At 33.7% G+C, this 72,089-nt stretch overlaps 2 protein-coding genes, 3 long non-coding RNA genes and 1 pseudogene across 5 annotated transcripts in view; 4 read left to right on the top strand and 2 right to left on the bottom strand.

Moving 5' to 3' along the window:
* The window catches only part of LOC132041104 (ubiquitin-conjugating enzyme E2-17 kDa-like), a 7,980-nt gene extending 2,986 nt beyond the window's left edge, over window positions 1-4,994 (bottom strand). The window contains exons 1-2 of the mRNA XM_059431884.1: window positions 4,844-4,994; window positions 4,628-4,717 (exon numbers count right to left, since the gene is read on the bottom strand). Of these exons, the coding sequence (XP_059287867.1) occupies window positions 4,628-4,697 (70 nt within the window). The 5' untranslated portion in view covers window positions 4,698-4,717; window positions 4,844-4,994. The remainder of the gene's footprint in view (window positions 1-4,627; window positions 4,718-4,843) is intronic.
* Window positions 4,995-29,695: 24,701 nt separating this feature from the next.
* On the bottom strand, window positions 29,696-41,929 carry LOC132040794 (uncharacterized). Its single transcript, XR_009410782.1, has 3 exons — window positions 40,220-41,929; window positions 31,128-31,613; window positions 29,696-30,496 (listed from the first exon to the last, which is right to left on the bottom strand). It is a non-coding gene; the product is annotated as an uncharacterized LOC132040794 (long non-coding RNA).
* LOC132040099 (uncharacterized) lies at window positions 32,180-34,713 on the top strand. Its single transcript, XR_009410557.1, has 2 exons — window positions 32,180-32,218; window positions 34,424-34,713. It is a non-coding gene; the product is annotated as an uncharacterized LOC132040099 (long non-coding RNA).
* Window positions 36,562-38,790, top strand: LOC132040847 (uncharacterized). The gene is made up of 2 exons (XR_009410796.1): window positions 36,562-36,661; window positions 38,681-38,790. It is a non-coding gene; the product is annotated as an uncharacterized LOC132040847 (long non-coding RNA).
* Window positions 41,930-53,811: 11,882 nt separating the features above from the next.
* Window positions 53,812-55,492, top strand: LOC132040682 (MYB-like transcription factor EOBI). Its single transcript, XM_059431337.1, has 3 exons — window positions 53,812-53,968; window positions 54,605-54,734; window positions 54,827-55,492. The coding sequence occupies exons 1-3, from the start codon at window positions 53,812-53,814 to the stop codon at window positions 55,326-55,328; spliced, it is 789 nt and encodes a 262-aa protein (XP_059287320.1). The 3' UTR covers window positions 55,329-55,492.
* An 11,601-nt stretch (window positions 55,493-67,093) lies between these two features.
* Window positions 67,094-70,017, top strand: LOC132039415 (carboxyl-terminal-processing peptidase 2, chloroplastic-like; annotated as a pseudogene).
* The last annotated feature ends 2,072 nt before the right edge of the window (window positions 70,018-72,089 follow it).

The following is a 72,089-nucleotide window of genomic DNA, read 5'->3' as shown; positions in this document are numbered from 1 at the left end:
TGTGAACCTTTTACGTATGCAGGTCAATCCCAAGTCAAGAACCTCAGTCCTAAGCAATGCGGAATATTTTTCGACTAATTTGAAAAACATGACTTCCATATCTCAAGACCCTCAAAGCTTATGGAGCAAGGTAATCAAAGCCAAATACGAAGTAGAAGACAACTGGATGACTAAACCAGTGAACTCAACTTATGGAGTTAGTCTTTGGAGGTCTATAAGGGTACTATGGCCAGCTCTAAAGGGTCAAGTTTCAATCAGAGTGTTAAATGGTAACAAGACATCCTTCTGGAATGATAATTGGCTGGGGAATGGAGCTTTGAAGGATCTATTCTCTGACATATATGCTTTCGCTCATCACCAACAGAGATCTATAGCTGAAATGTGGTCATCTCAAGGTTGGGAATTGATACTCAGAAGAGACCTGAATGATTGGGAGATAAGTAGAGTTGTTGAGTTCTACAAACAACTGGATGACTTCACAGGAACTCAAAACGGAGATGACACATTGAGATGGCAGGGACATAGTAGTGGAAAATTCAGTGTTAATGCAGCCTATAAAATGATAAACCAACCAACACCTCAAGTCACCAACTGGCCCTGGAAGCATATTTGGAAGACCAAGATACCATGCAAGGTTGCATGCTTCTCATGGTTACTGGCAAAGGAAGCTGTGCTCACACATGAAAATTTAAAAAAGAGGAACTGGACTATGAGCCTGTTTGGATGGGCTTAAAAAAAGCAGCTTATAAGCTGGAAACAACTTATAAGTCAAAAAAAAAATAAGTTGGTGTAGTCCAACTTATTTTTTTGGCTTATAAGCTGTTTTCAGCTTATAAGCTGCTTTAGATAAGTTAAGCCAAACAAACCCAATTAATTTTTTGGGCTTATTTTAAGCACAAAATGGCTTTAAGCTGGCCACTACTACATAGTAGTGGAAAATTCAGTGTTAATGCAGCCTATAAAATGATAAACCAACCAACACCTCAAGTCACCAACTGGCCCTGGAAGCATATTTGGAAGACCAAGATACCATGCAAGGTTGCATGCTTCGCATGGTTACTAGCTGTGCTCACACATGAAAATTTAAAGAAGAGGAACTGGACTATGAGCCTGTTTGGATGGGCTTAAAAAAAGCAGCTTATAAGCTGGAAACAGCTTATAAGTCAAAAAAAAATAAGTTGGTGTAGTCCAACTTATTTTTTTTGGCTTATAAGCTGTTTTCAGCTTATAAGCTAAGTTAAGCCAAACAAACCCAATTAATTTTTTGGGCTTATTTTAAGTACAAAATGGCTTTAAGCTGGCCAACCAAACACTCAAAAAAGCTGAAAACAGCTTATAGGCAACTTATAAGCCAATCCAAATGGGCTCTATGTGCTCAAGATGTTTTCTTTGTGAAAAAGAAGTAGAGACAGTTGGTCACCTATTTTTGCACTGCAGGATAACTGATCAGCTATGGAAGATCTTCATTAATCTCAGAGGCATAGCCTGGACAATGCCTAGAAAGATTACTGAAGCTCTCTTTAGTTGGGAGGCAGCTGGAGCTCGAGCAGATGACATAAATAGATGGAAGATGGTCCCTGCTTGCATTTGGTGGGCTTTGGAAAGAAAGGAACTCTAGATGCTTTGAGAACAGCAGCAACACAATGCAGGAGATCCAACTGTATTAAGCTTTTTTCTTTTTGGTGTAACCAGATCTACCCAGAGGATACTATATCTATCCTAGACTCATTAGGTTCCTGTTAGAACTGTAGACTGGTCTTACTCTCTTCTGCTCACTTGTAAATATGGTTTCAGTACAACCCATGTACTGTTTTGTGTTTAATACATACAACATGTTACCTTCTCAAAAAAAAATTAAAAAAAAATGACTTCCATATTATATCGTAATTTAAAATTCCCTCACATAAGCTTGTCTAATGCAGTGCATTCTACCTATTTCTCAATCTCATGGATATAGGCAACGGATGGCAAGGTCATATTAACTCACTTTATACAAAATTTGAACAAGAAGCCAAAATTTCAGTCGTGAGGAAGTAATTGGGCAACACATAAGCAACCAAACTTACTAGTAGAAAAGAGATCTTTTGCATCCAAAAGCAATCACACATCATATATCCCTGTTACTAACTTCACATTAGAACAGCAATTATCTCACCCTTGTTTGTGTTATCCTTAATCTTTTTGGTGAAGAGGGAAAAAGAGAGTTCTTCATACTCGTGTTACCTTTAAAAATAATAGAACAAGAACTCCAGGATATTACCTATATAGACAACATGATAGAGTATAAAAAAAGAACATGGACCAGGTGGAAAAAGGAGAACGGGGAGCATAGTCTGGACATAAATGCCCAACTACTTCTTCCTTAGCCTATAGTACAAATGCTGCATAACGTCGATACACTCATCCTGAATAAAGATTGCTTCATGGTAAAGAGAGACATTAAGAGTACAAATAAGACAAGAGCACCAGCTAGCTACAGAAGCTCAATTAGTTGATCTAATAAGCCCACTCAACCTTTAGTATCCATTTTTAAGCTTGTAACTGAAGCAATAGGTCTTGTTCTTTAAAGAAGTTCCCTCTAAAGATACTATCAGAGAAGTTCCTATATAATAGATGAAGTGACCTGATGTAATTTCCTCTTCAAAGCCAAAAGGGAAAAAAACCAAGAACACAATTGACAGTGGAAATTTATGCAATCATGTGCCAGAAGAACAGCTTCAGCTCTGCTCCTCCCCAGCCCCCAGCCCCACGGGGCTTCGGTTCACTGGGAAAAGTAGTATGGTGAGGGATGTGTGGTAGGCGCACGCATAAGTTAGAATCTTGATGTGAACCGAGTGTGGTATTTAAGTACAGAAGGGTAGAGGAGCGACTATCCACTAAGTTTTGAAACAAGATACACTGGATTTACGGGTTATTAATCGTACTATACCAAAAGTGGAAACATTCAAAAAAAAAGTTGAAAGACCAAAAAGTCCATCAAAAGCTGACAGACCATTCTGCCCTAAAAAATACTCCCTCTGTTTCAATTTATGTGAACCTATTTCCTTTTTAGTCCGTGCCAAAATGAATGACCTCTTTCCTAATTTGGAAACAAATTCACTTTATGAAATGATTTACAGCCACACAAATACTCAAGACTTATTTTGAACCACAAGTTTCAGGAAGTCTTCACTCTTTCTTAAATGTCGTGCCCAGTCAAATGGGTTCACATAAACTGAAACGGAGGGAGTATAATTTATTCTTTCAAACATCAATACATTAATTTTCTTAGTTAATCTCAAAAGGTAAAGAATTTAAAACATTACATTGAATGTTTCAATAATATAGACCAGATTCATATGCAGAAATAAGAAGTGCATTTGAACAGTCAATTCCTACGGTTATTTAGGGACCTAACGCCGAGATGCAACGGAGTCATGGAGATTTGTTAAGAGTAAGCTGAAAAAGTAGGGTTTATCTTTTTTCTCTTTATAGGGGAGCCTTGGAGCAAAGTTGTCTCCGTATTACCTATAGGTCACGGGTTTAAGCCTTGGAAGCAGCCACTAATGCTTGCATTAACGTAGCCTTGGGGTGCGGCCCTTCCCCGACTCTGCTAATGCGGGATGCTTTGTGTGCCGGGCTTCCCTTGTCCCTAATTCCTCATCCCAGACCCATCTATTTCACTTCGTATGCTCTTATCTTTTTTATAGTGCTGATCCACATATTAATGATCTTAACAACCTTATTTTCTATGTGATATGCATTCTCATGACATGTATATATCTTGTGCAGTGAGTATGTATCCAAATAAGGGGTTGAGGTGTTGGATAGACGGTCTCATGAAATCCTACACAACTTTTTTTTTAAATTCGATCATTTACCTTAAAAGATCAAACATGCCTATTGAAAAAATTTAACTTAAAATTTTTTTGGTTAAAAAGGGTATAATTTTTTTTTAAAATAGTTTCAACTATTTAATTATGTGATTTATAAAAAGATTACACACCCGCAAGTGTGGCTGAGTTGGTTCATCGAGTAGTTTCCCACATGGGAGACCTGGGATCGATTCCCCTCACCAACAACCTCCTCAGTCTGAGCTCGTCGCACGGGGCTTGCCTAGTATGGTTTACATCTCCTATGTGGTTTGCGGGCTATTGCACTAGGAGCGAGGTTTACTCAGAGCGCACTCAAAGGGTAGCGGCTACGGGTTCCCTAGTTTACAAAACAACATACCCGGTGAAATCCCACAAAATGAGGTTTGGGAGAGGGTAGAGTGTACGAAGACCTTACCCCTACCTTGGGAGTTAAAAAGAGGCCTTTTTCGGGGAGACCCTCAGCACAAGGACAAGCAATTCGGAGCATTACAAAAAAAGAAATAACGAGAGTGAAATATTACACTCGTACAAGGTACACGCATCGCGCGTGCCAAACACTAGTAATAATATAAATATAATAGCAAGCATCAACTCTATACACTTTCCCAAACTAGAAACATAAACCAATAATCATGTAGCTAAGCAATCAAAATCACAATTTCGTAAAAGATCTGTTCAAATATAGCAAAAGAAAAATAATAAAAACAAACGCATAATCTCAACAGTAAAAAAAAAATAGTTAAAAGTAAAATGATTAAAAAAAAAAAAATTACCAGCGCTGCAAGAAGTAGGAGGATCTTTCTGTAAATCCTTAAGCTCCTTAAGGATCCGTTTGGATGCCATTAGTTGACTTAACCAAATCCCTAATTAACATAATAAAAACCCCAGATCAACTCCAAAAATACACAAACATATACATATATGAACATAATTAATTAAACACCATTAAGAAAGCATAATTGAAAAAGATAAGAGAATAATAACTTTACCTAAGAGATCCTCCTACTTTGCAGCAAGATTCAGATTTTTTTTTTTTTGGAATTGGAGAAGTGAGAATTTTATTGTGAAATTAGGACTCTGTTTATATAGTAGGGAAGAAAAATGATACGTAGTGAAAGTGTACCGTTACGTATGTTTGTTTGGTAGTTTTCATCTGTGCCCTAGTGGTTTGAGATGTGACAATTGGATAACTTAATTCTTTAAAAGTGAGAGAGAAATTCTTCATCTTTGTTTCTCTGTCAAATAACCACCATGTAGGTTGTGCTCGAAATATTCAAATTTCTAGAGTCAAAATTCTTTATTTTGACCGTAAATTCGGACATAAAATCTTTAAGTTTTTTGAAAAGTAATTTACATATTTAGAAATTACATAAAAAAAAGATACTATAAGTCATAATAATTGACACTTTAAAATATTTAAATGGCATACGAATAAATCGCGGTCAAAGTTTTTTTTTTTTTTTTTTCACTCTAACTGTATCACATAAATTGGGACAAAGGGAGTATCTTAAAAGCAATCGTATATAATATAGATAAATACTACGGGTGGTTGGGGTTGGGGTTAGGGTGGAGTGGGGGTGGGGTGGCCGGGGGTTGGGGGGGGGGGAGTAGGTGGTGGCTGTAAGGTTTGGGGTGAAGATGAGGTGTGTTCGAGGCTGTGGATGAGATAATCAATGTGGAATGCAATTTGTGGGACTTGTTTTTCCTATTTTGATTAAGGAAGTCATTTTTTTCATTTTTTTAGGAACTTAAATTTTTAGGAACAATGTTTTTTCAAAATTTTTGACCAACCGAATATGAGAAAATTAAAAATATCATTTTCTGAAAAATATTTTTCTCTATGCCAAATACACCCCTAGTATTTAACATAATTTCACTTTGGACAGCTACCAAACTTTTCCCGTAACAAGAAAGGAAAAGAGAGATCATGTAAAACAAATCCAAAAGCTAAAGCTTGATTAGATCTCAAAGGAACTCCATGATTAACATTGAGCATTTTAGTTTCATTTTATATTGAGACCCAAGTGAAAGAAAAGAAAGAGATAGACAATAGATACTCATTGGTGATGGGAATAATAATGATTATTGAAAGCAACAATAAATATACTAGAAACTTTTGATGTTTCAACTTAAAATATGTTTAGAATTTATGGGATAACATTATTTTTTATCAAGACGGAACTACGTTTTTGTTGAACTAGTGATTTTCCCCAATTAATTACATGAAAATAAGTTGTATGCAAAAGTACAACATGAATAATATATTCTGAAGTGAAACAACAACATCAACAACATACTAAGTATAGTCTCACAAGTGTGATCGAAAGTGAAATAAGTTTATTAAAAAAAAAAAAAGAGTAATATAATTAAGGTGCCAAACAAGTCAATCAGCATGACTGTGTCTTCCTAAATAAGAGTAGTCAAGAGAACTGAATATCACTCCACTCACCGATATTTTTCTCTTCAATTATGAATGTGAATAAGGATTTTAGAAATTTAAGAAATGTCTCATCACTATTTCCTTTAAATGGAAAGTTGTCATGATATTAATAGTTGAAAATTTTATTTAGTCAAACTTGATTTTTTGTTGTCTGTATCTAAGCTGAAGAGTACTATGTAACATCTGTGGTAATACGAGGTTACCTCTTTAAATTGATTGTTCCAAAAGGGGGAAAGAGAGAGAAATTACATTACCTCTTTCCATCCCACTAAATTAATTGTTCTGTTATACAACATTACAACTTGTAATAAGAAGGTTTCTACGGGTCCTTCTGAGTCCTGCCAAAGTAAAATTCTATTTCCAGAAAGTCTTCGACAAATTTGGCCAACTAACCCTCCATTGCAATATTTTAACAACAATACGTGTATTCCTATTTACTATAAAGTTAATAAAAAGTAATATCTAATTTAATCCTCTAAATTAATATTTTAATTAATAGTATGGTCCCATAGTATATTTCTATTTTATCTATCTATCTATCTATCTATCTTCTACATATATTAAAAACACGAATAATTTTCGCTAAATGTTGAACGACGAGAATATCCTTTAAATGTTGAACAACGAAAATATCCTTTAAATGTTGATTTTTATGCCCTTAAATATTTGTACAATTTAAGGATATAATTGTAAATCACTCAAGGATAAAATTCCTTTTTGATTTAAACTACACACACGCGGACTCTACGAAGTTGATATTGGATACAATTCTTTCCGGACTTAATAAATGTTGGTTGATTACTAAAACTAGAAAACATACTTTTTGTACTAATAATCACTACGTTTTTATTTTGTACTAATAATCACTACGTTTGCTTCTACTAAAACTAGAATACATAGTAGTGAAGAATTATAGTAGAGATAGGATTTACTGAAAGCTAAAATTAGGAATGGAAAAAACGTCGGATACCAGTATATAAGAACTAATAAGATATCCTCTACTATGCATGAGTGGAGGGGATCTCCCTTTTGGTTGAAATAAGAAGTCCTATTAAGAATTAGCAACTCTAAGGGTGTGTTCGGTAGGGAGGAAAATGCTTTTCTGCAAAATGTGTTCTTGGAAAATAAGTGAATTTTTACTTATTTTCTCATATTCAGTTGGTAGGGGAAAATAAGTGAATTTTTTACTTATATTCTCATGTTCGGTTGGTTGATAGAAAATATTTTTCGGAAAATACCACCCATGCCCCACCAACCCCATCCCAATCCCGCCACCCCATACCACACCAACCCCCACACCCAACCCAACCCATCCCCATCACCCACCACCCACCCCAAGCACCCACCCCACCCAACCACCACCCTCCAACCACTTCATCTTCACCCACCCCTAACCCACACCACCACCCACCGTAACCCCACCCCACGCCACACCATCACTCTATCCAATCCTCCCAAATTTTCTATTTCATATATTTTATTCAACTTTTATAAAAAATAGGAAATTTTTTCTTATCCACCACACCACCCCCCACCCCCCAACTAAAACCCACCAACTACCTCACACCAAATTTAACCACGCAAACTTTTCATTTTATAAAGGTAAAATTAAATATGAAGTAGAAAATTCGGGAGGGGTAAGAAGTGAGGGGGGGGGGTGTAGAAAATCAAAAAAAGTAAATTTTTTAACAACCTTTTTTTAGAAAAAATATTTTTTTTGGAGGGGATTGGGGTTGTTGGGGGGGGGGGGGGGTCATGGAAAACCAAAATAAATAAAAAAATCTTTTAAATTTTTTTTTCTTAAAAAAATAATTTTTGGAGGGGGTGGTGGGGTGTTGGGGAGGCGTGGGGGGGTGGGGTGTCGTAGAAAACCAAAATAAAATAAAAAATTCAAAACTTTTTTTTAAAATAATTTTTTTGGAGGGGGTGGTGGGGTGTTGGGGCGGGGATGGGGCGTCGTAGAAAACCAAAAAAAAAAAAAGAACTTTTCAAAAAAAAATTTAAAAAAAATAATTTTTTCGAGGGGATGTTGGGCTGGGGGGTGTCGTGGGGGTGGGGTGTAAAAAATCATACAAGAAAATATTTTAAATACTTTTTTTTTAAGAAAAAAATAATATTTTTTGGAGGGGGGGAGGGTGGTGTAGAAAACTTTTAAAAAAAAATTGGGGATGGAGGGGGTGGGGTGGGGGTGGTGGGTGGGGGAGGTGCGTGGGGTTGTGGGAGTTGTTGGGGTTTGGTGGTTGGGGGGTGGTAGGGTGGTTGGTGAAATACCAATTGTGGACTTGTTTTCCCTGCTTTGATTAGAGAAGTCATTTTTCCCATTTTTAAGGAACTTGTTTTCCTAAGGAAAATGTTTTCCAAAATTTTTGATCAAACGAACATGAGAAAACTGAAAAACATTTTCCGAAAATGTTTTCCTTCATACCAAACACACCCTAACTTTGATACCTGAATTGGTTCTGTAGGGATAACTCTTGAGTTACATTTGCACATAGGGACGGAGGCGGAGCCAGAGATCAAGGTACATGTTCGGCCAACCTCAGTAACTTTCGACAAAGTATTTGTCTTAAGAAATTCATTTAATATATATAAATTATTAATTTAGAGTTCAGTAACTTAAAAGAACTAGAATTGAACTAGAATTATGAACCCATAAACATTAAATTCTGACTTCGCCCACTTTTCTTTCTTTTTTACGGTGTTCAAGGTTGAAGATTAATGGCGAAGGACAGATGATATCGTATGATTATCCATGGAAGAGGTAAATTTGTATTGTTTTATTTTTCTTTTTACTTGAGAATATTTCCTAAGCATATAATAATATTGGTCTGCATATTCTTTTCTCTTAGTGCTGTTTGTTCGAAAAAAATAAAAAGGTACTCTAAACGATCAAATTAAGCTCCTTTAATGTAGGTACTTCCTGTGTTCACGTTTTAGTATTTTATGAAATAAATTAACATGCATCTATTAGTTTCTTCTTCTTTTTCTTGTGCATGTTGTCTTATATGCAGTCTCACTGGTATTTTTAAAATCTGACTTTATTTGTGTAAATTTCAAATTGTAGTGATAATATTTTTTTGTAGAATCTGTTGTAAAACCAACAGTTTTTTTATTGTCACTATTGGTTTAGGGGCATATGGTGATGGCAATTATGAAAAAAAATTCAAATATTCCAGACCACGTATTACGAATGTTACACCTAAGTGTTAATGACAAAAGCATCCTTTAAAAGTTGAATGCCTTTTATACCCTTAATTGTTTAAATTATTATTATTTTTTACAAAAGTCATAAGAAAAGGACTCAATGGAAATTTTACATGTTACGCTAAACCGTTGGAATAGAATAAAAATTTAACCGTGGACAGTGGAGTTACGAATGAAAAAAAGATTGACTTTCGAGAAAGGGTACTATTTATTTATCATGTATGTAAGAAAAATTGATGAGCAATAAGAAATTAAATTAGTAATATTTAGGACTTCGAATCAACTAAACTTTGTTACTTTTGAATTCTAGTAAATTCTAGTAAACCACTACTTCCACACACATAGACCAAGTTTGTAAAGAAGTCTAACTTGAAAGACTTATTTTCTTGAAAGAGATTACATACGTGTATTAGTGTATTATAAAATCATACATAGGGTAGAATCTTTTACTTACATTGCTTGGGATGTTATGGAATGTTCATAGTAATATTAGCTTATGTTGGTGGTCAGGTGTGTTGCTTCCGGTGGCGGAGCCAGTATATATATTAAGGGGTGTCAAAAAATATAAATATGTTGCTACCCAGGTTCAAACACACAACTTTAGGGAAATTTAGCAACCCCTAACCACTTCACCAAACCATCAACATGTGTCAACACTAGTAGTGTGAACACTAGTATACATACTCATAAAATCAAAACTTTACCAATCTATACAGTGTGATTTTCCGGCGAAGGGGTGTCGTTTGACACCTCTCGGGCAAGGGTAGCTCCGCCCCTGGTTGCTTCTATCTTTTCCTTTGCGCTGTATAGTTTTTGATGTCAAGACTAGATTTACTTGCCTTTTCACTTGCCAAGAGTTAGAATTGCAACTTGCGGGTTTGGCCCTAATTTGTAGGTTTGTCCTAAATTTTGTATTTGTTAACATATAATAATAACTAGTTTAGCGTACGTTGCACGTGTTTATCACGTTAAGAAATAAATATATAAAAAAAAATGAAAAGGAATAATTAATGTTAAAACAAATGCAACATTTTTAAAATCATAAAATAAATGTTATTTCTTTAACGCAATACCTCCTGAACATGTAAATTTGATGAATTTCGTTAGTTTTTGCATCTCACCTGATAGCATTTTACAAATGATTTCCTGGTTTTATATGCAAAATATTAACTGATTTTAAAGTCCTAAACTGTATAAAAATAATTAAATAACTATTTTGTCTACTTTGTAATCTGTTTTTTAAAAGGTAAAAAAGAACATTTCTCTAACCCCCTTTTATTCCGCTAAATTTATCATTATTTGATTTTTTTTTTAAGGATCTCATAAATTATCTTGTTAGAATAATTGATGATTTCTAAATCTATTATTGGTTTCTGCTCAATATTCCAAGTAAGTGCTATACGTTTGAAAGCTAAGATATTATTAGAATTATTAGTGAAACAATATTGTATATTTTTAGAATATCTTAATTTAAAAAAGTTTTATCTATATCAAAATGTAGTCTCTACCTCCCAAGGTAGGGGTAAGGCTGCGTACGCTCTATCCTTCCAGACCGTAAGTTTGAACATAGGATTTTAAGTTTTTTTGAAATAAAATTTACATATTTGAAAACTACATAGTAAATACTATATAAACCACACTAATTGACAACTCAATTTTTTTTTAAAAGGCATATAAAATATCATGGTAAAAAAAAAAAACTCGTTTGACTCTTAAAATCTGGAACAATGCTATATAAATTGGGACAGAAGGATAATCTACATAGTTCAAATATAAGGAAAGATTTAATAGACAATAATTACGTAGTTTGTTTCAAAATCATAAATATTAGAAAATAATTAAATGATTAATTTTTTAGAATGATGATTGTTCATCCCGTTTAACTAATCTAATATAACTCTACCCCTAAAAATTCTCAATTATCTCAGCTAATATATTAATTCAACTTGAGATTTATTCCTATGTTATCTTTTTAATTCAACCCTTCTATATTTTAGAAGTTTTTCTTTTAAAAAAAATTTGTATTAAGGATTAGCTCCATAATTGTTGCTTAAGACTCCGAAAAAGTTGAAAGGAATATAATGCACAAAGATTCCTTAATTTTAATGAATTTTCTCTCCCTTTTATGACTCCCAGTATATATATTAGGTATAATATATTTAAAAGGAATTGAAAGTGCTCGAATTAATATAACTCCTAGTTCAAACAAGAAGGATTTATTACACAGAATATAGTTGATTTTGAAATCCTAAATATTAGGAGAATAATTAAATAACTATTCATAAATATTAGGAAAATAGTTAAATGATTATTTTTTTATCGAGTATGAACTCTATTTTTAAAAAGGTAAAATACCCAAACAACCCGCGTCATTAAAATATGACTAAATATTAATATCATAATATTATGTATAAAATTATTTGACGCGAAAGAATTTGTAATAAACATTCTAGGTTGAATATAAACCACCAATTTAAATCGGTATATGTATTTTTCCCGAAGCTCTAATGAGCGATATTGTGACATCTATGTAAGGGATAAAAAATAGATATTAAAAAGAACAGTTTGTGAACATAAAAACATATCATGGTTATCAATGATGGGAAGATATCAACCGATTTATCTTTGAAATCTAATATGGTAAAGAGTTGAGATTTATATTTAATTGGTTGTTTACAATGTTTTGTTGTACTTTTTGGCTTAGACGTTCACCTAATTCACGCAAGCAAATATAAAAAGGAAGAGAAGAAGTAGCAGAAATTGAGAATTGAGATGTATATATGAAATTAATCCTTGAATGTAAAAGAGAATTTATGTGATTAAGAAAAAACTACCTCAAACGGGACTAGTTTCTGTGCATGTAACATAGTTGATTAGAAAAAGCCTATATACAATATTTGCAATACGACAATTAGTCCAAAGATATTACCGTCGAATCAAACATGTCCCAATAAATTAACCCTTATTAGTTATTACATAAAAGCAGAAAAAGCACAACATGATTGTTATTATATGAACTTATATTTATGACGAGAATACTCAAATCAGAATCCCAACAAAACCCTAGCGCATGTCACCTCGAAGCACAACCATCCATTGATCGTTATCTTATTATTATTATTTAAAAAAAAAAACAATATGAAGGAAAAATGCAACTAAGAAATACTACTACACTAAGAAATACTATTACATTCACTAAGCAAGATGGATGATTGGCATACTTTTAAAGAATTACCTGTAGGAGATCAATGCTATTTCATGACTGCCGCTCGATGATGCAACGTGTTCTTTTGTGTTGGTTTTCTAATTTTATTAACGTGAATGAATTTGAAAGGTTTTAATAAAGACTCCTAAACTTAAAAGGAGTCCAAAGTGGGAAAGTTTCCTTAGGTGACTACACAAATTTATTATATAAAATTTAGTTAATTTTTAAATCTTAAATATTAAGAAATAAGTAAATTACAATTTTGTCTATTGCAGAGTCTGTTAATGAAGGGCAAAAAGTTTAATCAGCATTTCTAAGACCCGTCGTGCTTTTAATATAGTATAGATAAGTTGGTACGTAATCAAATTTTCATAAATATTATTCTACTGATTTTTTAATACAAATATAGGGTTTTGAACAAAAGTTACTGGGTTCACGTGAATCTATACCCTTATTTTAATCTTCATATGTTAATTGTTTTTGATGAGGAATTTGACAGAATTTATTACAGTATTTTTGCAAAATTTGATTGATTGGAGTATTATTTTTTGGAAAAAACTTTATTGAATCCATCTTCTTATCTATGTTGCTTTGATATGTCATTTGCTTTTGGAAGGCAACGAGTGAATTGATTTCTGTTTGCCGCCTTGTATGGAGATTTTCTATTTAAATCTCCTTTAGTGAGTTGAGTTAGCTGATGATTAATTTCATAGTTTATGATCAATATCAGGGCAGAAATTTGTGTTGAGTTAGCTAAAGGATTATGTATTTGTTGATTCCTTCTTGAACAGGAGTCTTCGACTTGAAGAATTGCCTATAGACTTCATGTTAGAGTTAAATATCTAGGAACCCACATCTATGAATCATACTGCTTTAGTTAGTATCTTAACCAAAAATTCTTTGGCTTAAGTTTTTAATAACAATCATATAAGAATATGAATGGAAACACATGTAGGCAAGTTTGACATTATTGACATACTTATAGATCAAAAGTTTCTCTTCCTTCCTATAATTAATAATCGCGTCTATTGTTGTACGCTTATAATATCTACAATCTTTTTTTTTTTTTTTTTTTTTTTTGGAAACCACTAAGTGAACCTTAGTGGAGGATATTTTATTAATAGTAGTACAGAATAAACAAGAAAATAAAGGACCACAATGGTCCGCAAAAGCCAACAGCAAAAAGCAAAAAGTATAAACAAAAGGAACAGCCCCAAACCAGACCATTCCCGACAAAATTCAACCTAGCCTCAATTAGGAAATTAAGCTGTAACTCCGGCGACGGCCACCGAGACTCCTCCTCAGTAATAGAGCTGGAGATCCGATCTGTATACACTTCTTATCGCACCTAATCTCTCACCAGTGCAATGTATACATGTCCAAGGAGTAAAAACTCAGAAGATCCAGATCTGTTGCTTTCAGGTAAGTCTTTTGCTAAACAACCTTATTTCCGTAATCTGAGCTTGATGTTGAAGTGATAAATCGGGAAACCACTGTATTGCACCTCAATTTGGACTGCTTGTGACTTGAGTTATTTGAATCAAACGTACTTGTCAATCTGAAGCCCATTATAGAACACTCTCCATGAAGAAATATCATCGGATTTTTGGGCTTTTGATATTGCTTGAAACTTACTTCTAACTTTTCTTCTCGTTTATTGACAAAATTCTAAGGAATGAGCCCAAAGGACTAATACCACCATTAGAATATTTGCTAATAATTGAGTTGAAGAGTTAAAAAGTTATTATGACCTATGAATATTCTACCAATTATGTTGGTAGAACACTGTGAAGGTAATATACCTGTGAAATATTATTTGCTTGTTGAATACATCATTTGAAGATGATAATACTTACCCCCTTATTTCCTTTTATCGACATGATTTCAATGGACTGAGCCCCAGAGCTAATACCACCATTAAAACCTTGTTAATAATTGGGTTGTAGAGTTAAGTAAATATATCCATGCCTGATGTATTCTTTGCATTTCTGATTCTGATGTTGGGAATTTGCTGCTTGTCCATATTAATAATCCTCCTCCCTGCACTAGGTAAGTCAACAAAAGAGTTAAACCTTGATGTACCTGCAAAATCAAAAGCTAGATTAGTTAAAAAATCAGCCAATGAGTTTCCTTCTCTGTAAACATGGAGTATTAGCACATTGAATCTAGCCTTCAACTTCTTTATTATATCCACCTCTGCAACAATACTCCATAGACATTCCCATGTCCCCTCAACTACATTCTTCATTATTAATGAGTCTGTCTCCATGATAAGGGGTTGAAGATCATTTTCAAAACAGTACATTAACCCCTTCTTTAAAGCCCTTGCCTCTGCTACCATGTTAGTATTGATTCCCAGCTCCTTACACTCAGCATACATCAGATCTCCATGACAATTTCTTACACAAAACCCATATGAACTAGGTCCAGGATTGCCTCTTGAAGCCCCATCGGAATTGCACTTATACCATCCATCATAAGGAAGATTCCAATACACAAACTTGCTGACAAGTGACAAGTATTGGTTTATACCCTTCTAGGAAATCAATCAGATCGTTCCATAGAAATGGTACATTTTTAAGCCATGGATATCTCATCTTTGTTAAGTAATATAGGTTACAATTAACCTCATGTATTACCCTTCTAAAACTTACATTTCCTCCATGCTTTATAGTGTTTCTTCTTTTCCACAATTGCCATATAATCATTGTTGGTACAGCCTGGAGGATAGGCTTAAACTTCCCTGCACATTCTAGCTTCCACCAAGTCCTGATTACCTGTTTCATCTGTGTTAAATTCATATGAATTCCAACAGCATTCTTAAACACCTGCCAAACATCAATAGCAAACTGTCCAGTTAAGAATAGGTGTTGGATAGTTTCCTGTTGAGGAATAGAGCAGCAGTAACATTTTGAAGCTATTGGAATCTTCATCTTCATTAGTACATATATCTACAATCTTATTATATCCACAGCATAAAATTTATTTTCTCATCTTTCTCTTCGCATGTCTGATTGTTATGTGCGAGGCACGTACATAGAAACTAGTACTATATTAAAGCACGAAAGGCCTTAGAAATGTTAATTGAACTTTTTGCCCTTCATTAAAAGAATCTACAATAGACAAAATTGTCATTTACTCTTTTTTGTCTAATTATTATTTAATTATGTCAACCATAATTAGAGTTTTAAATAGACACACAACTATACTATACCTTATATTTAGGACTTTTAATGTATAAAAATAATATTTCCTGTGTATTTGGGGTTTTCCTCCCTCTTCTTTCGTGAATGTGTAATAATTTCTATATATTTGTTATTTCTCTCTTTCTTCTTTTGGTAGTGAAATAATTCCTAACCATAAATAGATTAGAGTTCTAAATAAACATGGCCTTTGTGATGCCTTTAATGCCAAAACAAGCCAACTATTAAACAAATTCTTCAGTTCTCTCTAATTCGATCACAAGTTGTTGGTTTTCTCTCTCATCAACATGTATGTATTTTTTGTATTCTTAAGTTATTGTAGTTCATCTAATTTTTGTAAGAGGATCGAGCTTGGCAAATTATGCATCGGCGCTCCACCTCAAATTTCATAAATCGCTCTGCCTGAAGCTATTGTCCAGGCTATTGCGTCTGTATTGAGGATTGATAATGATAGTTGAACGCTTGAGATCCTTTATGTTACTGTTACAGGTAAAAAATTTATTCACGACCTTATAATTTTTATTAGTTTGTATTAAAATTTGTATATCCTCATACTCATAATTATAAATTACCATTCCTTTTTTCTTTTGTTTTATTTATTATTGTTGTGACTTGTGCGTAATGAAATTATTTATTCTACATTGTTGATAATATTTGTCGAAAAGATGAAGTACATTGTACAAGAAAGTGATCGTCTCTCATAGCTTATTTTTTCGTATTGAAAAATAATATGTTTACGCTTTGGACAAGTCATACCTAGCTATTATTGAAATCCATTTTTCTGCAGTTAATTTGATTCCTTTAATCACTTGAATTTTCTCTTCAAAATTAATTTCATGTATCTACTTAACCTTCGTGATTTTCTTTTTGAATAAAACTTGTGCATGGAATTTTAATCATATCAAGTTTATAGCATGTTTGGCCAAGCTTGTAAAATCAACTTATTTGAAAAGTATTTTTTTCAAAAGTATTTTTCTTCAAAAGCTTGGCCAAACACCTCACTATTTTAAAATAAATACTTATTGAAAAATAAGCACTTTTGAAGAAAAATAAGCTTGACCAAACAGGTTATTAGTCGGACTTAAAAGTATAATTTTGACACGATATTAATTAGAGTTTTGGATAAATATTAAGAATCATAGAAGAAGATTAATTCTACTAAAACTGGCTATTTTAAGTTTATAAACCCATAATGCGGTTAACCTTCTATTGGGGACAAGCTTTTAATTTGGTTCGGCAAAAGATATATGGTTTGCGCTTTTAGTTATGTTCGTATCTAAAAGCATATTTTTTACTTTTACATAGTCCAAACATAGAATTTTCATTATAAAAAATAGTTATCATTAAACATTGTGTTGTTAGATCAAATTAAATATTTAGAATTTGGGACGGTTAATATAAATAATCTGACTCAACAAAAGATATTTTTCAATGTTGAGAATAAATAATGAAGTCTTAGAATTTTAAACAAAAATTCTTTGAATCATCTAACTAACTAAAGAGTCTAATCCAATTTTTATTTCAAATTCGTTATATAAGTAAAATTATTTTTCAAGTTGACGAAGCTCTTAAGAGTACATAAATTTGTTTTTATACGAAGAGAATTGGCGGCAAAATAAATCATAAAATAGGTTATAGTATAGTATTGATGAGAGTCAAATTAGTAAAATACAAACTTAAAACAATGAGAATTATACAATAGAAGACAAAATGTATTTTGAGTGAATTGTTATTAAATTTTTTTCTACTAAAAGCACAAAGACTCTTAGAGAAATATCGTTCGCCTTTTTACCCTTCATAAGTACAACTTTTGAATAAAATAATCATTTAATTATTTTTTTAATATTTAAAAATTTAAAATCAACTAATAATTTTTTTTATAAATTCTTTCCTTATTGTTTAAGGTAAGAAGTATTGCATAATCTATCTATATATAACATAAAGCTAGGCATAGATAAGGTGATGTGGCACCTCTCTATGACCACCCTTCCTATTTATCTATTTTGTGAGATTTTTAGCCTTTTCCCAAAAATTTCTCTCTTCAAATTTTATTTAAGTAAAGGTTAATTAATTAAAAACTAACTGAAATCATACGGTACCTATTACTGCTACTGTTTTTGGCCTCTTCAACTGTCAAAATCAGTTACAAAACTATTTTTTTATCTTTTTTTTTTAATCAATTGTTTACTTTTTCCATGAATTGATGATGTCAACAAAATCTGATCGTCAACAAAATCTGCAAAAAGGTTCAGTGCATCTTATTTATGGCATCTCTTATTATTTCTAGCATTTATTTTCTTTACAGTTACTCCCTCCGGATAAAAAAAAGAGTCCACTTAGTCATTTACACACCCCTTAAGAAAATACTAACTCCTAAACAAAAATAGGTAATTTAACTAAACTACCCCTAATTAAATAGGCATTGGGATTTGATCATATAACACTTATCCCCTGTTTGGATGGTGGTTTCCTGTGGTTCATTAATGTATGGTTTTCTATGAAACCATGTTTGTTTCCATTGTTCTTAAAATTATGTGGTATGGTGTTGTAAACCCGTGGTTCATCCCATGGTTATATAATCATGAAAAGTCACAATTTTTATAACCACGGATTTGGTGGTTTTTCTGTGGTTACGTATTTCATTTCTCCATTATACCCCATCCTCCATCATCCATCCCACCCCACCCCCACCTCCACCCTCCACCCCACCACCCTGTCACTCACCCCCGTCCCGCCCTACAGCCCACCCCCGCCCCAACTACCCCACGCCTCTGCTACCCACCCCCACCACCCCAACCACCACCAACTACCCCTCACCACCGCCCAACCCCACCCCACAACAACTCACCCCCACCCTACCACCCACTACCCCTACCCTCATCCCACAACCAAGCACCTCACACCACCCAACCCTCGACCATCCCCACCCACGACCCCTCACTACCACCAACCCCACCCCCATAACCACTCACCCCCACCCTACGACGCACTACCCCCACTCTCTCATCCCACAACCACCCATCTCACACCACCCACCCCTCCACCACCCCCAACCACGACCCCTTACCACCACCCAACCCCACCCCCATAACCACTCACCCCACCTTACCACCCACTACCCCACCCTCATCCCACAATCACCCACCCCTCCACCACCCCCACCCAATACCTACTTACTTTTTAAAGTTCCTATTTTATTCTTTACCTGAGTTTTATTAATATATATAAACTAATTTCTAATTAAGAGTTAAGGGTATTTTAGTAAACTTACAAGTTATTATATAAAGACTATACAAAATAAACCAAACAATACAAATGTTACTAAACCACAACAAACGATACAGTCTATCCAAACATTGTGTTCATTAATAGAGTACAATACAATATGACACTATACCATACCATACCATATCATATTATACTGTACATTAATGAACCACGGGAAACAACCATTCAAACAAAGGGTTAATAGAGGATATGATATAGAAAAATAAGGTTAATTCTTTCTTGATTTGCTAAGTGGACTCTTTTTTTTATCCAAGAAAAAAAAGGCTAAGTGGACTCTTTTTTTGATCCGGAGGGAGTATAAGATTTATACCCACGTTCTACTAAAGCATTTCTCCCCTCCCGACGAGTTTCATATACTTATTTCTCCTTTCTATACCCACGTTCCTCCACCCATTAAAACCCATTACTTCAATCATTAATTACCTATAAATTACTTCAGTAGCATTTGATTTTCAGCACACATCTTCTTTCATTTCAAATCTCTTTCTTGTGTGTCTGGCTTTCAAAGGATTAGAAGAAGATAGGGAAAAGACCTATGCAGAGAATTCACCACGGTTTCCCGAAAGACAGCCATCACAGCTCACTGCGTCAACCTTAATTGATGAATATGAGGATGAAAATGAGATAGAGTAGCGGAGCATAATGATTTAAGATTCATGGACATCTTTTTTATTTTTTTATTTTATTTATTTATTACTAAAGAATATGCAATAAGGATAACAAAAGTATTTAAGGGAGTTCTATTCTCCTTTTCTCTTCTTCTTTATTTTGGACTCCTTTACTTTATAATATTATATTATATGTAATGAATTTGTAGGATGATTATGGAAGTATTGGGATGGTAAATAAATAAAAAAGGAAGAGGAAGAATTGTGGGGATTTTGCATAAAATTTGGAGTGAAACGAGAAATCAAGTGGTAAAATGGAAAAAATAGGGAAAGAGAGGGAAAATCCACGTCCATTTGGGCACAGATTTTTGCCTGTTCATTTCATCAATATAGGGGATTTATAAGTACTACTACTCAGCATGACTTTCCTTATTTTGTTTCTCTTCAATTAGCCTTTTTTATTTTTTTATTCTTAGATTAAGGAAATATTTTAAAGACAACTATTATTTTAATTACCACACATATCAAATATATATTGTATAAAAAAATCATGTATAAAAGTATATTTACCTACATATATACTGTACATATAAAAAAAAGATATAATAATTATGAAAAAAGCAATTTCACCTAAAATTAATATTTAGAGAAGTTTAATATTCTAGATGATGAAAATTAGAGGAAAACGTTTTTGAATTTCTTTTAGCAAAAATATTCTGATGTAAAAGAATTTTTTAGTGTGATGCTATTATGGTACTTTATATTTTTATAAGAATACGTTTTGGTTTGAATTTTTGGTTTTAAATGGAAGTTTGATGAGATACCAGTTAAAAATACAAACTTATATTTTAAATTATCCATTTTAACTAAATTTGAAGATACTTTTAGTACAGTCAGACTTTTCTACAACGACACCCGCATATAACAGCACCTATATATAATAGCCAAGTGTTTTCGGAACCGATTTTTATGTTATAATTTAGTTCTCTATAATAGCATTTCACCTATAAAAGCAACAACCAACTTTATAACAGCACGGTCTTTGTAAAATTACCCCCCATATAACAACCATCTTCTTTTTTTGGTAATATAATAATTAACCATCTTTATAAAAATAGAATATATATGTGTATTTTCTCTTATTATTGCTTTTATCATTAAATTTTTTTCTACTTAAGAGATTTTATTATAATATCTTTAATGTCTTATGGTTATTATAGTCTCTGCAACATTATTATGGATGGGTCCAACTTCTTATAAAGTCGCAACAACTTTATTGTCCACTTTTTTTTTTTTTTTTTTTTTTTTTTTTGGGGGGGGAGGGTTGCTTTTGCATTTAGTTCTTATTTTCCTACTTTAAACGCTAATGTCTTACTTTGTTGTGACAAAATATACAACAGTAATACTTAAAACCATCTTAGGAGTGTCAAATTGACTACTACTACATAAATTTAAAAAGTTAAACATGGATGAGTTAGCTTAGAATGAAAGTTATTTGATAGCTCACATACTAAAGTGTAAAGACTTCACCTTTTTCACTATTTCATAGTCTTTAAGGGGAACTTCTTATCATCTCCCGATTTCAAGTCATAAAAATTATACCTTTTCCAGTATTGGGATGAGAATTTAGAGAAAACGATAAGCAGTTTTCCCGAGGTATTTGGCCCTTTTTTTAGGAGGGTGTACTTCTAAATGTAAGTCCTCGCTAATTTCCTCATTTTTTTCTCATAGTTCCCCTCAAATCTAACAAACAAAGTTCGATGAATATTTTGCCATAGACTAAATGTGTTAACCTTTGGCAAACTTAAAGGACCAAAACTGTTAAGTGCATACTTAAGGGACTATTTTAAACCCCAAAACTGTTAAGTGCATACTTAAGGGACTATTTTAAACCTACCCTCATAGTTAAGGGACTATTTATCTCGTTTCTCAAGAAATTAAAGAGTGAAACAAAGAAGAAGTGAAGGAGCAGTTTGTGAAAAAGGAAAAAACTCAACAAAATTAATTGGTGACTTATTAAAGAGTAAAGTAATAAAAGAGTGAAGACTTTACCTTTTTCTTCATCTGCCAATGCAACTTTACGGGAAACTTTGTATCATGTTCCATTTTGTCATCAATAACGTACCCTTAACTTTTCAACCAATTGTAAGAAATTAAAGAGTGGAAAGATGGAAGACAACAAATGAAAAGGGAATCAAAAGGAAAGTTGAAGGAAATTGGGGAGAGAATTAAGGCAAGACACCTTTGATATTTTGCCTTTTTATTTTTTGTTTCTTCTCTGACTCTTTAACTTCACCGAGAACATTAGAGGTCTACAATTTTAAAACCTTGAAATTCTTATTTTAGGGTTAAATATGAAGTTAATAATTAATTAATTATTATTATTGTTATTATTATTATTATTATTAAATTCATTCGAGTGTTGATTATAAAATCCCCCGCTCTTCGGAGGTGCCCTCAGCGTCAAGGAACATGTACTAGGTGTCTGAGTGTTTGTACGACTTGCTTAGACTATAAGCTAGTACAAAAGTAAACTTCTTATCTCTTATTTATGGTAAACTTCTTATCATCTTCCTATTTTAATTCATAAAATTTTAACTTTTTTCAGTATTGGAGTCAGATATTAAAGAGTGCAACAAAGAAGAAGGGGTGAATGAGCAGTGTGTGAAAAAAGAGAAAATTCAACAAAATTGGTGTCTTATTGTTATGTCCCACATCGGTGGGCATAATGTGCTTATGTGGGTTTAAATAGCCATGAGCTCTCCTACCTTAAGAGTTAGCTTTTGGGGTGTTGAGTTAAGTTCAAGGTTGTTACAAATGGTATCAGAGCCACCCACCGCCTTTCGTGCCTGTCGTGCCTTGGATGGTGTCGCCGGTATGGCAGTGTTCACCCGGGGCTAGTAATGTCTAGCGCACAACCGTCGAGGATGATGGATGCGGTGCGTGGTGGTTTGTTTTGTCCCACATCGGTGGGCATAATGTGCTTATGTGGGTTTAAATAGCCTTGGGCTCTTTCACCTTAATAGCTAACTTTTGGGGTGCGAGTTAGGTCCAAGGTTGTTACACTTATTAAAGAATACAATAATAAAGAATGAAATTACTTTACCTTTTTCTTCAACATTGCTAGTCATTTGCCAATGCAACTTATGGGCAACTTCGTATTATCTTCCTTCTCGTCATCAACATCATATCCAACCTTTTCCAACCATTTGTGAGAAATTAAAGAGTGGAATTATAAAAAATAAAGTATAAAAAGGAAGGAATAAAAGAATTTCGTGTCATGAGAGAAATTTTATTTCTTTTCAATTTCACTCGTCTCAACTCCCTCGGGTTTATTTTAATTCTCATGATTTTTTTCCCCAACTAAGCTATTCATATTTATTGTTTGATCTCAATTTAATACTAGTATCTTTTTCATCACAAAAGTTGCATATATACTCTTACTTTAACGGGAGAGGCCACGGGGCATCATCTGAGAGAAAGAATCTACCCAACACTAAAATACTCAACCCAAAAGCTTCGTTACTCCTGTTGAAAGCTTAATTGAACTTTTGCTGACTATTATCACATTTGTGGAGTTTGTGCCAAAGTGAGCCCACTCATGCTCGCCAAAGCTATGCGCTATTGTTAGCAAATGTTGTTCACAACATTGCTAGATTAAAACCTACTGTATCACTTAGTAATTCTTCCACATTGGTTCTATTTACTGTACCTAGGTTTTTGCTAATTGGGGGGGGGGGGTTTTAAATTTTTTAATTAGTTTGTGTGTTTTAATGGGTTTGGTTCGGGTATTTGTTTTTTAAGTGGTGTATTGGGTTTTTAATTCAGATGATGGCACGTGTTACTTAAAATGAGGGGCAAATTTAGAACTTTGCTTCACGGCAGGGGTATAAGTAGCCAAAAAATATAATGGGGATAGGGTTCAACAATAAAATAAAGTAGAGGGTATATCCGACCCTTTTCCGTTAATTATATCTTGATTTTCTAAAATGACAACTATTTTGAACCATCTATTTTCAGTTAAGACGAATCGTAAAATGGAACGGAGGAAATACTCTCTCCGGTTCAAAAAGAGTGTTTAGCCTTTATTTTTTTTGTTCAAAAAAAGTATCCACTTACCAAATTAAGAAAGAATTAATCTTATTTTTTCAGATTTTCCCTTGTTAAGTGTTAAGTGGCTAAGGGTGTGTTCGGTATGGAGGAAAAATGTTTTCCAATTTTCTCATGTTCGTTTGGTCAAAAAATTTGGAAAATATTTTCTTTAGGAAAACAAGTTCCTCAAAAATGGGAAAAATGATAGCGAAAACAAGTCATCAAGTGCATTCCACCAATCACCCTGCGACCACCCAACCACCAAACCCCAACCACTCCCACCACCCCACCCCCCACGCACCATCCCCACCCCACACACACCCTCCCCCCCGCAAAAAAAATTAATTTTGTTTTGGAAAAAAATTTTGATTTTGATTTTTTTTTTTTTTTGGTTTTTTGCACCACCCCTCCCCACCCCCTAACTACCAAACCCCAACCACTCCTGCAACCCATGCACAACCCACCCCCAACCACCAAACCCCAATCACTCCCACCACCCCAACCCCACCCCTCACCCACCACGCCTACCCCACACACCCCCACCCCACGACCCAACACCCCCCCTCCCCCCAAAAAAAATCAATTTTCTTTTGAAAAAAAAGTTTTGCATTTTTTTTTATTTTTTGGATTTTTGCACCCCGCACCCCCCAACTACCAAACCCCAACCACCAAACCCTAACCACTCCCCGCAACCCATGCACCACCTACCCCCCAACCACTCCCGCAACTCACGCACCACCACCACCCCACCCCCAAAAAAATTAATTTTGTTTTGAAAAAGCTTTGAATTTTTTTTTTTAAAGTTTTTTGCAACACCCACTCCCCACCCCCCAACTACCAAACCCTAACCACTCCCGCAACCCATGCACCACCCACCCCCAAATAACCAAACCCCAACCACTCCCGCAACTCATGCACCACCCCCACCCCGCACCTACACCCCCCTCCCCAATTTTTTTTTTTTTTTTTTTAAAATTTTTCTTTTGGGTTTTCTACACTAACACACCCCCCCCCCCCCCCCCCCCCCCCCCCGCGCGGACAACCCCCATACCCCCGCCCCCCACCCCTAAGTTTTCTTTTTTTTTTCTTTTCTTTTTCTTAAAAAAAGTTTTTAAAGTTTCATTTTTTATTTTTTTCACCTCACCCATCCCCACGCTCGCCCCCCCTCCCGACACCCCACCACCCCCTCCAATTTTTTTTTAAAGTTTTGAAAAGTTTTCTTTTTTGATTCTCTACACCCACCCCCACATGCACCCCCTACCCATTCCCAAATTTTTTACTTCCTATATAATTTTATTTCTATTAAAAAATTATAAAAATCAAAAAAGTTTGTTTGTGTGGTTAAAATTTAAGATCTTTGGAGGGGGTGGGTGGTGTAAAAATACAAAAAAAAAGAAAAAGGAAGTAGTTTTTAAAACTTTTGTTAAGAATTTTTTTTGGGGGGGGGGGGAGGGAGGGGGAGGGTGTCCGTGCGGGGTGGGGATGGGTGGGTGGGTGTAGAAAATCCAGGAAAAACAAAATTTAAAAGTTCAAATTATTTTTGGAGGGGGCGGGGTGTGGGTGGATTGGGGTGGGGTGGTGGGGGTTGTTGTGGTATGGGGAGGTGGGGTTGGGGTGGAGTTGGCGGGGCTTGGGTGGATATTTTTCGGAAAATGTTTTCTACTAACCAAACGAACATGAGAAAATAAGTAAAAAATTCACTTATTTTCCACTACCCAAACGAACATGAGAAAATAAGTAGAAATTCGCTTATTTTCCAAGAACACATTTTCCAGGAAAATATTTTCCTCCATACCGAACACACCCTAAATCTCAATACCTATAGGGATAGTTTAATCAAATTACCTATTTTTGCCTAGCCGTCTGTATTTTCTTAAAGAGTGTGTAAATGGCTAAGTGGACACACTTTTTTAACCGGAAGGAGTATTAATTAAGGAAAGAAAAACCACCGGAGAGAGGAATATATAGAGACATACCGACTAGTCTTTAATTTGTGTGCCCCTTCTTTTACTTTGTTGCAATTAATTTTTGACAGTTGTTAAAATCGTTCGAGCGTTGATTATTAAATCCCCCTTTCTTTTGGGAATTACCGTTGAGGAACATAGAGACAACTAGGGTATATGTATGACTCATTTAGATCATAAGCTGACACAAAAATAAGAAAACGACTTTTATAATACCAAAGATAAATGATGGTAAATAGGATAAAATGAAAAAAGAAACTCCATTTATTACTTTAATTGAAAAAACTTTATCATATCCCTTATTGTGCATAAAGTTTATGATTTCTGTTGCTATAAATTCAATCACCTAAATTTAAGATGATAAAAATTGTGCTTTAAGAATCCCAAAACTCCATTGTTGGACTTTAGATAGTGGTGAGGATATTCTTAATTTTTTTTTTTTGGAGTAAATTGGTGATTGAGGATTTTTTCTTTTCTTTTTTGGAGGCTTTGTTTCAAATTTAGATCATTTGGAGCAATTTTGGATGGTTTTTATCGAAATTGGAATTGCAAATTCAAAGAACACCTTGTTGAACAACATAGACAAAAATCATGTCAGTAAGGCCAATTTGTCAAGCAATTTAACAAGATAGGTAGTATGCAAATAATATAAAGCATGTCAATCCAATAGAATTTGTGATCAATCCAACAATCCAATAGATAAGTAGAATAAATATAGTGGAAAGTCATGTCAATCCAACAACACACGTTGTAAACAATTTTAAGTCTTGACAATCCAATAGGATTTTAAGGCAGCTCAACAACACGAATTCTAAAACGTTACAGGTAAGTATTAACAATCCGGTAGGACTTCAAGGTAATTCAATAATACACATTACAAGTAGTTACAAGTAAGTCTTGACAATGTTAGTGTTAGGAAGATGATTCATTTGACACTACACATATATCTTGACGGATCTGCGCAATAAAAGAGAGGTGTACGAATAAGATTATGTCGCATTTCAGTTCACACTACATACATTTACATATCTATTCACTTGCAAACACATGAGCAAAAACAAAATTCAATTTGAAAAGCTAATCATGGATTGAGATACTAAGTCAAGCAAGCTTAATACAAATGCCAAGAGTCCGGAGCCAAAATGGCTTCTTTTTACAGCCATTACACCAAAATGGCATGCCTTTTTTTTTTTAAACCCAAATGGGTATTTCGTGCAATGTTGCACTAAAATGCAACAAATTTTGTTTTTTTTTTTTAATTTCGTTTTTAATATAAAAAACGAAATTAAAAAAAAAAAAAAAGAAATTTGTTGCATTTCGTGCATCCTGGAACGAAATGCAACAAATTTCTTTTTTTTTTTTTAATTTCGTTTTTTATATTAAAAACGAAATTAAAAAAAATAAAAATTTGTTGCATTTCGTGCAACATTAACTGTCTTCTTTAGCAATGCCATAAACCGAAAGAACAAATACAACTATCCTTGTGGTGAAAGCACGTTTCATTTTCAAAGTTATGCGGACCGCATAACTAAACATAACTAAAAGTTCGTTTCTCCGGCACTTTTAGTTAAACACAACTAAAAGTCCGTCGGATCCAGATAACTAAATATAACTAAAAGTCCGCTCTCCAAAGATATTCAAATTTTGCATTTCTAAGAAAGTATGCCTCGAGATCGAGCTTGCATTTTAATCTTCTTATGCAGATATTGTTCCAACTCACATGCTTAATCTCGCTTTACAAATTAACAACAATTAACATAAGTATGAATTCAAATTTTGAGACAAGCAACCCAAGCGATATGTCCAACTTAACGGAATATAGAGTACTAGATTTTTTCGAATCCGAGCTATTAAATTTAAAGTAACCATAAAACTTTGCGTCCATGACGGTTGAGTTTGTGGTAATTAAGTTATATCCCAAAGAAATTAACAAATCAATATTCTGCATTCGTGTGGATCCTCGTATATATACTTCAAAACCTAACAATAAATTGTTCGAATTAAGCGAATAGTAGTTAGTATCTCACGTTAATGACAATGGGTTCGTGCCTCCGTGGTGTTTAACAATTAACATACTCGCTATACAATGCAACCCATAATTAGTTTGGAATGACAAATACATATATATGCTTCAAGGCAAAGTCTGCCCATAAGGCATAAGTATGCCCCCATCGGCATAAGTTTGATAATTCGTTAACAAATTTATGCCGATGGGGGCATACTTTTAATGGGCAAACTTGTATGCCGGACCCGGCATAACTTTGTGAAGGAATTATCAAAGTTATGCCGACCGGCATAACTAAACATAACTAAAAGTCTGCCCCTCCGGCGGACTTTTAGTTAAACACAACTAAAAGTCACGGATCCGCATAACTAAATATAACTAAAAGTCCCCCTCCAAAGATATTCACTTGCATTTCTAAGAAAGTATGCCTCGATCGAGCTTGCATTTTAATCTTCTTATGCAGATATTGTTCCAACTCACATGCTTAATCTCGGCTTACAAATTAACAACAATTAACATAAGTATGAATTCAACTTGAGACAAGCAACCCAAGCGATATGTCCAACTTAACGGAATATAGAGTACTAGATTTTTTCGAATCGAGCTATTAAATTTAAAGTAACCATAAAACTTTGCGTCCATGACAAAGAGTTTGTGGTAATTAAGTTATATCCCAAAGAAATTAACAAATCAATATTCTGCATTCGTGTGGATCCTCGTATATATACTTCAAACCTAACAATAAATTGTTCAATTAAGCGAATAGTAGTTAGTATCTCACGTTAATGACAATGGGTTCGTGCCTCTGTGGTGTTTAACAATTAACATACTGCTATACAATGCAACCCATAATTAGTTTGGAATGACAAATACATATATATGCTTCAAGACAAAGTCTGCCCATAAGGCATAAGTATGCCCCCATCGGCATAAGTTTGATAATTCGTTAACAAATTTATGCTGATGGGGGCATACTTTTAATGGGCAAACTTGTATGCCGGACCCGGCATAAATTTGTGAAGGAATTACCAAAGTTATGCCGACCGGCATAACTAAACATAACTAAAAGTGGTTTCTCCCAAGCAGACTTTTAGTTAAACACAACTAAAAGTCATCGCCGGATCCGGCATAAAACTTTGCGTCCATGACGTTGAGTTTGTGGTAACTAAGTTATATCCCAAAGAGTTGGAGTGGTCAAAAACATTGAAGATTTGTCTATGTATTAGTGTCCTATGTAATTTTATGTTTTTTCTTGGTTCGGTAGTAGTACTAATTAGGTTGAAGTGAAGTTGTACTTAGATGATTAACAATGGTTGTAGTACTAATTAGGTTGAAGTGAAGTTCTATTTAGATGATTCACAATGTAATCTAATTTTGGTTAGCATATTGAATATGATTATGATGACTTTGTGAAGCAATACGTTATACCATCCGGTTAGTAATGGTTAGCCTATTCAACATGTTAACACTAACAAACATTCAATGGAAAATCTGGATTTAAAATAGCAACTACCATTTCAATGCAAATCTAGACAATAAGCATTGACCATTTGAATGCAAACCTGAACCCACACACACTTAAAGGAAAATGGTTATTTTAAGTTTTTAACGGTTAAAAACTTAAAATAACTTAAAATAACCATTTTCCTTTAATATTTTCCTTCCCCAAAAAAAAAAAAAAAAATTTGTTGCATTTCGTGCAACATTGCACGAAATACCCATTTGGGTTTAAAAAAAAAAAGGCATGCCATTTTGGTGTAATGGCTGTAAAAAGAAGCCATTTTGGCTCCGGACTCCAAATGCCAAAGTCCAGAAAAAGAAAGGCAGTAAAAACATGTGGTGCAATTAGCCAATATACTATTAACTCCCCAAAATGCTTTAACCAGCACTACATAATTAGCACAAAGCAGCTTAGTTACGATGTGAGTAAACAATGTCAGTATTGAAGAATTGTTCATGCTTGCAAATTTTAGTCCTTTGTTTTGAGAAGAAGGATATCTCAGCTATATATTCACCAAGAACACAAACAATCTAGAAAAGCAACTGATGTAAATAGAAGCAATCCCATTATAATCTCGCAACCAATGGCAACTCTCTGACTGATCCATCTGGAAAACAGAGAGGCGATCAATATAAGTTACAGCAAAATTAGCAATACAACATCTAATTTTCGGTAAAAAGTATGCATAACTTATGTATAGTTCCGGTTATCCGAAGTTTAATACCAGATGCTAAACAATGTATTAATTATACATAGATCATATTAGTTAAGCAGGTTTTACACGAAAAACGAATGTTGTACAAGTAATGCAGAATTTTATACGGACACTAAAGTTTCTTATGCTTCAAACAATACGTCCCCTGACAGAGAATTCATGATTATCCATAGGAATAACTAGTAAAAGCGTAATTGAAATGAATACTAGCAGAGGAAGATGTAACCTTTGTTCAGCGGATTCAATTAGACTCAGTATTTTCTCAAATGAAACTGAGGAAAGTGAAGGGCATAGCAATCAGGAAAACATAGAAGAGGAGTAGAGACATACCCAATCAGGGTCTCTGAGTACCAAAGTCAAAGTCACCATTATGTATCATTCCATGTCTCCAGATTAAAACCATCTCAGTTCACCAATCTGAGTACGAAAAGAAAAGTCACCATTATACATCTGCAATCTTGTAAGCTCAAGTTCATTACTTAAAAGGTTGCACGAGTATCAGTTAGACCTCTCCAAAATGTGAAATAGGTGAAAATGAGACGGTGCTTCTCTAACAAAGTAGCAAGCAAACACATTTCTTTAAGAGCCATCAACCTCTCATCAATTTCTGTTATCACTACCATCCCTTACGAAATCAAAGCGTGTACAGATTATATTTGGTAACTTGATATACATGGAAATGGGTTTCATTGATGTATACAAAGATGGTTGTATTTATCAGTAAAAACAGGAAACCAATAACAAAATTCCGATTGGGAGTATAACGCAACCTCCTAGAAAAATACCATTCGAGAAAGTGAGCATACCCCCTAAACTCTGTACAATTAAAATGGTATAAAAGCTGGCCCTCAAGCGGGGGCTTGGGAGAAGGCAAATGTAGCGAATTTTCTTGATCTTTCACCTAAGACGTGTCCTGAAAAACACGGGAGATTTATGTTTAGTTGATTGCATTATCTCCGACTTCTTGTTGGGCTATGTTCACGATACTCTAATTCAAAAACACTATCACCATTTTTCGTTGCAGAGTCGAGTGAAATTAATTGTGTACCTCTTGAAACTATCTTTCAGTTTCCTCCTTTTTTGCTGTGTCCCTTGAAATACCAAAAGTTAATCATGTAACTTGAAAGCCTTCACCTTAGTTAGTGTGATTTAAGATTTATTATCTCACTTTTGCTCATATAAGAGGGGATAAAGGCTAATAAGGATTCAACAGTATGTTTTACCATTTGTTTTGCACTTTACATATGAAAAATCAGGAAAGTTTGGTCAAAGTTAGGTCAATTAAATGCAACGTAAATTTCAAACAAACAGGATAATAATCAGTTTTCTACATATGTGTTTTCTTTTTCAGCTTAAGTTTGAAAATAATAGAATACTTAAACATGCAATGAGCAAGAGGACCCCATTCCGTTCTATTTCAACTCTCAAAGAAACAAGTGCTTACTTGCATAGCTCCTCATGCTTGGCTTTCATGTCGGAGTAGTTGCTCCACCGCATCTTCGTCGTTCTTAAAATTCAATTCCATAAATGCTTCCTACAACCAAGGAACATGAAATTAAGTGCAAAAATACACATGAACACGAAAATTCTCAAGATATCACTACTAAAAAACTCGGAATTTCCGACTAAAAAACCGATTTTCGCCTGAGGTCGGAAAAAAACCGACCTCATGAGGTCGGTAAAATCGTAATAGTTAATTTTCAAATTTTTTAAAATAAACCGACCTCATGAGGTCGGTAATATTGTATCAAAATTTGAAAAAATAAAGTACCGACCTCACTAGGTCAGAAATTTAATTGATGGTAAATATTTACCATCAATTATACTTTTATTATACTTTTATTTTTAATTTAAAGGAATACCGACCTCATGAGGTCGGTATGCATTTAAATTAAAAATAAAATTATTAAATATACCGACCTCATGAGGTCGGTAATATTAGCTAAATAAAATTAAAAGAACCCCGATATATGAAACCCTTCTCTTTCCATTTCTGTCTCTTTCCCTCTTAACGTTTTTCAGGTCTCTCTCTCTGTAAACCTAATACTCCATCGACGTTACCAACAAGGCAGGAGTCACCGTTGTCGTCGTCCACACCGTAACCACCGCTGCTGTCTTCAGTTATCATCAACATTTGAGGTTGGTTTTCTTTCTTTTCTTGGCTAAGAAATTTGTTACTGGGTTGAGTTGTTCTTGCAAACCCACTTAGAAATTACGCATGTTTCCTTGAGGTTCTTCGTTTTTTGTGTGTGTGTATGATTAATTTTTGGGGCAAATTTTCATGTGTTTGGTTATAAATTTTCAATTTGTGATGGTTTCTTGATTCTAAGGCACATTTACCCAAAAGAGTACTTCAATCTCTTGCTCTCTAAGGTCCATATACCCTTGTTCTAGTGTCTTAGGTTTATGGTGCAAATTTTCATGGGTTTGGTTTGTAATTTCCCCGAGTTTTTGATGACTTTGTCATTCTAAGGTCCATTTTAGCCAAAGGGAACTTATGACACCGAAAATGTTGCTCCATAAGATTTATGTAATGTGGTATAGGCAACCGGTGACTTGGGTCTCCGTTGAAGATTTAGTAAATTTTTCCTAGTCCAAGCTTTAAGTTGATTGTTAGGGCAAGCTAACCGGTGCTTTAGGTTTTGAACATTGAATTAAATTATTCATTGAATTTGTTCTTTAACAATTTCATGTTTGGTGTTATTTGTGTAGATGGAATCTCGTAGTTGGATGTATAATAGGACAAACGACCGTCGAGGGGGATGAGGCAAGAATTTGTAGACGGTGTTGATGCTTTTGTTGACTATGCAATGACACTTGAAACTTTTCAAATTCATGGCTTCGTTAGGTGCCCTTGTGTAGTATGTCAATGTAGGAATTACGAGACACCGAGATTGTTAGGCTTCATCTCTATAAAGACGGGTTTCAAGAAAATTATACAAGTGTGGACTAGTCATGGAGAAATGATAGTAGTTTTGGTAGATTTCAAAACTTTGTTGTTGGTGAAAGTAGTAGGCGGTGCAACCTAATGTCGAAAATTCTAGAATGCACGACATGGTTCAAGATGCTTATGGGATACATTCCGAATTTGAATCCGGTAATCATGATGAAGAAGTCTCCAAATGAAGAAGCCGGTCGTTTTTTTTTGAACAACAGTTGAAGAATGCTAGTCGGCCTTTATATGAAGGAGTCCCCACTCTCAATTGTCTATTGATGTTAGATTATTAAGCATCAAAGCAGATTGGAATGTTCCTCAAGGTGCAATGATGCCGTGATTGGCCTTATACATGAATTAGTTGACCCGAAATTAGAGATACCGAAAATTACTATAAGGCAAAAAGATTAGTGTCTAAGTTAGACTCTTGTCGATGAGAATCGATTGTTGTGAAAATGGGTGCATGTTATACTATATAAAGGTGACAACGGTCTAGAATGTTGTAAGTTTTGTGGAAGACCTCGTTTTAAGCGGACTCGTAGCGAAGGGCACAACTTAAAGACCACAAATATGAGGGGCAAAATTTAAAGACCACAAATTTGAGGGGCAAAATTTAAAGACCACCCCAAAAGAAGGGCAGTCCGCGCAAAAAAATGAATGCTTTCTTGAACAGAAGTTTGTGTGTTTTGTCTGGATACTTGAAGTCTACCAGGTGTTATAAATGTTTAATACTTTAATGTCCTTGAGGATGCATGCCTTTCAACATGGTACTCTAGTATGGGCCTCTGCTGGCCCATTTATGTCCTTCCATTTATTGGATCTTTTCTCTTTTTGTGACAGAAAATCCAGGGGGGCAGTGGCCCTTCTGCAAGACTAATGAATTCAAACTACCTAATTCATTCTTTTTTGTACTTCACTTCACTTGTGAGTAGTTGAATACTAAGATCCAAAGTTGTATTTGGACCTTAGGTTGATAAGCAAGCTGCCAGCAATAGCATACTGCCTCCTATAGCAATTCCTGTAGGAAGAATGAATCAGAATTCAGAAGCCCATTTTTTTAATTTTGTCATCAGCAATGAAAAACAGACACTGGCACACTATATTGAGAGTAAATGGTGCACTGTATTAAGAGTGACTTTGAACAGTCTTCGCTTAGGCCAACAAGTAACAACCCTTGCAGATAATATTTAATGCTTTCTTGAGCAGAAGTTTGTGTGTTTTCTCCAGGGGTAAACACAACAGCAAAAAAAAAAAAAAAAAAGAAGATTTCTCAACAGATTTAGCCACATTTGCTATCTTTTGGCTAGTTATGGCAGCAGGTATTTCCATCAACTGCTTTTGCATTATGCCACTTGCATTTGCCTCAACATGAACTTTTTGAACTACAACTGCTTGTTTCCTTGAACCAGGTTCTTGACCAGTTATTGTAACTGCAGCAGATGATGCACCTGATGCAACTAAAGGCAGTTGCTTTCCCTCTGTCACATTGAATTGTTTTGCAATCTCCATCACTGCCACTGTTGATGCAACCAGCTGTTTGTTTGCATCAACATCACCAACCTCAACAACTTTTTCATGCTTACCCTCTCCATCCAGAACAGTCTAGCTGCAACAACCAGTTCTTTCCCATCATTAGAATCAGTTGGTTTTTCTTTTGGCACTGCTAGTTGTTGCTGATTTGCACTCTCTGCTACAACAGGTATTTTTTTACCCTTGTTATTTTTCCATTTGTAGACAATCCAAGGTGGATGATGTATATGATTTATGATTTGGTGTGCCACATATTCTGGGAGTTATTTGCTTTGATTTCAATCTTACACATCTTGAAGACTGTGAATTTGTTTCATGATGAACTGATGATCCAAACAGAAAAAAGAGGCCATAAAGAAAGAAAGGAAGAAATGAAAGGTTTCAATGTTTCTAAGGTTTAAATGTTTTCCTTCGTTTGTCTTCATTTCCACGTAACAAGAGGCAAATAGTCTAAGTGTGGTATATAGGAGGTTGACAACCATTGATCATGTACCAGAGCTGCACATTTACTTGAGAAGTAAAAATCGATTGTGGAGAAATCCTTTACATTGCCAATCACCTTTCCACTATCCAACACCTTAATGACATGATTTCTCGTTTCTATAATTTGCTTGTTTAAACTTTGATTTCGACATTATGGTTTCCTTTACCCGCTTCCTCGCATATTTGTTAAATAGGCAAATTATTTAAAGAAATTTTGAAGCTATCCCTTTTCTATTTATTTATATTTGCGATACTTACATTTATTATTGTATAGATGGCAAGTGAAAAGAGGGGTAAGAAAACAAAGAAGGCTAAGGAGACGGGGTTCCCCGAGACCACCAGAAAACCTTGCGATTAGAGATAGAAGCCCGTCGCCATGTCTCCCACCACGCGGCGCTCCATTGCCTCATGATCCCCTCATGAATGGCATTGCATATAGTCTTCGACCTCCATACAGCTTTGGTCGGCCCTATATGTCTCCACGCCAGGCATTTACTGAGGTGCCTCCCGCAGCCCCTCGATGTCCACACCAGGTTATGCTACCCCACAGGGCTTCACTCGGTATACTCCCGGGTCTCAGAGGGCTTCGTCTAGTGGTACTCCGACGGCCACTCCTAGCCCGACTGCATCACATCACTCTTCATCATCTACTGAACAAGATGAGATTACGGGTCCCGACCTTCGAGAAAGTTGTTCGTGCCTCACACTCCCCGCTCGCGAATGACTTACCTCGAGGTGTAAGTGCTCCACAGCTTGAATCTTATGATTCATCAGGGCGACTCATCATTGAGCCTGCGGGATACGGGTAATTTTTTTTTTTCTTCAGCTTTTATTTTTTCATAAAGTCCACTAGGCATGATGCCTAGGCTGATTGACATATATTTTCTTCAAAGCAAAACAAATAAAGAAGCTTTACTAAGTGTTTAATTTTATATTTTTGATAGTTGGTTACCGGACAAAGCTTCAGGTCTCCTTACAGATGAGATACAAAAACTATTTAAAGACTTACCTACTTGGGCTAGATGTCACCAAATCGCCAGAGACAGATCTATTATGTCTTTAAGGTATATGCATTTATTGTTTTTATATAAAAGATCCACTTATATTGATCGATTCCTTATTAATAAACTCATTTACTTTTCGTTAGAGAAAAATGTTACGGGCGGCGCCTGGAACATGAGAAGCAAATTAAGTCAAAACTTCAAGAAGAAAGCTCAGCGCTTACTATGTGACATGTTAGGAAGAGTTCGTAAATCTCACAAGAAGCCTAAGTGGATCCTTCCTGAAAATTATAACAAGCTACTTCATTACTGGGCAACTGATGAAAGATTCTTACAACTGAGTGACATAGGGAAGAAGGCTAGAAATTCAACGAAGGGTGGCTCCCACACACTAGTGGGGCTATGAGTCAAGAGGCCGTGAGGAGGAAGCCGGCAAGTCTACATTAACTCTACTTGAAGGATTGTGAATTGACTTTTTCTTTATGTCTTATCAATTTATTATTTTGCAGAACTAAAACGGGGGGGGACGCCAAAGTGCCTCAAGATGAGGCGTTCAAGATCACTCACGTGAAGAAGAAGGCAAACGCTAATGATCCAGATCACTGGTGTGAGGAACGGGCTAAGCATACCTACGTAAGCTTCTATAAATTTTTCATATTTTGTTTGTTAGATTACGAAGCGGGGATCCGGCTCCTATCTCATTTTTATGCTTGATCTTTATTTTTGGTTTTATAAGGAATGTGATTGTTTGAAGTCATTATAATAGAGTTCGTTTGTTTCCACTCCCTTTTAAGACCTGAAGAGCATTTTTTTTTTTTTGGGTAAATAAATGATTTTATTGATACCAAGTAATAGTTACAAAACCAAACAGGGCAGACCACTTGTTTCTCACATCAAAACCAGCACCTGTTCTAGACTCTACAGTTCTAACGAGTCTAGTTCTAGGCATAGACACTAGGCAGCCACTACTTCATACATATTTGGTGCATTACAAAAACCAAAGTCCAGTGACTACACCTAGCTAAGACAATACATAGATAAATTCTATCAGCTTGCTAGGTTGCATCCGATTGTCAAACTACATAATTTTCTCTGCATCAGTGACCTGTTATGGCATAGGATTCAGCTGGGACAATACTGGCTGCCATTTCCTCCTTCTTCTACCTCTAATATGCAGATGGACAGCAATCTCTTTGTTGGCAGCTATTATCAAATTATATAAAGCATCTTCTCCACAACTCAAACCGCCATCGAAGCGGCGTGAGAATAATCGGGCGATTGGTCGGGAGGTCTCCCCGTAAGCAAGTGTGTCCCTTGCTTTTTCCTCGTCGAAGCCGCACACGGTCTTACATCCGAAATTCTAGACTTAGCTTTTTCGTCGGTGAACCGCATATCTTGACATTCAATCTTCTAGACTTATCGTCATCCGAAATCAACATTCCACCATGTATCATGGCATCAACAAAGTGCCACATCTTTTCTCCGAGGGCAATTCAACAAACTTTGAAGTTGCACTACTGTGGCTATCAATGTCCTCAACTTTCACCTCGATCCGCTCATTTTCATGTATATTAGCCCCTTTCTCTCCAATAAAATCGTCAGTATATCAACTAGCAAAGGAGCGAGGTATAGAAGCTATATTAGAAGTACATAGTGCCTTGATCTTCATGAGAATTAGCGTTGCAATCCTTTGGTGGAGAACACGGCGTATGGAACAAGCCGAGTATTTTCGGTGTCCGTAGTTCAATGTCTTCGCTCATTCTCAAGTGAATCAATCTCGGCTTCAGCTTTTTCTAGGGCCTTAGTAATATCACTCTTCCACACTAGCAACTTGTTAGCCGCAGTTGATCTCATAAAACCGAGTCCACAGAATTTGGGTCCTCCGATTGTAGCAATTCGGTTGATTGAAGAGTTCAAATGGGAGATTTTAGCAAGATCCCAATCCTCTAAGTAAAAACTCGATCCCTCGCAGTAATATCGGGAGACAACGGTGGGTGAGCCACATAAATTACCAACATCCCGATCAATGTTTGTTGTCTTGACTAGTTGTTTATCCTCAAGACCCGTTATTAACATAGCATGGACAAAAAATGTGAATTAGATGCTACCGTTTCCGAGCCAAGCACAAACAAATTGTGAATGATTTTTTCTTTTCTTAATCTCTTATACCCGAAGGGGTTGAATTGTCTAACTATCCGGTGTTAAACCGCAAACTCATAATTTCGGCATCGCCCACTTAAAAAGAAAAGACATCCTATTTGCACAACAACATTTTTAAGGCACAGTCACTTTTTAAAAACTTTGTATCTGTAGTTAGCTGAGGTTTCAACATTAAAAATGCAGACTCTGGAATATGTTAGATGGAAAGAGGAAATGCTAAAAAAGTAAAAGTCATAATTTTCCTTTTTGTGGCTTCAAACATGTAGTATACTCTAACGATTTGAATAATATGTCATAAAACTCTCAAGCCAGACTGAGTTGCTTATTGAAATAACTTTGTGGCTTCAAACATGTAGCTTTTGATGTGCAGCAGGTATACTCAAACGATTTGAAGAATATGTTTTTTTAGGTGGTTGTTTACTAAATGTTTGATTGTTTTTTCTTGTCCTCTCGAAATTTAAGTTGGTTGCTAATGTTACCTTTTTATTTCAGAATCAATATCAACATTCAAAGGCGGAGTTTCTTCGTACTCAGCCACCCGACACACAGCTGACAGAAGAACAAATGGAGGAAAGGTGGCTTGAGAGTGTTGGTGGTCCCACTAGGTTTGGCACAGCTTACGGAATGCCACATCGTGCATTTCGTCGCACGGCCGCCCCACGGAAGGCCTACATTCTTCCAATACCGAGTCGTTCGACAGAGTGAGTGCTATGGCCATGGAGCAAAAGATTGCCGAGCTATCTAGCCGCTACTGTGCCTCGGAGAGGAAAGGGAGAGGCGGAGGGACATGCGGTTTGACGGTATGAGGGCCCATTGGACGCTATACTTGCTTCGAGGGGATTCCCTCGTGTCCTGATGATGCTCGTAACCCCCATACTCAATCTAGTGGTGCGGCTGATGATGGGACTCATGTGTCAAACACACAAAGGCATGTTTGAATGTTAATGTTGTGGTGGATTTGTGGATTTGCGAGGGGTGAAGTAGTCTAATGTTGTAGACTAACTTAGTGTAGACTAGTTTAATATTTTGTGGATGTTTACAAATGTTGAAGTAGTTTAATGTTGTTTTGATGTTTGCGAAGGTTGAAGTAGCTTAATTAATGTCTCTTGTGAATGTTTGATTGACGTTTTTATTCAACTTTGAAGTAGTTTCGAATTGAATTTGATGTTTTGGTGGTTGTAATATATGTGTTGTAATAGTAGCTTATTGTTTTATGTATTTATAGTAGTTTGGTGTATTGTTGGCGCTATTTGAGCCGGTTTTAATTGAAAGTAAAATTATTTTCATCTTGACAAGTGGGCACTGAATAATAAAAACAAAAGTGCTATAATTTTTTTTTTATCACCGACCTCACGAGGTCGGTATTCGGAAAATTTTCCTGTGGAATTGCAAATTACCGACCTCATAAGGTCGGTATTCGGGAAAATTTTCCGGGGAATTGATTATTACCGACCTCATGAGGTCGGTTTTCTGCAAAAATTTTCAGGGAATTGCAAATTACCGACCTCATGAGGTCGGTATTCGGAAAATTTTCCAGAATTGCAAATTACCGACCTCGTACGAGGTCGGTATTATGCAAAATTTTCCCATCGTTTCCAAATTACCGACCTCATGAGGTCGGTTATCCGTAAAATTTTCGCAACTTAACGACCTCATGAGGTCGGTATTCGGAAAATTGGACGGCGTAAATCTAAAAGAATATATAAATTCATATAACTTACCGACCTCTTATGAGGACGGTAAACTAATATCATTATATTATTAATATAATTTACCGACCTCACGAGGTCGGTACTTTATATAATTAATTAATTATAATAGCCGGCTAAAAAAAATATTACCGACCTCATGAGGTCGGTATTTTGCGACCTCATGAGGTCGGTAATAATTCCGACCCACTCTTTTCCGACCTTCAACTGAGGTCGGTTTTGAGGTCGGTTTTTTCCGAAAACCGACCTCATGAGGTCGGAAATTTCCCTTTTTTTAGGTCGCAAAATCCAGTTTTTTTAGTAGTGTATCATAAAGGCTAACCTCGATTTTCTCCTTTGGGTAACCCTTTTATACACATGAACATGAAAATTCTCAAGATATCATAAAGGCTAACCTCGATTTTCTCCTTTGGGTAACCCTTTTATACACATGAACATGAAAACTCTCAAGATATCATAAAGGCTAACCTCGATTTTCTCCTTTGGGTAACACTTTTTTAAAGAAAAGTAAAAGGTTTTTCACGGTCCATCAAATTCATGCAAGCTAATTGGTGCAATGAGAGCAGCAACAGCTAGTCTCATTTGTCCTAGCTATATTTCTCTTTTTCTTTCTATTTCTTTTCCTCTCTCTCTCTCTCCCCCCCTCTCTCTCTCTTGAAGCATCGTCCATTTTCCTTGAAGGGTAATCACAAACTCTAGTCAGCTCAACATTCTGAGATTCATGTTTCTTATGAACTGCCAGTGCTGTTTGATCCACCTTTACATCTTTATTCTCATATCCGAAATGTTGTCCCCTATCTGTTGCAACGGTATGATCAGCAGACGCCTTCGAACTAGAAGTGTGTGATGGCTTTAGTTGGTCAAGCACCATAGAGTAGCCAATTTCAGTTGTCACTGCAGTAGCTTTATTGTCCTACTCCAGGCAAATTCCTCAATATGCTCCCTGTCCGTACACTGAATATACCTTGAACAGGTAATAATCATTTGGGTTCTTCCCTTCTTTATCGTCAGAAGCGTGCAACAATGTTTCAAATGGTATGTAGAAGAAACACGTGGTAGGAGACTCGAGCCTACATTCAAGGAGGTTATACTTCAAGGAATGTTTTCTGTCAGGGTCATATTTGCAGACCAATGTAGCTGCTACTGCCAAATACTCGCTATTAGGACCACACCATATCAAAAAACCATGAAGTTATTGGTATTCTAAGATGGATTCAGATCAATTGAGATCACATTTTGATTTATAAACTGATAATTGAACAACTCTGGAATTCTGATCACTTCGGGAAAACAAATGAGAAAATAATCCCTTTGGTGGTAGTCACACTGCAACATAAATCATTATTAGTAGAAATCTATTTGACAAGAATATTCAACATTCATATATGTGAGGGAGAGATAAAAACCTGGATGCATGTCCTGATTAAATGTTGTAGGGACTTCAACATATTAACTTGTTCACTTGATATAGTTTTGTATTCGGATTTTTCATGACCACACCATGATATTGAGAGAAAATGCAACTTAAGATACTTAATTACTAGATCTCTGATGCTCTTCAGGGCTAAATGATAATCTGCACATAGCTTCTCCAAATTTGGGGGTAGCTCTTATGGCAATTTATTAAGATTCTGACAAAATTGAATGTCCAAGGTTTCAAGCCCTAAGAGTTCTTTAATGCTTTTGGATAAACAAGAAATTTTTCTTCCACTAACATCCAAACTTTTCAAAGATTGTAAAGATCCTAAATCCTTAGGAAGTCCGCCCAAAATATTGAGATTACTAAGTTTGCCAAGCTTGGTGATGGATGGAGGTGGTTGGGAGATTACAGTTTCGCTTGCATCAAGTGTCCATAACGCTTGTAGATCACCAATGTTTTCTGGAAGCTTCTTGCAGCCCAAGAGGATAAGATAATGAAGAATCTTCTAATTACAGAGGTTGTTTGGTAGACTTACAAGATCTTCACAACCTTTCAGGTTGAGCTTAGCGAGACCGCTAAGATTCCCAATGGATGAATGCAGTTCTCTTATCCCAGTAGAATCCAGAATCAGGCTGAATAAGCTATGCATATCTCCGTTGATTTCTGAAATGTATCTAATTTTGAGCAATAAGATATCTTGAGTTCTCTAAGGGATTCCATCTTAATAGAGCTTAGAAGCTTCTTTAAGTTCTCACATTTTTCTAAGATTAACTTAACAAGCTTCTTTTGAACTCCAAGAGATACGGGGAACTCTACGAATCCAGAACATTTGGATATATAAAGATGTTCCCATTGTTGTGATTCAAAGAGGTTGTTCGGCAGCGTCGCAAGTTTATTGCAATTAAAAACGATGAGAGATTTAAGATTACGAATAGCGTCCGAAATACTTTGAACTTCACAATCCCAAATCACTAAGGCCGCTGAGAGACGGGGGTAAGCTTCTTATCTAGGGGATCCTACCTTCAATATTGATAAGCGCTGCATATCTCCACAGATTTCTGGAAATTCTTTTAAACTTTCGCATTGATCAAGGTTGAGAGTCTCAAGAGATGACATGGAGACAAAAATTTGGAAGCTTATTAAGTTTGCCACAACCCCCACAAACACAAATAAGTAAGCATTCTGCAATGTCCAAGAGAGGGATGGACCTGTTTCAAATTCTCGCGCCAATATAAATATAGTGTCTCCAAGTTTGGCATATCACCAAATTAGGATTTTTTGTTAACCCAACGCTCTTGCTCAGATCCAAATACTTCAAGTTGTTCAATTTTTGTTTTCAGAAAAAAAAAAAAAAAAGCAACAACAACAACATAAAATTTCTATGAGATACCAGATAGCTTAAGTAGTACTCCTAATAGAAATATTTATGAGATGGCTCACTGCAGTATGTTGTTTGTAGCTAACGTGGAAAAGAGGATTCAGCTTTGTAATTGAAACACGGCACATATTGTCTTAACATATATATATTTCTTTTGTTTTAATTTAACAATGAAAATAAAGCCACTTTAATATTGTATTTTCTTTTTAGATTTTACTTTTTAAAAATATTGAAAATCAAATATTTATAGGGCTTACGCCGTGTGGGAGTCCCCTTGGGGCTTGCAAGTTCTTTATTTGGTAGATATAACTACAAGAAGTAAATTATACACAAAAGCAAGTTCATATTCAAGATGTTCTACAATTATAATAATTTGATTGGAATTATTATTCCATTATTTTGTACGAGAACTTCGCAATGAATTCTAGTTGATATCTAATTCTTAAAAATTTGGAAATCAAAAAATTAAACATATTTCATATGAAATATGTTTCTTTAAAATCTACGTGATAAAGTACTTTATTTTAGATCCTGAATGTCAACTTAGTTCAATTCCGCCTAAATATTTTGAATTTTTAATTGTGGTGAAGTTTGTATTTGAAAGTTTTAAATTCACTTTCAGGTGAGTGATTACCAAAAAAAATTGGTTTTAATCGTTGATATCATTTTTTTAATGTAGCATTTAAATCATGGACTGATTAATTTACTTTCATTGACCTATCAAAACATTTATTTCAAGCTCCTTATTTTCTTAGATTAATTAGAAGATGTAAATTACACTAAAGCGAGTTTATTTACAAGATGAGAACTTTGCAACAAATCACCATTTGATATCTAATATTTGAAAATTTAAAATAAAAGCATTAAAATTATTTCACGTAATAAAAACTGTTTCTTTACTATTCTTTGTGATAAATTACTTCATTTTAAGTTATTTATAACCCTGTTCCTATCGAAAACAAATATAGGCATATTTGCTTTTAATGGTTCCATCCTTTTGTCGTTTCAAATTTAAAGCAATAACAATATGGATGGATGGTATGTATTACAGAAACAAGTGGAGAAGCATATTGAATGTTTAAGTCCTTTTGCATGCTTCACAGTATATTTATTTACTATGTTAATATGCTGCTACAAAAAAAAAAAAAAAAAAAAAAAAAAAGGAGAATTCTTGACCCGTCTTTGATTCACAATTTATTAAACTCAAATAGGACATGCATCGATTTTTAAAGTTATTAGCTACTAGCTAGTATCTATAAAAAAAAACTTTTGTATCACGTTATCACGAAAAGCACAGGGACGGCTGGACTGGGCTTATATGCAAAGGGCAAAAATGTCAACTGCCTTGCATAATAAACAAATGGAGCCGATTTTCAAAACAAAGTAAAAACGGGGGCAATGTTTAAAGACCAATCACAAGGAGAAACACTCCGTGCAAAAACTTGGAGTTCTAGTTTCATTCCACCTAAACATTTTGCAGATTTAATTGGGAAAAGAAAGATAGAAGTATGAGTTGTTGAAGAGATAATACATTTGAGTTTGGATAAATACAATATCTATGTAACACCCCGAGTTTCCTGGATTCATTATATGCATTACAATTGATTATATTTTTTTAGAAATATTCTTTTTACCATTCTTGAATATCAAGTTTGACATTTACTTTGGAAACCTTTTTTTTTAAAGGAAGTTGTTAATACAATACATGCATATTAGTTAATAAGTTAGCTAGACAATTTGGAGCCAGTTATGTAATTTGAGTGACAATGGGGTTTATTCTCTATAGAGTTTTAAAAAAAGGAGGTGTTATGTGCAACTTCAAGAAAAAATAGCCTTTATATAGTAGCCATTAAATCCTTGAGATTTATTTTTCTAACCTTAGATGAAATTTGCCCCTTTTTCTAGAAACTACTCCATCTTCTTTACAAAAGATCAATCCCTAGCTCTTCACTTTTCTCATGAGAAATCAAATGTCTTTTTTTTGTTGGATACGTCCTATTTTCCATTTAAACAAAGAATCTAACCTTTTTTTTGAAAGATCCACAAGTCATTTCTCTCACTTGTGGTGAGAATTGAAATCCCGTTTTTGGTGCACATCAGTTAGTATTTTGATCATAACTTTTTATCTATAAGTTGGAATTAGGTGATTCAAAAGGTTGTGGAAAGATAAGAAAATTACCCACAACTTTCGTATTTTACAAAAATTCTAATTCCTCTGTTTACTATGTCAAAAATGGGGTACAATGCAGCACATAGCTGCTGTCCAGATTTTTTTCAATGCAACACATAGCTGCTGTCCAGATTTTTTTCTACTTAAAAACCAGCAATAGAAGTGCAAGAGGCATTTGTAAAAGGTAAGGAAGGCGACATAATTGCTGGATCGTTGCTTTGAGGACTTATAACTTCTTGGTGTTTGTTTGAGCTTTAGAAGCACTAAAGCTCCAAGATTTGCACCTAAAATTAAAATTTTCTTTCAATTTATTTTGTTTGAGATATTGTGAGAAGCTTGAATTTTGGTGAAATAGTATCTACTTTAAATTATTGTCATATTGGTTTTGTTGCTACTTTAATAGTTTACTTGCTTTGTTGGTTGAGAAAGAATATCTTGAGACACTTCAATATGATACCATTATCATTGAGGGTATAATTTTGTAATTGAGTTATGAGTATGTTAAAATCACATTGGTGTTATGTGAATATTTTTGTAAGATGACTTAATTCGCCCACATATACGGATTGCTTGAGCATTACTGCATTCTTGTCGGGACATTGTCCTTCTTGTGATAGTGACCTTGTCACTTATAATGACATACCTCATGGTATCATTCGGATCTTGCCCATCTTGACTTTGGATTTACATTTCATCTTGACGATGAACTTTTGTCCATTTTCGAGTATGAGTGGATTTACACTAAGACTCAAAGGTTTGGACAATGTTTGAACTAGAGAATAAAGTTATTAAGCTCTAAGGAAGATGAAAAGTAAATCTAAATACTTAACAGTATAGGAAGATGTAAGGATTATAACAGGATTTCGACGGAATCCTGGGATAGTATGAGAACTTAGCCACTCATTCTTGGCTCTGATACCATGGGTACGTTGTTGTCACAGTTTAATTCAATGTCTGGTATGAAGTCTTCTTAGCATTACATATTTGTAATTATATACATTTTTCCACACTGTCTCTGCAACATGCATTATTGTGAATGGGTCCAACTTCTTATGAAGTTTCCAAGCAGCATCATTTGTTCAATGGGGTCCAACTTCTTAGAAATTTCCAGCAATTTTATTGTCCACTTTCTTTCTTTTGTTTCCTTCTGTTTTTTTTCCTTGACGGTGAGTTGAACTTGAAATGGCATGGACCGACCTCACGGTTCTTATTTTCCTACTTAACACGCTAACGTCTTACTTTTTTGTGACAAAATATCTAGTACTACATAAAAATCTAATAAGTTAAAACTTGGACAAGTTAGATTAGAGTTACATTTTATTGATAGCTAGCTCACATAATTTGGTTATTGTGGTGCTTAACAAATTAGTAAAAATTTTGCCTTTTTCACTATTCCTAGTGTTTATGGGAAACTACTTATCACCTTCCTATTTCATGACATAAAATTATACCCAGAAATTGAAGAAAAAAAATTGTAACAATTTAGAAGAAAACACAAAAAGCAGAAAGAAAGAAGAAAAGACTGACCTCAAGATATCTATTGTTAGATACTCCACCAAATTACACCTTCTCGCGGCTTGTATGACTGTAAATCACTTCTGAGATTTGAGTTAAACATATAGAGTACTTTTTTGGGATTTTAATCAGTGCATCAAAGAGGGAAGGGAACAGACAAAGGCAGAAGAATGGATGACTCTCACTAAAAAAAGCCCCTACCTTAGTCTTTAGAGCAATAATTAAAGGAGAATATCTAGCATATGATTGGGGATTCATTACTTACACTGTCATAAAGGCTTTAAAAAAGCTGGATGAATCATTGTTCAAGTTTTTTTCCTTTTTGTCAAATCAAAGTTTATTTACAATGAAAAGTCTAAAACTGTATTTGAAACAACATTGACATACCCGGTGTAATCTCACAAGTGTGGTCTGAGGTGGGTGGCGTGTATGCAGATCGCAGTACAGTAGTGAATAAGTCTTGTTGAAAATAATAGAGGAAAGAATAGTAGCAACAACAAATAATATGATAATCAAGAAACTAATAGTCCCTTCGACTTTTACTTATCATGCTTCATTTCTCGTGAGTCAATTTGACTAATCTTCGAAGCTAAATTGAATTAGATTAGTTTAATATTTTAAAATTAAAATTCAGATATTAAAACTCTATACAAAAAATACTATAAGTTTCAGTTTTTCTCATATGAATAAGATTGAAAAAATACATCATAAAATGGTTTTCTAAGTTTATATAATTTGACTCTCAAAAACAAAACATGACAAGTAGAAGTGAACGGAGGGAGTAGGTAATATTAAAATCGAAGAATAAAATACTAGGAGAGTAATAATAAAAATACTGTAAACTAGACAACTTTGGACTAGCTAGTAAAACAATATATTTGGTAGACTTAAAACCGCATGCATATTTAAGAGCCTTATCTTTGGAGGTCTATTATATTAGGGTTGTTTTCACTGCTACAACGATTGAACTCTGATGTAGCATCCAGTCTTTTTCATCCTTATCTATAAATTGATTTTAAAATTTTATACGGTCTAAACTAACTAATTGTAATAGGGATTTATAGTCCCTATTGCATTTATTGAGCTCCGTTTCATGTGATTCGGAGAAGCATTTTGCGATCATACTCGCCGGTGAAGGGTTTGTCTGTAATTTGACAAATGCACGTGATTTGCACAAAACAATCAAGATGGTTCTTTATGTATGGGGGTTGGACTTATTTGAGTCCTTCGTATATAGTATATACCACTTAATCGAAATAATCCTTAATGTATAGATAAAAAGATCATTTTAGTCTTTCGTATATATCATGTAACCGAAAAACTCCTTAGTGTATAGAAAAAATGATTATTTTAGTTCTTTATATATATCACGTAATCGAAATAGTCTTTAATGTATAGAAAAACTGATCCTTTTAATCCTTCATGTAGGCCATGTAACCTAGATAGTCATTAATGTATAAGAAAAGTGATTCCTTCATATGTACCACATGACCGATATAGTTCTCAATATATGAAAATTTGATATTTTAGTCCTAAACCTTAAAAGTAACAGTGCAAGTTAATTTTTTTTATTAAGTTTAACCCATCACTCACGTGAGGGAAGCAAAAATTACCCTTTCCTCGCGCCACCATCGTGTGTGCCCGCAACAATGGAGTATACATTTTTCTTCTTTCCTTATAACATAGTTTTCGTTCTTGCAACAAAAGACACAGTTGAGTTATGATCTCAAAGGCAAAAACATACATTGATTATTGGTAGAAGAGTTTGCATTAAAGGTAGCAAAAATTGACCTTTCTTCTCATCATATGAGATTTTGTCTATGAAAGAAAAAAATTTCACTCCCATTTTTTATGTTTTTTATACTGCTCATGTGAATTGTTGGTTAAAATTAAGAGTCAATCCCACTTTGTCCCCCTAACATTTAAAGGTTGGGATAAAATACCCCCCTCTGCATATTAAATGGGAACGATAACCCCCTTATGTAATGTTTTTTGGTAAGCTTCTTTTTTTTTTTTTTTGAATAAAGATCTTTTTCTTTCTTTCTAGAATTAAGTTACAAAAATATATAATTCTTATATTGTCCCATTCACATATTCCGTTGAAAATAATGTATTTATCTTTTAGGAAATAACAACTACTTGGAATAATTTGTTAATAAATATTAGGTTATGTGACATTCGTTTTATCAATAATTTTTCATACCATATGTTAATAACAAATGTTGTATCAATTATTTTTCTTCCTTAATTTTAATTGGTTGAATATAATTGGTGTTTAAAGTTTTAGTGTTTTTGAGAAAAGATTGTTTTAAAGTTTGAAAAATTGTTGGTTTTCTCTTCAAGAGCTAAGTTATTTAGGACATATTTGATAAGTCATGGATTTTCAGGCTTTCTACATCCACTACTTATGCTTTTTAGGAGTCATTTCAAGTATTTTTCGCTATTTATGTTATGTTTTTGTGTGTTTTAAGGTTTTATGAGTTCGACAGCATAAAGGTAACAAAGTGGCAGAAAAAATAGAAAAATGATGAAAATGCAGCCAAGATGCGGCACCGCATATCCGAGATGCGGTTGCCAAGTGTTTGCACAAATCAACAGATAGTTTGCCAACATGTAGCACGATGCAACGCAAGATGCGACACCGCAAACTCCAGATGCAGTTTCATACTCCAGCTCTGAGCAACCAGTGAATTAGGTGAAGTGCACTAGAATGCGGAGTACATGCGACACCGCAAACTTCAGATGCGGTCGCATACATGCCGCTGCATATCGTCATTTAGGCAACTTTTGTATTTTTTGTTCTCTCTCTATAAATACTCGTGTCTAGGGTTTTGGGAACGGCATTGAATATTCTCCACTTTTACTTTTTTTTGTTCATTAGCATTAAAGGCAAATCTTGTTGGGTAGTGAAGAATCTTACAACCTTTTGTCATCTTCTACATTAAACCATTGTAAGCTTTATGAATACCTTCTTTATCTTTGTCTTTTATTTAATGGATATGAGTAGCTAATCCCATTAGCTAGGGTTGTGGGACCAAATGTGTTAGTTATGTGATTGGTTTTATGCACTCCATTTTATGTTAGAGATGTTTTTCTATTTACTCTTCAAGCATTAATGACATTTAATGGTGTACAACATTATTGTGCCTTGTTACTTTTCCTTTGCTTGAGAAAGAAAGTAAAAGTTAGGAAAAGAGTAGATAGCAAGGATTTGGGGCTTTAAACCCCATCTAATAGCTTGAGTTAGAGATAGGAAAGCTAGCTTGAAATAAAATGGGTGTTCACATTTTCGACATTCTAAGACTTGAGAAAGTTTAGTAATGATATTTATCGATTTGGTCGAGAGACTTTTGATAAATCTACGTAGCCCATATTTAAATACATTTAGACATATAAAGGAGTTGGATTGATACTCATTTGGACTACTTTCCTTTGGGACCGCAGCCTTAGTTACGTAATTGTTAATCCAAACATAATCTTCCTCTATCAAGTAGTGTGACAAACATTAAAACCAAACATTATTATTATACCCCCATCCCTAGAAATATAGGCTAATAGTCGAGCGTTACACTTAGCAAGTATATTTCTTCATTGTAGTCCCTGTGGGATTCGACTCCAATCTTGTTGGGTTCTATTTTTGACAATGGCCGCTTACTCTTATTTTTAAAGGTGTAATTTGGGCCTATCAATGTTTAGGACATCTTTCAGACCACTCGATACTTCTATTTAGGCCATATATAAATCTCATTCAATGTGTACGTTTTATGCCAAATTATGAATTGTGGTAAAATTCTACTCTCTGCCCCAATTGATATGAAAATTTTGACTAGAAGAGTTTAAAAAAAAAATTAAAAATTCATGGTCTAAAATAAATTATGAGATATCTATATGACTATAAATCATCTCAGTAATAGTGAAATGAAAATTTTAAAACTAAATTACTCCCTCCGGTTCAAAACAAGTGCTCACTTAGCCTTAGTATACCTTTAAGAAAATACTAACTCCTAACTTAGAATTTATTAACGCATTGCAAGCAGTTGTTATATCCTAAAAGATAAGTCATTATTTTCAACGAAATAGGTGAATGGGACAATAATAAGAGTTATATATTTTTGTAATTTAATTCTAGAAAGAAAGAAAAAGATCTTTATTTAAAAAAAAAAAAAAATCTCACCGGAAAATATTATATAAGGAGGTTATCGTTCCCATTCAATATGTGGAATGGATATCGTTTTCCAGCCCTTAAATGTCAGGGGGTAAAGTGGGATTGACTCTAAAATTAACATATTATTTATTTGCACCATCACTTTTAGGGTTTAGGACTAAAATGATCTTTTTTTCATAGATAAGGACTATTTCAATTATTTGGTATATATGAAGGACTAAAACAATCACTTTTTCTATACATTGAGGACTATTTCGATTACATGATAGTATATATTAAGGACTAAAATAATCAATTTGTATATATTAAGCACTATTTTGATTACGTGATATATATTAAGTCCAACTCTCATGTGTTAAAGACCAACTTGATTGTTTTCTCGACCAAAATGTTAATTCTTATAACTCCATTTGAAATTGGAAAATTTTCAAATATATACAACCCAATATGAAATATTACGCCACGTAGCCCAATATACAATATTATACAAAAATATACAACATTATACCTAGAGAAAGCATTATACATAATTTATCAACCTTGTATAAAGTGTATAAAAGATATTTATAGACAAAATGGGCTAAACCAGATAATAAACTCAAAATATGGGCCACGTGGTGTAAATATTATCTCCCAGTAGACATAGAGCGTAATCTTCCCTTTGAAATTTTTGTTGAATTTAGGACTTCGGACCAAGGGTATCACCTTTTGACACATATCAAAGGCTATATTTATCAAGGAAGATATATGCAGGACCACAATAAGGTAACCTCAATACAATAAGGATCGTTTTGATCATTTTTCCTCCTGTAGTCCAATGCTTTATATGTATTTATTAAGATTAAGACGTTTGGATTTGAATACACATCTAATATTAAAATGTGCATTAATACTTAGATGTCTGAATTTGAGTACAAAATTTAAATATTAAAATATTATATTAAAATCTGATTATTAAATAATTAAGATTGATTATTTTCTCACAATCTGAATTTATTTTTATATAAAAACTCATCAATATTTAATTCAGATAAAAAACTAGATTTCGCTAATATCAACAAATATTTTTTTAAAAAAATTATATGGCGGTTGATAGTGTTAATACTAGAGGTGGTAGGTGTGTGTGTTGGTCGTAAGTAGTAGAGTGGTGGTAATGACTAACAATAGTGATTTTGGTGGTAGTTGGTGATGGTGGTTGATGATTGTAGTGGATGATAATGATAGTTAATGGTGGTTAGTGATATATAGTTCCGATTATCAGTAGTTTTGATGTTTTTATTGTGGTAATGGTTGTTAATAGCAATGATTGAGTAGCATGGTGACAACTGATTGTGGTGATTGACGATAGCACTGATTGTGACTAAGGATGATGGTTGAGAATAGTGATAGTTAATAATGATGGACAACAGAAGTTAATAGCGAGAGTGAATGGACTATGAAGTAATGATGAACTGTCATTTTGTAGAAATTCTTAAATATACATCTTAATAATATTAAGACTTTGTTACAAATCTTGATTATTCGATCTATTAAATGATTGTAAAATATGTATATAAAAATACACTTAATAATTAATATATGATTAATTAAGATTTATATTTAAAAAATAAATAAATTTAATAATTGAGATTTAAATAATTAAGATTATAACCTTCGTCAGGTGAGGACAAATGAGAATTAAGGGGAAGAGGTAGCATTAGAGAGAAACCTCTAATCACACTAGAACTCCACGTGCTTACTTCATTAGTTTTAAGTTTTGGAGGCGGTTCTAGAATTTTTAAAATATGGGTGCATTACTAAAAATGCAGAAAAAAAATATTTAATGGAAATTAATCCTTTTTCTTTTGGATAAATAACTCAACAATCAACCAAGTGCACAATGTAGCCTTTCTAAACATGAATGCCAACAAACAATATGTATTAGATTCATTTTAAAATATATATACATAAAATATTTATATTTGCGAAGAAACCATGAATTTACATGCACTGTAATTTGAGCCTAAACCAGCCCCTGGTTTTAACAAACCCCCTAAAAAGTTATTGTTTTCACATTGCCAGTATACCCAAAAAGGCATCCAGCAAATTCTAGTCTAGTTAATAAACACGTGATGGTGATTACGGTGCACCTTTATCCTTAATTAAGTAACCAAACCCAACACCTGGTTCTTTCTTGGAATGACATTTTTTTCCAAGATTAAAGAATTAGCCACCCACTTAATTTATTATATTAAGTTCTTTATCTCCAAATAGAATATTAAGAGAAGTTCTTTCTAGAGGTCATTTTTTAAAGTTGTATTATATACGTGGCCCTTTTGTCTCCATTAATTTATTTAATGTTCCCCTTTTGGATGGGCTCACTTGGTCATCATTTTATTTCCCAAAGATACCCTTATGCTTGTAGAATCTTCGGTTATTACTGACTTTATATTTGTCTTCTAGTTCTTTTGTTAGGCTCACTAATTTTATTTTTATTTTATTTTATTTTTTATTCTTTTGTTAGGCTCATTTATTGTTTTGTTTTATTTTTATTTGCGAAATGGTCTATTTATACCCTTCATTTAACATTGGGATCATTATGCGTCGTCCTTAAAAAACTAACACATTTGCTTTTATTTGCCAACTCAGCTAACAGAGCTGTTATACAATATTTTTTAAGAAAATGAAAAGGTCCAAAATTGTCCATGTAATTAACGAAATTATCTAGTATTGTCCCTTTAATTGTTTGGTTCACGAGTTGTTTTATATTGCTTATATTCATGAGCATTTTAATGTACTGTTTAAAAGATGAATAAAATGACAGTTCTAACTAAAAGAAAAAAAATTAATAAAATTAAGCTCGTTTTATTAAAAATAACATGTTAGATAACTTGATGATCTTCTAAAAGTTACACATGTAATAAGTTTATTTCTTTTAATAAATTCTTAATTCTTTATTTGATTTTCACCAAAGTACGTAGTAATGGATGAAAAACATTCAGATAATTATTTAATTTTAGCAAACAAACTAGATATACATTAGGGCGATTTTGGTAATTTCATAGTCAATTGGTCACGTTTAGATTATAGTAATGTGAAAACACATAAAAAATAGTTGACTGATGGAATGAGGTTTTTGGGGTTTTTTTTTTTTTTCGGGTGCGGGGTGCAAATATAAATAAGCAACAGCCACTTTTCAGATTATGTCACAAACATTTCTCATATTAATAATGAGACGTTAATCACAATTAAGCTATTTAATTAGCTTTTAACGAAAAAAAAAAAATATGGCTTGGGGAGTGATGAGCGAACAATTTTGCAGCTGGGGAGTGACAAAAGAAGGATGGAGAAAGGGACCTTGGACTACTGAAGAAGACAAATTGCTTATTGAATATGTAAAATTGCATGGTGAAGGCAGATGGAGTTCTGTTGCTACTGTTGCAGGTAAAAAGAAAAATACTACACAATATTTTCTGTTTTTAAGAGTCCAATGAGCGCATTAGGTCCCGATTATCCTTTATTTGCATGGATTCATTGAAAGTGGAAGCGCTGATCTTCATATCTAAAGCTCGAACCCGAAACATTTGATTTAGAATGGAGGGATCCTACACAATATATTGTTACTAATTCTATTTTCAACTTATTTTTTCATCACTTCATACAATAAAAATCCTACTACTATATTTTTCATCAAGAATAGGGTCTATTTTCTGTTTCTAATATAAAATACAAGTGTTACATTGATATGTATATGTACTACATCGAGATGAGAGGCAAATCTCCGGATTTAAATTTTATGAGTTTCTACAACGAGCTTAAGCCAGAGTTATTGTCAAATATTTACAGATATTTAGTGAATTTTTTTTAATACACATATATAAAGAATTTGAGCAAAAGCTACTTGATTCACGTGTATCCGTAATAAATACTCTTGGATCTGCCCTTGATAGAGATGGGCCTATCTAGAGTGTCATGAACAATGAGAATTCATATAGCAAATTCCCACCTATTTGGCATTAAAGAGTAGTGTTAGTGTTGAACACTGAATATTTGTGTTTGGGTATGTGGTTCTTATTGCAGGTTTGAAAAGAAATGCAAAAAGTTGTAGATTGAGATGGGTGAATTACTTAAGGCCAGACCTGAAAAAGGGACAAATTACACCTAATGAAGAAAAATTAATTCTAGAGCTTCATGCTAAATGGGGGAACAGGTGATTTTTTATTTATTTTCTTCTTTTCAAAAGAAAGTAAGTTTTTTTCATAAGCATAATCTTCAACAATAACTTGACGAAAATAAATACAGGTGGGCAACTATAGCTAGAAACTTGGAAGGGAGAACTGACAATGAGATCAAGAACTATTGGAGAACTCATTTCAAGAAAAAGACCAAACACTCGAATGACAAATTCGAAAAATCAAACGCTCGTCATATAAAAAGACAACAATTACAGCAACGACAACAACAGAAGAAATCGAACACTAAAATTGATACGACTAGCGTCATGCCGTTCAACAACAACAAGAATTATTACGCCTCTATCCTGAACAAGTTGGGAAGCAGAATCGTATCGTTACTCGATAAAAGTGAGAATAGAGTACCAACTGCGCCTCAAGGGAACCAAGAAATGGATATTTTGTACCCAAATATAGTTGATGATCAGGAGCAAGATGATTTAATTTACTCCATGCTCAATGACTTTACCCCTGTGCCTGTGCTAGAATCTTCATCAAATGAAAACATCAATTGGGACGGCTTATGGAATTTGGAGAATTTTCAATGCAATTTCAGCAATGCAACTTATTAATATTCAGGATGATCTGATGTCAAGAAGCCGAGAACAGTATCTCAGCCAGTCCGTAGTTTGTTGAATAATAGCAGGCGGTTAAGAACTTTGATTTTCTAATTGAATGCTCTGTTGCCTAGTACTCCTCATGATCTAGAAACTATGGCTACTCCTTTTTTATTGAATCCTAAGTAAGTGGCCGTATAATATTTGGTCGAAATTGAAAACAAAAGTATTTGAAGTTGAAAAAGAGTTTTTGAAAGTTGAAGCTATACTTCAACTTTGAACGTAAAATCTACTTGAAAAAAGAGTTTGTGAAAGTTGAAGTTTATGTTACCATTTGGAAAATTGGTAATAACATAATTGTCATATTGGAAAACTGTATCATAATTGTCATATATTAGCTTATCAGTTGATGTTCTCTTTTATAGCAATAGACGTTGAGCACAGATCAATCTAGAGAATGAACTATATTAACTTTCTTTAAGTTAAAAATGGCTACGGTGTTTCCCTTTATCATCTGTTATAGACAAACAAATTTTGTCTGAAAATTCATAGTGTGGAATCTATCAATTCTTTATTTATTTATTTTCATGCTTAACTTTTATTTTCGACTCTAACTATTCAACAGCTTATTTCATCTTAAACTATTTTGTTTTTGAAAATAAAATAAAATAGAAATAGGAGATAAGGAAAAAATTGAACTTTAAATAAATTCTCATATCCCAATTTTTAAATTTTTTTTTAATCTCTTCTTTATCTATCTATCTTTATCTATCTATCTATCTATCTATCTATCTATATTATTATAAAAGCATGAATATAAATGTTGGTTGACCAAAATATCCTTCAAATATTGAACGACTTTTATATCCTTAATGAACTCTATTTCTATTTCTTTTGGACATGCTTCTTAAACCTAAAACGATAAACCTAATAGCCCTAAAATATTAATTGACTTATACCCTTTTAAAGCTAAATAAAATAATTTTTGAAGAATCAATGAATGTCAAATAAAATCGTAATATTTAGACTTACCTAATAGTAAACTTTTATAATTAAAAATGAATTGTGACAGCTTATACTATCTAAAAATTCTGGTAATCAGCACTGGACTAAATCCATGTTCATATTGATCACGTAAGACTTCTATCACCAAGATAACTCTTTATATTAACTATGTTCCACTTACTAGAAAATCCTGGTAAATCGATATTGGAACTAAATCTATTCATATTCAAATTGACTTACGACTGTTATCACAAAGACAACTCTTTACATTAACTATATTAACCAACTGGGCAGTCACAAAAGTTTATTGAACAAGCAGTGCAACTGAATAAAGAGTCCAAACCATCCAGACATGCATGCGATTTGGTGTCCAAATTATAACAAGACAATTATAGTAATAAAAACGCTTCTTCAATTTTGTTTGCAGATTTGAGGCCATTTTTCGCAAGTCTTCTATTCCACATTCTCCATTATAAATTTTTTAAGGAGTCTACTGTACTATTTTTAAGCTTCGTGTGCTATTACAGAATGAACATAATAAAATTCAGCAGACTTCTTGAAAGATATTGCTTTTTCTGATTATTGTACTTCTTAGTTTATTATTTTGCTTGAGAGGTATCCGTTGAATCGAAAAGGAATTTTTTCTTGATTAACTAGGAAGCTGAAACTACTTCGAAATAGATGACAAGCGAACATTTTTTTTTTTTTACTTTTTAAATTAAGGTAATACGTTATCTCTTTTTGTTAATTTGTGTTTGTGAGTTGGTCTTTAAGATTTGCGTCTATTGAAATATTCTTCAAAGTGAGTTACTTTAGTTGAAGCTTTCAATTTTGATATTCGTATTCAAATTGATGATTACGTGCATAAGTTATGATGTTTGCCAAAGGAAAAACTAACACTCATTAATCATATTTTGTGTTGGCCAAATTCTTCTAATGTTTGTTTAGAGAATGAAAAATATTTTTGAAAAAGACTACTTATTAAATATTGATAATAAAATAAGAAACTCGGAGAGATATCCAATCGGTAACCTTATTTGCCTAGGAATACTTTTGTAATTGAACATTGCTTTGTCCGTGTAAAATTCTTTACTTCTAACACATAAAATCTATTAGATATTTATTAGACCATATGTCATATATACTATAGGATTAAGACCGCCTAAATTTACGACTTTGAAGTCGACAAAATTCGCTAGATTTACCATATGTCAACAAGTTGTATTTAAGAACTTTTTGATTTATAGGAATATTAACATTTTTAGAATTTGTCATTTGTTTAATTATCTCATGTGAATAATACTGAGAAAGCTGTCATGGATCATTAGGTTAAGGGGTACTCAAGATAACACCATAGTAAATTTTCTATTCTTGACTATTAAATGGTGTGTTTCAATATAATGAAAATTTGATTTGATATGTATGTATTTTGAAAAACTTTAGTGCATTGGTATTGTTTTTTAAGGATGTGAATGAGATATTACTTTAAAAAATATAAGGAATAGGGTTTCTAACTGATTATGTTTGTGGGTCTTATTTTCTAAAAATGGAAAGAAAAATTCCAAAACATATCACCGGCATTAGAAATGCGATGTTTCTTTCACGAAAGTTCAACAAAGGACAAGTAAACAAAAATTTCCCTTTTGAAGTAATTAATAGCTTAAATAGTGTACTGCATAGAGAAAGCATTGTACGTAGAGTTGTTAAGAATCTTAAGATGGCACTGATCTATTGTATCTTTTTTTGTGTCAGAATTATTTTTCTTTCCAACTAAGATAGCTACCAGAGAAAGTAACAACAAGCAGTGTGCCATGTCAGAGCAATTTAACTAGAGTTATACAATTTCAATCTCTTTGATAATAGTTTGTGTATTGTGTACATAAAAAAACATTTAGAATAGTGAATACCCATTTAGTAATTTTGGTTTCGTTAAATTTCTCTTTCCTCGACGAAAAACCTAAAGGATATGTACCAAGTAACATTTTAATGGGATACGACCAAATAATATTTTATACCTCGTGAAATTAATAATACTCCTATGTAATTTCAAATAACATTACCTAACATTGCTTAAGATTGATAGGGAATAATGTGCGAGGCACGTTCGTAGAGACTAGTACAATATTAATATTAAAAGCATGAAGGGCCTTAGAAATGTTGATTGGACTTTTTGCCCTTCATTAAAAGACCCTGCAATAGACAAAATTGTCATTTACTATTTTTCTTCAAATAAATATACATAACACTTTTAATATATATTTCCTTTCAAAATAAAAACTGCAACAAAAACCTGCCGTTATTTTTGGCAAAAACAATTCTTGTAGCCTAAGACAGTTTGGTAAAAAGATCCTAACCTAAAGTGGATTCTACACCTAATTAAACAAGGAAATTTGTTTAGGTTAAAGAAGGAATTAAAATAACCACGTTAAAGAAGGAAATTGTCTACGACATTATTTGGGTTTTCGAGTTTTCGTGTTCTTTAAAAGCAATTCTTCGCGTTAGAAACCCCTATGTATGTTGCTAAGAAGATTCAACCAATTGATTGCTCTTCTCAAGGAGCCAATATTTTTTGCTACCAAAGTATATGTTAGGTAAGTTTTTTCCTTTTTATGTTCTCTTAATTATTTTTACTATATTAATAGCTATATTATACGTAAATGTTCTAATATGTTCAGATGATTCTATGTGAGTAATCCAAACATGCATGTCCAGATATTTTGATGAAGTCTTAAAAACATTACACTACCAAAAAAAAAAATAAAAAAAATTGATATTGCTATCGTCAGGATGTTTGCCATTTGCCAAGAATACTCATGATGTTCTCTTCCTCAGGTATGAGATTTTAGAATGTTTATTGTGCATGCTATTTTTCTTTCAACATGCTTTTGTTTTATGGACCTTATTTAAATTATATAATATAATCTATATTATTTTATGTACTGTCAAAGATTAATCTGTTACTAACATTCTTGTTCGACGTGGTTTTACCCCAATATTATTGGCGAGCTTCAATACATATGTCCTCTCCTCCATGGACCTTGATCAGGTTTCTTCTTCTTTATTACACTAATGTGCATTAGTGTAAATGTATAAGTTTCTCTTTGTCGGTTGAACTAAACTTCTGAGTTTAATTGCTTTATTTCAGGTATATTATCACTTTCTGTTGGTTTTTCTTCTTGGATTCATCTACCTAATTGTGTGATTTTATTGTGTGTAATTTGTTTGACTTTGAGTTTTTATCCTTAATTTTAATTGGAATTGATTCATATTTTTTAATTGTCAAACGACTTTTGACGGATTTTAATAGGTACACTACACTCACCGTTGTGTGCATCTATTTTCTTTTCTACGTAATATGTATCTCTTTTTTTGGGTTTTTTTAATCTTTTGTTGACGTATGTTTACCATCCATTTAAGTTTATTGTTTTAAGTGTTTTTTGGTTTTGTTATTGACCTAATTGTGTGATTTTATTATGTGTTTTGTGTGACTTTGAGTTTTATCCGTAATTTTAGTTGAAATTGGTTCATATTTTTTTAGTTGCCATAATTTATATTCATTAGAATTTGTGACCTCACCCAAAAGAATCATGAGGGCAAGACTAAAGTTTTGATTTTTGCCTCCTTTTTTTCTTTCTCTTTTGTAGGATACAACAAAACTATCTTGAAATTTTGGGAAAAGAAAGACAATGAGGATTTTCTCCCACAATCTTGATTTGTTTGAACATATATCATATGATAGTGGATGTTGAATTTTAATTGTTATTGTTTCAATTCATTGCTTCTACTCAAAATGAAAGTGATCTTGAATCTTATCTTAATCAGGGATTGGAAAGCATCATTGTGGACGACGACGACAATGAAGATATTTTAGGATGGTGGAGGGAGCGTGGCAAGTCATTTTCATTACTCTAAAAAATGGCTCGAGATATCCTAACTATTCAAATCATCATCAGTAGCTTCGGAGGCAGCTTTTAGCGCGGCAAGATTTCACTCGGAGACCACAGGCATTCATTAGCACAAGATAGCTTGGAGATTACTGTCTTATTCAGGGATTGGATCAACGCAGAAAGAAGAAATTGTGGGCTACCAAAATTAACCAGTCAAGAAGAAGAAGAAGAATATGAAGAGATAATCAACACTAATAGCGACGACGGCATGGAACTTATGGACCGTCAAGCAGCAGTGTCAATTCCAGAATTGGATGCAACGAGAAAAGACAAAGCTCTATATATACAATAACTACTTTGAGGTATAGAACCCGTTTGGATTAGCTGAAAAAAAGTGACTTTTAAGCATAAGTGGTTCAAGTACTTTTTAAGTGCTTAAAGTTATTTTATAAATAAGCAGTTGCGTGTTTGGATAAAAGTACTTAAAAAGTTTTTAAAAGTCAGGGTAGTGTTGGAATTAATATAAAATATAAGGGATAAAAGGGTAAAGTTGTTGGTCAAACCAAAATGGCTTTTAAGCCATAAAAAAAAAATAAGCTAGGGTTGAGCAACTTCTTGATTTTGGCTTATTTTAAGCACTTTTTAACTTAATTTAAGTTGTTTTCGATTTTGGTAAATACCCAAATAAATTAAATAATGGCGTATAAGTTGGTTTGACTAAATTATAAGCCAATCCAAACGGGCTCATAATTCCTATCTGCTTAACTCAACGTACGTTTTATCTTTTTTCCTTTTTGAAAGTTAGATGGTCGACATAAAAGTAAGTATAGCAATTAACGAGGTCAATGTATATTCCGTTTTCGCTAAAATTATGATGTGCGTATAATAATACTATCGCATACTACTTCGTATTACTACATTACTAGTAAACTTATCCGCGCTTCGCGCGGTAATACTATCGACATAGTCTCTGGTCCTTTTTCTAATGCTCGGAGATAAAAAATAAAACTTTTGATTTAGTGACTTTTTACATTTATATTTTTCATGCTTAATTTAAAAATCAGTTTTTAAGTTGGGACTCTCTCATTGCCTCGTCCTCTTCTTTCAACATTATCTATTTTCATTTAGCTAATAAAAATTACATGCCAATAAATTACATAGCAAAACACTTTAATATTTCTTGAAGGAGTCTTTTCTTAATGATCTTTGTTCTTATAATTTTGTACGTCTTTTTTAGATTTGTTCTCCTTTATATACTTTATTTTTTACATTCAACCACAAAATAGCCTTATAAATTTAGAAAGCTCAGAACACATCAAATTTTTTATCAACCTCTTTGTCCAATAAATATAATTTTGAAACATCTGTTATGGATTTACAATCTAATCTTTATCTATATAAATCTAATTTTAAGAATAAAATATAGATATTTAAATATTTAAGAAAACATATTATATGTTGTACACCATAATATACATTTTTCATTTTTATGAAACTATTGGCGAAACAACATCTTTAAAACACCATAAAAAAAATTCTATATAGCAGATTTTGAGGAAGTTAAGTCCTTTTTGTGATTCCGACTTTTTTCTATTGTTTGCATATGCGTAGGAAAACAATGACATACTTTTCATGTTATCATTTGTTTGGGGGGCATGTAAAGATAATTATACGCACACTCTCTCTCTCCCCCTATTGTGAGCAATGAAGAGATAACGAAAATCAATTTGAATTTAGAAAAATATCACCTCTAAAATTCAAAGTTACTAAATATGAATTAGCACTATAACTATTAAGTTTGGAACGTAACTAAAAGAGTAACAACACGTATATAATTTATATACCCTTTTTTTTTTTCGAGCTCTTGAGGAGTGAATACCTTCTCTCTCGATATTGTCGTCACCTATCGTAAACTCAAAATCATTTTAAAAGCAAACACAATAAATAAAATAAAACATAATCTACAACAATGTGCATCACCAAAAATACCTCGAAAGATTATTACCTTTGTTTTGTAATTTCACTATCTTGTGAATTTACCCTCCAAATCAACCTACATAAAAAGAAATTCTACAACAATGTGCATCACTTCTATCTTGTTTTGCAAAAATTCATTTTCTCGTGTGATTTACCCTCCCATCGAACCTACAACCATTTTCGTTCGCCTAAGAAGAGTACATACTTTTTGTATTTCCAAAACGAAATACGTGAAAAAAGCTCACCGATTGTATAAAAGAGTCGATAAGAGTACGAAAAAGAAAATGATGAGCAAAAAAGCACTCACGTTGGGGAAAAAGGAAAAGAAAAGGAGGAAACTTTCGGCAGAGATTTTGGGATGAGGAGAGAGTGAAAATGATAAATGAGAAAGAAGAGAAAAAAATTATGCAATGAATTAGATATGTTTTTGTATTTATAGTAATAATAAAATTAGTATTGATAAATGAATACATCAATTGATTGTAATAAAAGTAGTATTACGTGCACTAATATTGAATGCATTAACTGATCATTGTAACAAAATTAATATTAAGTGCACTAATTTTCATAAAAATCATTTGGGAAGAATGTTCTTCTTTTCAACGGAAGGATTGGCGGACTCTTCATTGTCATCCATTTCCTGCAATTCTTAATTGCCTTCATAACTTTTCATTTTCCTCTCTATTAAAACAATAATAACGAATAGAAGAGCAAGAGAGTAAGATAATTAAGAGGTATAATTAAGAGAATTAAGTGAGTAATGTTTTGATTTTTTTAATATAGAATATTAATTTTTAAATAAGGAAAAATTCAAAAAAAGGAGAAAAAAGATAAATGCCAATGGAGGTCATAGAGAGGTGCCACATAGGATTATCTATACTTAGCTTTATATTATATATAGATTTGGAGTTCCTCAAGTAACAAGGCTGGAAAAATATTAGTAATATATAGATTTAGACCTAAGCCAAAGTGGAATATCAGAATTCCATGAGCTTTAACTAAAATGTAAAACTTTAATTAATTTTTGGGATACTACTTACTTAAATCAGAACTTTAGAACTAAATTCGTTTAATACGTTCCAATTTAGTTTGCCTTTTCTTTTACTAAAATATGTATGAGTTTAGGACTAAATATTTTACATCATATAATTTTATGAGTATAAATTAGTGAACATAACTAGGTATATTAAAATACTTGCCTTTTTATACATGCTAATAAAAGCAATAAAAAAAAATATTTGATATTTCGATTGAAGCAAACCACATAGAAATATATTTTTGAAGGTCAAATTGGTAAAATACAAATATAAAGTAACAGGGATGAAATTGTAGAAAATAATATATATCCTAAATGAATTGTCATTTTTTTTGTTACATTATTCTACCAAATGAAAACTCTCAATATTATTTTATATGTTAAGTTATTTCACTACTAAATAAACATGAAATATCGACAGAAAATTAAACAACAATATTCGTTGGTAATCTAATTTAGCGACGGATTAGTAACGAATTTTTTTTAAAAAAATTAATTGCTAGCAATTTATAAAGTCCATCTTTTTTCTGTAGTGTTTGTTGTCAAATGAGGTACGCGCTTTGGTCACGCGCTTTGTGCGTACGCTAAGACTAGTTTTAAAATATATCGTCCAAAAGAATTTGAGCCACCATTAAAAAAAAAATGTGATCGTAGGTATCTTTTCATTCTTAATCAAAGATTAGGAGTTCGAGTTTTGAGACTGTCTTAGGCCTCAATTATTTGTACTTAATGGAGATGAAAATCTGAATAATTCTGACCGCAAGTCATTTACATTTGTTTATATTAAGATTTAACCACATATTTGAATAAAGTCTTAATATCTTGAAGATGTATTTTTGTAATAATTTTCACCACCACTCTGTCCACAACCACCACAACAAACCACCTCTGTCATCACAACCATCACCACACAGTCAACCACCAGCAATTGCCTCTGCCATGACAAACGCCACTAGCAATCACCATCGTTGAGAACCACTATTGTCATCACTGCTACCACACATCAACACCTATCACCTCCATCATTATAATTATATTCATTACCACCACCATTGTTGTCACTTCTGATGTCGCTACTATCACCCACCTCTACCTCCACCATCACAACTAACACTGCAGTCAACGATCATCAACACCATCATCAATCACCAACACCAACATTGCCAACTAGTAACATTAACCAACTCCACCATCACCATCACCACTACCTATCGCCATTATTGCGACGGTCACTACAACACCAATCACCTCGACCATCACAACTATAACTACAACTATTACTAGCCACTAACACCAACCATCACCACTACCAACGCTACAATTCATCTTAACCATCACTAGCGAATATAAAAAATCAAATAATAATTTTATTTATTAAATTTATATAATTCTAATATTTAATTGCTTTTTATTTAAATTATATATCTATTATGTTAAAAAAGAAATAAAATTATGCACATCCAAATATATAAAACAAATAATTCTAATCATTAATTATCCATATATAATATAAATATCTTAATCATTCAAATGTGTGTTCAGAATAGTAACTTATGAAAAATCCAAAAAAAAAAAAAAAAAAAAAAAAAAAGCAAAACGATAATAAACAGAATTGAGAACAAAACTATAATAAACAGAATTGAGAACAAAACTGGTAGTCTTTTGTGGCTGAAATATTAGCAAGCAATGGAAGCTCCCCTTCTCCTTCATTCATCATCACCAGAAGAAACCCCATAATTGCTTTTAAGGTATTTGAAAATTGGAAAGTTAAGTTTTTTACGGTTCTTGATTTAACCCCATTTGGTCAAGTGTGCAAATTCCCTCATATTTAACACTCCTATTGTTCAGTTGGCGTTCTTGATTTCATTAATTTGCCTCTTTTTTAATTTTTGTAGGATGGTATAGACTGGAAATAGAGTTTAACATACTAATTTGATTTTGTATAGTATGGCATTAATGGTAGTTGAAGAAGATATCATAGTAATGCTTGATAATTGCTTTTAAGGTATATGAAAATTGGAAAGTGTAGTTTTGATGGTTCTTGAATTGACCTCATTTGGTCAAGTGGGCAAATTCCCTGATATTTTATACTACTATTGTTCTTTAGTTGGTGGTCTTGATTTCATTAATTTCCATCAGTTTCAATTTTATAAGAGGGTGTTTGACTGGAAATAGAGTTTAAGCTACTAATTTGATTTTGTGTAGTATGATATTAATGATAGTAGAAGAAGATATCAAAGTAATGCTTGATAATTTTAGTTTGGTTTAGAGAAAAATAAAATAAAATTTTAGAGTGAATTTGGGTTCTTTGGTCAAGTGGGCAAAATTTCCTAATTTTTCATATTGCAATTGTTTTTTAGTTGGTGTTCTAGATTTCATTAATTTCCCTCAGTTTCAATTTTGAAGGGGAGCTTTGACGTAACTGGTTAAGTTGCTGCTATGTGACCAGGAGATCACGGGTTCAAGCTGTGGAAACAGCCTCTTGCAGAAATGCAAGGTAAGGCTGCATATGATAGACCCTTGTGGTCCGTCCCTTCCCCGGATCCCGCGCATAGTGGGAGCTTAGTGCACCGGGCTGCCCTCAGTTTCAATTTTAAATTTGATTGGAAATAGAGTTGAAGATATTAATTTGATTTTGTGTATTATATTGATGGTAGTAGAAGAATATAGTAAAGTAATGCTTGATAATTTTACTTTGATTTAGAGAAAAAAAAAAGTTTAGAGTAAATTTGGGCTGTTTGGTCAAGTGGGAAAAATTTCCTAATTTTTCATATTACTATTGTTTTTTAGTTGGTGTTCTTGATTTCATTAGTTTCCCTCAGTTTCAATTTTATAAGATGGTATTTGACTGGACAGAGTTTAAGATATTAATTTGATTGTGTGTTATATTAATGGTAGTAGAAGAAGATATCAAAGTAATGCTTGATAATTTTAGTTTGATTTGACAAAAAAAGCTTAGAGCATAGTGAATTTAGCAGAGGCGAAAAGCTAGTGATTTTTGTACATCTGTCTAAGTCCGGAGGAATAATAAAGGTATGCATAAGCTGGCCAGAATTAAATAATTTTATGGACAGAGTTGTGTAAAATATTTTGACATCCCGAAAGGGGAAGAGTGTAATATAGATTAAAACAGAGAGAGTTCTTTATTTAAGCAATCTGTTAATCTCAATTGTGAAGCATTACAACAACATACCCAGTGTAATTCCACGAGTGGAGTCTGGGGAGGGTAGGATGTACGCAAACCTTACCCCTACCTTTGTGGGGCAGTTGTGAAACATTGAAACCCTTTTTTCAATTTAATTAGTAAACCAGCACACTTATGTAATTTAAAGTTTTCGGAGCCAAATTCGAGTAAAGATCGAAACTTTATGTTGTTATTCATTTTGTATACTCAAGATATTCAGTTTGTTACGAAGATATAGAAATATATCAATCAACTATGCCTCAGTCTCAAACTAGTTGGGGCAGGTTATATGAGTCCTTTCTGTCCATTCCGCTCTATTGTACTTATTCATCCCAATACTGGTAAATAATGCTTATATTTTGAACATTATTTTAATTAATTCTAAAGGAGTTTGGAAGGCTGAGAAAAGACTAGGAGGAATCATACCTGAAAGGAAAAAAATCACAGATGTTCTGAGCACAGGAAGGAAACATCCGCAAACTAAAAGCTACTTGTACATCCACAAACTAAAAGCTACTTGTCTTTCTCTTTTGTGTTTTCGGTGCAATAATGCAACACTCACGTGATATATAGACTTCCTCAGTTAGTTCACTGGTCAAGAAAAAAACGAATCTGAGTTAATGGTTAATGATAAATCCTCCCACAGCTTAGTGCTATGTCTAATCAATAAAACTTCTTGCTTACTCCCAAAAATATCATATATTCTGAACATTTTGCACGTGCTTCATGGACTTCTTTGTGCACCACAAGTAATAACTCTCGATTATATCATCCTATATTGTGTCTGAAAAAAAGTGGCAATGAGAACTCTGGAAGTTGCTCTCCTTTATGCTACATTGAGCAAATGTACAGAAACAAAATGTTTTCTCAGCCGATCTTGAGGCGTAACAAAATATTCATAGATAAGCAAAGTTTTCTGGTTATACAAAGTGGCTTAGCTTTTCTACCAAGAAAATTCATAACCAGTCTCTGTAAAACAGTAAAGCATTTGAAAAAATTTAAGAGAATAGTACCTGAATATATTTGTTAGGTCCTGCATTGGACTAATGCTGCTTTTGTCAAAGCGCCTTCTTGTAAGTCTGTCAGTTTGATGGGTCATGTTAAGCTTTTCCGTCTTGGAAGACTCGATTTATTCGAATATAAGTAAGGAATCTCCTATTTTCTTCCCATTTTACAGTTGCACTCAGTGAAGAAAATCTACTTTTGTTGGAGGCATGGAGAACAATTGACTGTGCATATATTGACAAAACCTTCAATGGTCAAAGTTGGTTCAGGTACAGAGAAGACGCCCTACGAAATGAACCAATGAACACAAGACAGGAAACATGTAAGTCTGCCCTTTTTTCTGATGATCTGTCAGTACCCGCCCAACCTGCTTATTTATTGGCTCAGCCCATTTTGACCCGCCCAATTCAGCTCATTTAAAAACTGGGTTGATATGTAACCCAAATTGATCGTATGAGAAACCTTGTCAAGATATTTTCTTTGTCTGATGTGTTATATATAGGCAGAATAAAGGAAAAAAAAAGTTTTATTAGATACTTAAAAAATTATAAAAGAACAAACAAAGAAATTCAAACAATAACATACCCAGTGAAATCCCACAAAGTGGGGTCTGGGGATGGTAGAATGTACGCAGATCTTACCTCTACCTTAGGAAGGTAGATAAACTTAGTAAGAATTGGCGGGTTGTGTTATGAGCTGATTTTTAGCCCATTTTAGCTCAACCCATTTCAACAAGTAACTTTTGACCCACCCATTTATTAACTTAGCCCATTTTGACCCGACACCGCCTAAATCTAGCCCAATCCGCCCAATTGGCACCCCTACTTGAAGCATTAAACTTGTCTGAAGTCTGAAATGACTTTTCTCAGCTACAGCAGCAGTTTTCCTTTTCCACCCCTTAAATGAACATATTGTTAAATCATTGCACTACGCTGTCTCCAGATGCAGCAATAAAAAGATGGTTGCCACTCTAGATGACCCTTTCACCCATTTTCTGGAGCCCGAAAAGTTCAAAAGTTTGCGGGTATGGTTTTTGTTTACTCGTCTTGTTAGCTGCTGAATTAATTCCACCCTGATTGGTTGAAAATTTTGCTGCCTAAACGGATTTCTTCATATGTTTTTTGAAGGCAGTCAGGAACTCAAAATGCGCTTACTGGAGTAGGGTTGTCAATTGGCTATCCAACAGGGAAAAATGAATCAGCCCCTGGACTGGTCGTTATATCAGCTTCTTCAGGAGGTCCAGCAAATAGGGCTGGCATCTCATCCGGTGATATCATCTTACAAATTGACAATACCAGCACGGAAAACATGGGTATATATGATGCAGAAGAACGGTTACAGTAAGTTTTCTTCTGGTCCTGAAATGCAGTGTCATTTTATGCTTCATCGTTCAAATTCTTGATGAGTTAAAGTGTTATTATGGGTTCAAGAAAATGACAAAAATGGTCCCTTATGTTTGAGGGTAGGTTCAAAATAGTCCCTTAAGTATGCATTTAGCAGTTTTCGTCCTTTATGTTTGCCAAAAGTTAACACTTCATTTCTGTAAAATATTTTACCGAACTCTGTCCGTTAGATTTGACAGAAACAATGAAAAAAAGAAAGATTTAACTATAAACACCAAGAAAATCCCATCAAATCGTAAAACGTGCAACACAAAAAACTACACTAGACACTAAAAAAGATATAACAAAAAAGCAGAAATTACACCTCAAAAAGTTGCACCAGAATCTATAGAAATAAATTAAAAGTAGCAGAAACTACATAAATTACATTTCTAAATGTGAGTTCCGTTAAATATAACAAGCAGAGTTCGGTAAATATTTGGTGAAGACTAGAATTGTTAAATTTTGGCAAACTTAAAGGACTAAAACTGTTAAGTACATACTTAAGGGACTATTTTGAACCTACATTCAAAAATAAGAGACTCTTTTGTCATTTTCTCTTCTGGGTTCACTAGGCAAGTGAAGCACAACAATTGGCAGAGCTTGAAGGGAAGGAAACATCAGTCGAAAAGATCATCTCTCTTTAATAATTGAATTTACTAACTCATAACTGTTGCACCTGAGAGGGTCTACATATTAACTTAAGCTAGAGGTCTTAATCTTTTCTCACTTTATACTGAATCAAACTGGAAATATTCCTGGGAGAAACAGCATTTCTTCTGATTAATGAGGGAGAAACATCGAAGTACAAGTGTTTTTACTCTTCTCTCATACCTCTGATTTCATAAAGAAGAATCATATGGCTAATAGGTTTGCAACTGTAGGTCAATATCTCAAAATATTTTCTGATTCTAAGATCCTAATATCAACAGGTTTGTAGGCTGTTTCCACTAGCGATTCTGTTTGTAGCATAAGTTTTTTAATATATTTTTTCTCTTTATTTATTATTTTTGTTGATATACAGAGGACCTGAAGGAAGTGGTGTGGAACTAACTGTACTTTGTGGATCCGAGACAAGGCAGCTACTATTGATATGTGCTCATCTTGTTCAACTCTTCTAAAGTTTTCTACGATCTTCATACTTGTGTTAGTTTTAAACATAACTTATTATATGCATCAAAAGAAGAACTATTAATGCATCTATTATTTAAGCTTTCTCTAAGTTTCAGTGCATGCCTTCTTAGCTTTTCTTCAAGTGAAGATATGTGTATGTGCAAAATATTTTCCTGTGATTATGCTCTCCTGTCAAATACTAATAATCTGCTGTCTTCCAGACGGGAGAAAATTTCTCTGAATCCTGTAAAATCAAGAATCTGCAAGCTACCCACTGGAGGAGATGATGCTCCTCAGATCGGACACATCAAACTATCATCATTCAACCAGAACGCTTCTGGTAAACTATGTTATGAACCACTTCTAATATTAAAAACATTATCCCACTTACAGTTTAAAAAAAAAAAAGAAAAAAAAAAAGCATAATCATACTTACTAGATAATCAGACTACTCTTCAGTCTTTGTTCCATTTTATTCGACGTACTTCATGTCTTTGCTACAAGCTCTTGTTAGTGTTACAGAGAAGTTGAAAAAAGTGCAGAGAGATTTTTTATGGAATTACTCAAGAGGGGAAAAGAAGCTTCATTTGGTGGATTGGAAGTCTGTAACCACACCAAAATGTTGGGGTGGCCTTGGAATTAAAGATCTAAGGGTCGTTAATAAGGCGCTTTTAGGAAAGCGGCTATGGAGATTCGGGGTAGAGGTAAATGCTTTTTGGAGGGGGGTGATTGTGGAGAAGTATGGGGTTATGGAAGGGAGTAGAGGTAAATGCTTTTTCTGTAGTGTTTATTGTCAAATGAGGTACTCGCTTTGATCACGCGCAAAGCGCGTACACTTAAACTAGTTTTAAAAAAAATTAAAAAGCCTAAAAAATCACTTATTATGGAACGGATGGAGTATTTTGAGACAACTATTTTTAGCAAGGACCACAAATATTTTGCTACGGAGGGAGTACAATCGGATAATTCGGATATCGGAGGCGGGTTCATATTTGACCCGATTCTTCAACTCAAAACGCTACTCTGTAAACAGAACCATTGCACCTTTCCTTTCAAATAACCTCAGTACAGTCCAAAAACTCAATTGCAACCCTCATAGAGAAAAAGAAGAAGAATATCAATCTGTTGGAATAAAGAATGAAGCCAATGGTGGTTTGACTATTTAGCAGACATGGAAGAACAAGGTTCAACTATGGCTATGGAAATCTAGTATTTTCATTGAGGGGGTTTGAAAAATAAAAATGTAGTGACTGAGATTTGAACTTGGAACCTAAACCACTGAACCAACCTGTTCTCTTGTTATTTAGGTGTTCAAAATCTACAATAAAAAAATATATTATAATTTTTTGCCGAGGCTGTGGCAGGCCCTAGACCCGCCCCTGGACTTGATGCTATCGATATCTTCGGTGAAAACCCACTTGGTGGTGAACATGCACTCCGTCTTTCCGATGCTAATTTCTTCAATTCCTTTCAGAATGATTTCGATGACTCCGGTATCAACTGAATTACATAATTTACCCTAAAAAGAGCAACTGAATGTGATGTTCCTACCCCTTCTACAGTTTACTTAGCCCTTTTTTTTTTTTTTTTTTTTCCTTCTTAATGATGGATGGTACGTCGTAGTTGTTCTCAAGGAATAAACTCAATTATTGAATGCTCTAGAAACTTTATCATAGTTTATATGCTTTTTTTATACGTTTATTCAGATCAGTTTTTATCGTGCTTTTTAAGGCTTTTGGCCTTTCTAAGATGTTTTGGTCTTTCCGTTTGATTAATTGTTAAATTTTTGGGTTCTGAAACTGGATTTTTTTGAGTAACTATGAGGTGTAGGCAGTTTCTAAGATGTAAGAGCTGATTTTAGTCTTGCCATTTGATTAATTGTTTGATTTTATTCTTATGAAATTGGAATTTGTTTTGATAAAAGTAATAATTTTATTTGATTTGCGACGAGCTGCTCTATGCAAGCAGTAGACCAAAAAAAGAAGCAATACACAAAAAATATGGTTCTCTATGGAAAATACTCAAATCATGTATTGTAAATATGTAGGAAGTATCTCGGAATTCAGGCGGATCTAGCAAAAGATAGAAACTAATGGAAGAAGGAATGTTGTGCAGGTTGATTGTGTCTGGTAATTGGATGGATCCTCTTGACATTACAGGTGGAATGACGATATATGTAGTCAACCC

The sequence above is a fragment of the Lycium ferocissimum genome, chromosome 12 (assembly GCF_029784015.1).
Source record: "Lycium ferocissimum isolate CSIRO_LF1 chromosome 12, AGI_CSIRO_Lferr_CH_V1, whole genome shotgun sequence".
Classification (NCBI taxonomy): Eukaryota; Viridiplantae; Streptophyta; class Magnoliopsida; order Solanales; family Solanaceae; genus Lycium; species Lycium ferocissimum.
Note: the sequence above shows the minus strand (reverse complement) of the source record. Positions and strands in the feature narration are given on the sequence as shown.

Coding starts and splice junctions, on each gene's coding strand:
- LOC132040682 (XM_059431337.1), top strand. CDS start 53,812: ATGGCTTGGGGAGTGATGAGCGAACAATTTTGCAGCTGGGGAGTGACA. Junction 53,969..54,604: donor TTCTGTTGCTACTGTTGCAG/GTAAAAAGAAAA, acceptor TTCTTATTGCAG/GTTTGAAAAGAAATGCAAAA. Junction 54,735..54,826: donor CATGCTAAATGGGGGAACAG/GTGATTTTTTAT, acceptor AAATAAATACAG/GTGGGCAACTATAGCTAGAA.